Source organism: Rhinoraja longicauda, chromosome 3 (assembly GCF_053455715.1).
Source record: "Rhinoraja longicauda isolate Sanriku21f chromosome 3, sRhiLon1.1, whole genome shotgun sequence".
NCBI classification, from domain to species: domain Eukaryota; kingdom Metazoa; phylum Chordata; class Chondrichthyes; order Rajiformes; family Arhynchobatidae; genus Rhinoraja; species Rhinoraja longicauda.
Genome location: NC_135955.1, coordinates 101,106,464 through 101,178,552, shown reverse-complemented (window position 1 = coordinate 101,178,552; position 72,089 = coordinate 101,106,464). Strand labels below are relative to the sequence as shown.

General features: G+C 47.1%; 2 protein-coding genes across 2 annotated transcripts; one reads left to right on the top strand and one right to left on the bottom strand.

Moving 5' to 3' along the window:
• The first annotated feature begins 4,478 nt into the window (after positions 1-4,478).
• Positions 4,479-8,547, top strand: LOC144592284 (proteinase-activated receptor 1-like). Its single transcript, XM_078396812.1, is given in 3 exon segments — positions 4,479-4,500; positions 7,413-8,507; positions 8,510-8,547. Coding segments are annotated over 3 exon segments (1,155 nt in total).
• A 43,189-nt stretch (positions 8,548-51,736) lies between these two features.
• On the bottom strand, positions 51,737-63,318 carry LOC144592505 (proteinase-activated receptor 1-like). Its single transcript, XM_078397108.1, has 2 exons — positions 63,190-63,318; positions 51,737-53,007 (listed from the first exon to the last, which is right to left on the bottom strand). Exons 1-2 carry the CDS (start codon positions 63,254-63,256, stop codon positions 51,809-51,811), a joined length of 1,266 nt encoding a protein of 421 aa, XP_078253234.1. The 5' UTR covers positions 63,257-63,318; the 3' UTR covers positions 51,737-51,808.
• Positions 63,319-72,089: the final 8,771 nt, after the last annotated feature.

Sequence of the window (72,089 nt, the reverse complement as noted above, 5' to 3'; positions counted from 1 at the left end):
AGGAACTACAGATGCTAGTTCTTGGTAGATAGACCCAAAAAGCTGGAGTAACTCAGCGGGACAGGCAGCATCTCTGGAGAGTTTTTGGTGGGATGATTCAGTTGCCGGACATAAACACACATGGGAAAGGACTTCACCAAACCTTGAAATCCACTTGCAATAACATCACAAATCTCCCCGTTGTGTGAAACACAGAATTAGATGTTTTCGTATCCAACATTCCCTACCTTTTACTTTGATCGCATTTGTGTGACAACTCATAGAAACATAGAAAATAGGTGCAGGAGGAGGCCATTCGCCCTTTTCAGCCAGCACCGCCATTCATTGTGATCATGGTTGATCATCCACAATCAGTAACCCGTGCCTGCCTTCTCCCCATATTTCTTGATTCCGCTAGCCCCTAGAGCTCTATCTCTTAAATTCATCCAGTGAATTGGCCTCCACTGCCCTCTGTGGCAGAGAATTATACAAATTCACAACTCTGGGTGAAAAAGTTTCTTCTCACTTCAGTTTTAAATGGCCTCCCCTTTATTCTAAGACTTTGGCCCCTGGTTCCGGACTCCCCCAACATTGGGAACATTTTTCCTGCATCCAGCTTGTCCAGTCCTTTTATAATTTTATATGTCTCTATAAGATCCCCTCTCATCCTTCTAAACTCCAGTGAATACAAGCCTAGTCTTTTCAATCTTTCCTCATATGACAGTCCCGCCATCCCAGGGATCAATTTCATGAACCTACGTTGCACTGCCTCAATTACAAGGATGTCCTTCCTCAAATTAGGAGACCAAAACTGTACACAATACTCCAGATGTGGTCTTTCCAGGGCCCTTTCCAACTGCAGAAGAACCTCTTACTCCTATACTGAAATCCTCTCGTTATGAAGGCCAACATGCAGTTAGCTTTCTTCACTGCCTGCTGTACCTGCACGCCAACTTTCAGTGACTGGTGTACAAGGGCACCCAGGTCTCGCTGCACTTCCCCCTTACCTAAACTGACACCATTGAGATAATAATCTGCCTCCTTGTTTTTGTCACCAAAGTGGATAACCTCACATTTATCTACATTATACTGCATCTGCCACGCATTTGCCCACTCACTCAACCTGTCCAGGTCACCCTGAAACCTCCTAAAATCCTCTTCGCAGTTCACACTGCCACCCAGCTTTGTGTCATCTGCAAATTTGCTAGTGTTACTTCTAATTCCTTCGTCCAAATCATTAATATATATGGTAAACAGTTGCAGCCCCAACACCGAGCCTTGTGGTACTCCACTCGCCACTGCCTGCCATTCTGAAAAGGACCCGTTTACTCCTACTCTTTGCTTCCTGTCTGCCAACCAATTCTCTATCCATGTCAATACCCTCCTCCCAATACTATGTGCTCTAAATTTGCTCACAAATCTCCCGTGCGGGACCTTATCAAAGGTTTTCTGAAAGTCTAGATACACTACATCCACTGGCTCCCCTTCATCCATTTTACTTGTCACATCCTCAATAAATTCCAGAAGATTAGCCAAGCATGATTTCCCTTTCATAAATCCATGCTGACTTGAACTTATCCTTTTACTGCTATCCAAATGCACCGTTATTACCTCTTTAATAATTGACTCCAGCATTTCTGAGTTAGATAGAGCTCTAGGGGCTAGTGAAATCAAGGGATATGGGGAGAAGGCAGGCAAGGGTCATTGATTGTGGACGATCAGCCATGGTCACAATGAATGGCGGTGCTGGCTCGAAGGGCCGAATGGCCTTCTCCTGCACCTATTTTCTATGTTTCTATCTTTGCCACCACCGATGTCAGGCTAACCGGACTGTAATTCCCCGTTTTCTCTCTCGCTCCTTTCTTGAAAAGTGGGATAACATTAGCTATCCTCCAATCCACAGGAACTGATCTTGAATCTATTGAACATTAGAAAATGATCACCAATGCATCCACTATTTCTAGAGCCACCTCCCTGAGGACCCTGGGATGCAGACCATCAGGCCCTGGGGATTTATCAACCTTCAGTCCCATCAGTCTACCCAATACTATTTATCGCCTAATGCAAATTTCTTTCAGTTCCTCTACCCCCCTCGTCCTCCAGTGCATCTGGGAGATTGTTGGTGTCTTCCTTAGTGAAGACAGATCCGAGGTACATGTTCAACTCTTCTGCCATTTCCTTGTTACCCATAATAATTTCATCCGTGTCTGCCTTCAAGGGACCCACATTTGACTTTGCTACTCTTTTTCTCTTAACATATCTAAAGAAGCTTTTACTGTCTTTCTTTATATTCTTGGCCAGATTCCTCTCGTACTTCATCTTTTCAGCCCGTATTGCCCGTTTTGTTACCTTCTGTTGTCCTTTGAAAGTTTCCCAATCCTCCTGCTTCCCGCTACTCTTTGCTGTGTTATACATCTTTTCTTTTAGTTTGATTCCATCCCTAACTTCCCTTGTCAGCATAAACTCAGACTTTAGCCGCTTTCCCTCGTGTGATTGAGTTGCCTCCCCGCCTATAGCAATTTAGAAAGGGTAAATGGAAGCAGACATTGCAGGCGACTGATAGAACAACATGACTCACTGTTTGTCGTGAAGAGTGATCGTTACATGTCTTTAGAGGTTCGACAGTTAACAAAGAGATTAACAGAATACATAGACGAGATAGAAGAGATAATTGACAAATTGTAACTCTCTTGCCTTGAATGCAATAAAAACCCTACATGGTGCTTACAAGGCATGAAACATGTTGTGCTTGTAGTTACAGGCAAACCAAAGAAAAATGATTTAGAAACTGATTTAAAAATCTATTCAATCCAAAGCTTTTAATTCTATTTAGTATCGTGCGTTTTTATGTTTCACTAACAGTATTTAAGAATCCTCCATGGACTGAAACCTTTCTTTTCACTTTAGAATTTTCTCTTTGAATTCCTTTCCATAAAAAGAAAACCAGATGTTGACCATTTACAGTAAACTTAAGTGCTTTCAGACTGAGTGACATTTTGGTGACGTAATCTTTAGTGCATACATTTTGCATTATTTGCGTTGGAAAACAAAATAACGCGACAATGCTTTAAAATGGAAAGGAGTGGAAATGTGGAGCGCCCCAACTAGGTTCTAAAATGAAAATTAATTGCTTAGTGCTTTTCATCAAAGCAATTCTCCGTGATTCTGAGGTCACTTTATTTCCAAAAAAATTGTTTCTTTTAAGATGAAAAAATGATGTCCTTCCAATCTCTTCCAATTGTTTTAGTACAATCACTCTGCAATGTTTCGTGATTCAATCTAATTTTGAGGAGTGACTGAAAAGAATTATTTATTCCCCTGCCCTTTCACTAAATGAATAAACTTTATGGATTTCAGAGAGGTAACTAGCTGTTGCTTCACTTTACAAGGTGGAAAATTGAGGGCGGGGGAGATGGTGGCACAGCGGTAGAGTTGCAGCCTCATCGGCGCCAGGAATCCGGGTTCGATCCTGACAACGGGTGCTGTCCGTATGGAGTTTGTTCCCTGTGACCTGCGTGGGTTTCTGCCCACACTCCAAAGATGTACAGGGTTGAAGGTTAATTGGCTTGGTATTATAAATTGTCCGGTGGCCGAGCACTTCAACTCCCCCTCCCATTCCCAGTCTGACCTTTCTGTCATGGGCCTCCTCCAGTGCCATAGTGAGGCCCACCGGAAATTGGAGGAACAGCACCTCATATTTCGCCTGGGCAGTTTGCAGCCCACTGGTATGAACATCGACTTCTCCAACTTTAGATAGTTCCTCTGTCCCTCCCGTCCCCTCCTCCTTCCCAGATCTCCGTCTATCTTCCTGTCTCCACCAATATCCTTCCTTTGTCCCGCCCCCCTGACATCAGTCTGAAGAAGGGTCTCGACCCGAAACGTCACCCAATCCTTCTCTCCCGAGATGCTGCCTGACCTGCTGAGTTACTCCAGCATTTTGTGAATAAACACCTTCGATTTGTACCAGCATCTGCAGTTATCTTCGTATATTATAAATTGTCCCTGGTGTAAGTTTTATTGCAAGTTTTCTATGTCTAAGTTATAACCCTTCCCTAACTCTTATCTTTTAGTTTAGTTTAGTTTGGAGACACAGCACAGAAACAGGCTCTTCAGCCCACCGAGTCCGTGCCGTCCAGCAATCCCTACACATTAACACTATCCTACACACACTAGGGACATTTTGTTTACATTTATACCAAGTTAATTAACCTACAAACCTGTACGTCTTTGGAGTGTGGGAGGAAACCGAAGATCTCGGAGAAAACCCATGCGGGCCACGGGGAGAACGTACAAACTCCGTACAGACAGCACCCGTAGTCAGGATCAAACCGTGTCTCTGGCTCTGTAAGGTAGTAGCTCTAACGCTGCACCACCGTGCCGCCCTGAAATATGGGAATGATGCAAGAATATGTGGGAGGGCATGCTGTGAAGTTCTTAATAGATTACAAATAGGTTGTGTGAGTGGGTAGAACATTTAGCCAATGTAATTTAATATAGGAATGTGTGAGATTGTGTCTTTTGGTAAAAGGAATCAAAAACAGGCAATTATGTAAATTGAGAGAGATTGCAAATGAGTATAGTACTAAGGAGTGATCAGTGAAGAAGGGTCTCGACCCGAAACGTCACCCATTCCTTCTCTCCTGGGATGCTGCCTGACCTGCTGAGTTACTCCAGCACTTTGTGAATAGACAATTGACAATAGGGGCAGGAGGAGGCCATTCGGCCCTTCGAGCCAGCACCCCCATTCAATGTGATCATGGCTGATCATTCTCAATCAGTACCCCGTTCCCACTTTCTCCCCATACCCCCTGATTCCGCTATCCTTAAGAGCTCTATCCAGCTCTCTCTTGAATGCATTCAGAGAATTGTCCTCCACTGCCTTCTGAGGCAGAGAATTCCACAGATTCACAACTCTCTGACTGAAAAAGTTTTTCCTCATCTCAGTTCTAAATGGCCTACCCCTTATTCTTAAACTGTGGCCCCTTGTTCTGGACTCCCCCAACATTGGGAACATGTTTCCTGCCTCTAACGTGTCCAACCCCTTAATAATCTTCGATTTGTACCAGCATCTGCAGTTATTGTCTTACATTACTTATAGTACTAAGGAGGTTCAGTATTCCACGTGTTTGGATGAAACACAAATAAGCAGGCAGACAGATATAGCAAGCAGCTGGGAAGGCAAACCGTACAGTTTTCTTTCTTACAAGAGATTCAAGAACAGCTTCTTTCCTGCTGTAATCAAACTCTTGAATGGGCCTCTCATATGTTGAACACAAAACAGAATAATAATACAGCATAAAACCAGGCCTTTCGGCCCATAATGTCTGTGTTGAAGCTGATCCCAGGTTAAACTAACCTAATCTCTACTGCCTGCATGGTATCCACATCCCTCTATTCCCTGCATATTCATGTGCCTATCTAAAAAGCCTCTTAAATGCCACTATCATATCTGCTTTCAACACCATCCCTGGCAGTGCGTTCCGGGCAGCCGCACTCACACCACCTTTAAACTTTGCTCCTCTCACCTTAAAACCATGCCCTCTAATCTTCGATATTTCCACCTTGGGGAAAAAGTCCGTCTATCCTTTCTATGTGTCTCATCACTTTACAGGTCTGCCCTCAGTCTCCAATGTTCCAGAGAAAACAATCTAACTTTGTCCAACATCTCCTTATACCTGAAGATGGGTCTCGACCCAAAAACGCCATCCATTCCTTCTCTCCAGTGATGCTGCCTGTCCCGCTGAGTTACTCCGGCTATTTGTGTCTATCTTCGGTTTAAACCAGCATCTGCAGTTCCTTCTTACACTTACAGATAATACCCTCTGATTTAGGTAGAATTCATGTAAATCTCTTCTGCATCCTCTCCAACGCCATCACTTTCAAGGAGTTATGTATGTACTTGCATCGTAAGATCCCTCTGCACCTCAATTTTAATAGGAATCTTGCCATTAACAGTATACTTTCCCCATCCAATTGGCGTCCAAAAGTGTAAATGTAAGGATAAATTCATGATGTTCCAATCTACCTCCTTGAGGCTTTTGTACTTTTAATTTAATTGCATTTTCTCTGTAGCAGTACCGTTGTATTGTTTTCAGTTTATTTTCTTGTTTGCACTACTTGATGTATTTCTGCATGGATTGCATGCAAAACCAAGTCTTTCATTGTTTCTCAGCACACGTGACTATAATAAACCAACGGCAAACCTTAGAAATAGGGAAGTATTGCTATATTTGCCGAGGGTTGTAGGTAGTGAGGCCACACGTGGAATTCTACATATAGTTTTAGGCTGCTTAGGCAGTCTAGAAATTATTTATGAGGCTAATTCGTGGAATGAAACTGTGTGTTATCATGACCAGCTACAAATTTAGGGCTTAGTTTAGTTTGCTTTAGTTTAGAGATACAGCATGGAAAGAGGCCCTTCGGCCCACCGGGCCCCCGCCGACCAGCAATCCCCACTTACGGTGGTACAATGGTAGAGTTGCTGCCTTGCAGCGCCGGAGACCCGAGTTCGATCCCGACTACGGGTGCTGCCTGTACGGAGTTTGAAAGTTCACTGTCACTGGAGAACATAAGATCATAAGTGATAGCAGCAGAATTAGGCCATCAGCCCATCAACTCTACACCGCCATTCAATCATGGCTGATCTATCTCTCCCTCCTAACCCCATTCTCCTGCCTACTCATAACCTCTGTCACCTGTACGAATCAAGAAAACAAACAATCAAGAGACCATTTAAATGGTTCAATGGTGCTTTATATGTCACACATGTGACTGCACACAGTTCTTTTTGTACGTATTACACATAATGGCGCCGCCATTTTTGGAGCCATTATTCAAAGTCCAGAGTCCGGTCGGGCCCGTGCGCTCGATGTACTGGAGTGGTTCCCATGAACCAACATCCCTCTCCTCTCCTCGCACGGCCATCTTTGTGTCCCGGGAGCGCCTCCTGCAGCTGACCTGAAGGTGCTGGAGGCATTACCCTTGTTCACCCTCCCACCGACCCTCGATCCTCACGTCCAACGTCTTTGCCACAGACAGCTGTGGAGGCCGAGTCTGTGCATATTTTTAAGGTGGCGATTAACAGATTCTTGATTAGTAAGGGTGTCAGAGGTTGTGGGGAGAAGCAGGAGAATGGGGATGAGAGGGAAAGATAGATCAGCCATGATTGAATGGCGGTTTCCCTTATCGTGTAAATGGATTGTAAATAGATTGATTTGTAATCATGCATTGTCTTTCTGCTGACTGGTTAGCACGCATTAAATGCTCTTCACTGTACCTCGGTACACGTGACAATAAACTAAAACTGAACTGAGTAGACTAGACTCAGGTATTGTATGGAATTAGGTATGGCCTAATTCTGCTCCTGAAACTTGTGAACTTATGTTTCAGTAATTCAGAAAATAACTTTTGGACTTTTTACTTCTGCATTTCAGGGAACTGTTCACGTAGCAACTTTGGGCCCAGATCCTTTGCGAGTTCTGAACCGCGTGGATTCGGAAATGGATCTGGATCTGGACTGGATAAAAATACGTCCATTAACTTTGTTCGAAACACCAATGAATACCCCGCGACCATCTCAGATACAGCGAGACATTATCTAACCAGCCGATGGATCACTGTGTTTGTCCCTTCTGTTTACACCGGTATTTTTGCAGTCGGGCTGCTTTTCAACTGCATAGCCATCTTAACCATGTACTTTAAAATAAAGTTTGATAAGCCGGCGACGACATACTTGTTCAATTTGGCCGTAGCAGATTTGCTGTTTTTGCTGCTGCTTCCGTTCAAGATCTGCTACTATTTTTCTGGCAATAATTGGTACTTTGGTTCCTTCCTCTGCCGAATGGTCAGTGGTGGTTTCTACGCCTACATGTGCTGCTCGGTGTTGCTGATGATGTGCATCAGCGTGGACCGTTTTGTGGCTGTGGTCTTCCCGATCAGATCCTCCTCGTGGAGGAGCCCCAGGCGCGCCCTTGGCGTTTGCCTCCTCGCCTGGCTTCTCGCCCTGGGTGGCGCCATGCCGCTCTTCGTGGTCGAGCACACGGTTTACGTCGCCAACCTGAAAGTCACCACCTGCCACGACGTGCTTCCCCTCTCCACACAGCAGACCTACTTCACCCATTACTTCCCTGTTCTGTGCGCTCTGTCCTTCTTCACCCCCCTGGTCGTGACCACCGTCTGCTACGTGGGGATCATTTCCACTCTTTCGTCCACCAACGTGGCAAACAAATGCAAGAAAACGTCAGCCATCAGGTTGGCTGTGATTGTGTTAATTGTGTTAATTGTCTGCTTTGCACCAACTAATATCATTTTACTCATCCACTATGTTCATCTTAATGACGCTCCAGATGACAGCCTCTACTTTGTTTACATACTGTGTGTGTGTATTGGCAGCTTAAGCTGTTGCCTCGACCCTTTCATTTATTATTATGCCTCCTCTCTGTTCCAAAAGCATCTTAAGAATCTTTTTGGTTCTCGGGAGGTTGCTAAACCTGGGAGCAGTCAAACAGGATCTAAGAGTTGTAAAACAGGCACAGCAATGATAATGACTACAGAAAATTATTAGTCTAAACTGATCACAATAATCTTGCCTTTTAGTATTTTTAATCGTTTTTTTTAAAAGGTACAATGAGCTGTAATTAGATATAATTATTATATATTTACCAACTTTTTTGCTATATTGTGTTTTGATGATTTTTAGGTTTTATATGCTCAAATGTTTTATTTGTTTTTATCAATCCATGTATCTATGATAAAAGTATGATTTAAGTAAAACTCACCAATACTGGTAATATTTCATAACGCAGGGCATTTGTTGGTTATATTCAGAATACGGTTATCATCACAATTCCATGTTTTGGTTCAGAGATTTAGCATGGAAACAGGCCACTTGGCCCACTGAGTCCATACCAACCATCGAAGGTATTTATTCACAAAATGCTGCAGTAACTCAGCAGGTCAGGCAGCATCTCAGGAGAGAAGGAATGGGCGACATTTCGGGTCGAGACCCTTCTTCAGACTGATGTCAGGGGGGGGGGGGTGGGGGGCGGGACAAAGGAAGGATATAGGTGGAGACAGGAAGACAGCGGGAGATCTGGGAAGGGGGAGGGGAAGAGAGGGACAGAGGAACTATCTAAAGTTGGAGAAGTCAATGTTCATACCACTGGGCTGCAAGCTGTCTCCACCGATATCCTTCTTGTCTCCACCTATATCCTTCCTTTGTCCCGCCCCCCTGACTTCAGTCTGAAGAAGGGTCGCGACCCAAAACGCCGCCCATTCCTTCTCTCCTGAGATGCTGCCTGACCCGTTGAGTTACTCCATCGATCACCTGTTCACACTGGTTTTCTGTTGCCGCACTTTCTCATCCACTCCAACATACTCGGGACAATTTGCAGAGGTCAATTAACCTGCAAACCCACACATCTTTGGGTTTTGGGAAGAAACCGGAACACCCGGAGGAAACCCACGTAGTCACAGGGACGACAGCAAGCTCCACAGAGCACCTGAGGTCAAGCTTGAACCCAGTTCTCTGGTGCTGTGAGGAAGCAGTTCTACCTGCTGCACCTCCAAGCCACCCCACAGCTCAGCGCAAAAATGTTTAAACACTTTACTGCACATCCCATACAAGATTAGTCTTTATTACATGCTTATCTAATTCATGGGATGTGATTTTGTTTTTAAAGAAAGCAAACCCTATACTTAACAAAGACACCATGTGCTGGAGTAACTCAGCAGATCAGGCAGCATCTCTGATTAACATCGATAGGTGCCATTTTGTGTTGAGACCGTCAGACTGATGGCGGTGGGGGGGGTAAGAAAGTTGAAAGAGAGGAGGGGCAGAACATAGCCACAATGCCTGGTGAGTAATAGGTGGATACAGGTGAGGGGGCATTTTTGATAAGCAGTTAGTTGGACAAAGGCCTATGATGAAAAGACAGAAGTGTGAGACAAAAGGATTGAAATGTAGTGAATTGTGAGGTTAGAGGAAGGAATGGAGCTGATGGTGAGTGGAGAAATAGGTGCAAGTCCCAGGAAAGGAGAAGAAGTGAGGAGGGAAATTTTGGGAGTTACCTAAAAATGGAGGTCAATGTTTCATACCGATGGGTTGTCGTCTAGCCAAACGGAATATGAGATGCTGTTCCTCCCGTTTGGGTGTGGCAAGTTCTCTTTGTGACCGTGTGTGTTTTCTCCGGGTGCTCCAGTTTCATAGAAACATGGAAAATAGGTGCAGGAGTAGGCCATTCGGCCCTTCGAGCCTGCACCGCCATTCAATATGATCATGGCTGATCATCCAACTCAGTATCCCGTACCTGCCTTCTCTCCATACCCCCTGATCCCTTTAGCCACAAGGGCCACATCTAACTCCCTCTTAAATATAGCCAATGAACTGGCCTCAACTATCTTCTGTGGCAGAGAATTCCACAGATTCACCACTCTGTGTGAAAAAAAACTTTCTCATCTCGGTTCTAAAAGACTTACCCCTTATCCTTAAACTGTGACCCCTTGTTCTGGACTTCCCCAACATCGGGAACAATCTTCCTGCATCTAGCCTGTCCAACCCCTTAAGAATTTTGTAAGTGTCCAACCCCTTAAGAATTTTGTAAGTAATACCAAGCAACATTATCTGACATGAAAAAGACAAATACTAGTTGTTTGCAGTGAACCAATCAGTTATGACTAATTATTCGTAGCTCATTGGAGACTTATCTCCACTGAGGAAGCTCCTTACCAGAAAAATAGGCAGCTGACTATCACACTTCATGCTGAATCAATGAATTAATTATTGGACACGAAAGAAGATTTCCTTCCTAAAGTCATAGGAGCAGAATTAGGCCATTCGAACCATCAAGTCTTCTCCGCCATTCAATCATGGCTGATCCATCTTTGCCTCTCAACCCTCCTGCCTTCTCCCCATAACCCTTGACACCCTTACTAATTAAGAAATCCGCCTTAAAATACCAAAGACATGGCCTCCACACCCGTCTATGGCAATAAATTCCAGATTCACCACCATCTGATTATAGAAATTCCTCCTCATCTCCTTTCTAAAAATACATCCTTTTATTCTGAGGCTGTGCACTCTGGTCCTAGACTCTCCCACTAGTGGAAACATCCCCTCCACATCCACTCTATTCAAGCCTTTCATTATTTGGTTGGCTTCAATGAGGTCCCTCCTCATCTTTCTAAACTCCAGCAAGTACAAGCCCAGTGCCATCAAACGCTCAACATTCATTAACCCAATCATTCCTGGGATCATTCTCACAAACCTTCCCTGGACCATCTCCAATGCCGATCCCAAAGATGTGTGGGTTTGTAGGTTAATTGGCCTCTGTAACTTGCCCCTAATATGTGGGGAGTGTATGCGAAAGTGGGATAGCATAGAATAAGTAAATGGGCGAACAATGGTCTGTGGTCGGGACTTGCAGGGCCGAAGGGCCTGTTTCCACGCTGGATCTCGAAAAACTAAAACTTCTGTACTCAATTTTTTTTTCATGAAGAAGTTAAATGCAATGGATCTTGTGTCATTTTAACAATGTGTTACTTTAACAGTCAAATATGGCCCAGTTGGATAGCATAATATGTAACTTCACTTCCCTGTGCCTGCCTTCTCCCCATATCCCTTGATTCCACTAGCCCCTAGAGCTCTATCTAACTCTCTTTTAAATCCATCCAGTGATTTGGCCTCCACTGCCCTCTGTGGCAGAGAATTCCACAAATTCACAACTATCGGGGTGAAAAAGTTTCTTCTCACCTCAGTTTTAAATGGCCTCCCCGTTATTCTTAGACTGTGTCCCCTGGTTCTGGATTTGTTTTCTAACCCTCCAGATTGGGCAGATAACTGATGTTTTCACACAAAATCTGGGAATTAACGTGCAATTGTTGATTATATACTGATGCAGAAGCAAACATATTCTATGTATGGCAATAATTATTGCTTTTTCTCAGATGATGACAGAAAACGAAAGCTTCATTTCATGATTTATTTTGTATTTATTATATTGCTATTTTACGATCTATGTCACCAAGGTATATTTTGTTTATAATTGCATGGGACTAAATAGAACTAATGCTTATATTTTACAATAAAAGTTTATAATCTCAGTGTGATAAAATTGGAAGATATTTTATTTAAACATTGTTATAATTTGAACTTTTGCCTGCACTTTTGTATTGAGTTCACAATAAAAAGATAGCTTCTATTAGCGGACAAGGTTTCCTGAAGGAATCGGTCTGAAGAAGGGTCCCGACCCAAAACGTTGCCTGTCCATTCCTTCCACTGATGCTGCCTGACCCACAGAGTTCCTCCAGCACTTTTTGTTTTGCTCATGAAGAAATAAACTTCCACTACTCCACGTTTCTTTATTCCATTTCAGTGCAGCATTATGTGTTGGGAACCAAGAGTCCTTTTGGGTGCTGTCTGTGTGGAGTTTGCACGTTCTCACTGTGACCACGTGGGATTTCTCCGGGTGCTCTGATTTCGTCCCACATTCCAAAGACATGCAGGTTTAGTTTACTTTAGTTTATTATCACATGTGATTGTCACATGTGATAATGACAAAGTGAAATGCTTTTTTTGTTGTTGCGTGCTATCCAGTCAGTGGAACGACTGTTTTCTGATTACAATGAAGCCGTCCACAGTTTATAGATACAGGATAAAGGAAATAATATTTAGTGCCAGATAATGTCCAGTAAAGTCCGATCAAAGGGATTGGACACTTTAGAGGCAGGAAACATGTTCCCAATGTTGGGGGAGTCCAGAACCAGGGGGAACAGTTTAAGAATAAGGGGTAGGCCACTTAGAACGGAGATGAGGAAACATTTTTTCAGTCAGACAGTTGTGAATCTGTGGAATTCTCTGCTTGAGAAGGCAGTGGAGGCCAATTCTCTGGATGCTTTCAAGAGAGAGCTAGATAGAGCTCTTAAGGATAGCGGAGTCAGGGTGTATGGGGAGAGGGCAGGAACGGGGTACTGATTGAGAATGATCAGCCATGATCACATTGAATGGCGGTGCTGGCTCGAAGGGCCAAATGGCCTACTCCTGCACCTATTGTCTATTGTCAAAGATCATCCGAGGGTCCCCAATGTGGTAGATGGGAGGTCAGTCCACAATCTAGGTTTTAGGTCAATTGGCTTCTGTAAATTGCCCCTATGGTGTAGGATGTGAAAGTTCAATAACCTCAATGGTCGGCATGGACTCAGTGGGCTGAAGGGCCTGTATCACTAAACTAAACAAAACATAAATATCAACATTCCAGTCTATTCAACGCTGGTGTTAACTAATTGCCAAATGTTTCACAGGTGAGGCAATTGCACCTAAGCATGAAACCATTGTAAAAAGCATTGTAAAAAATCTACACTTATCTTACACGATTCATGAACTGCTGAAAAAACTAAAATGGATGTGACAATTAACGGTTCCCATTGGTTCCTGATGAGACGGCACATTGCTGATGAGGGCATGTTCACAAACAGCTAAACACAAGATCAGGAATCTGATAGCAGTGGGAAAAATTTGCAAAGACTTTGTTCTTTGTATCTTTTCATACCTCTAGTTTCCCTCGCCCCTGATTCTCGGTCTGAAGAAGGGTCTCGACCAGTGTCACCACCCATTCCTTCTCTCCAGAGATGCTGCCTGTCCCACTGAGTTACTCCAGCATTTTGTATCTACCAACAAGTATTTTAAAGGTTGTCGCAAACTCACCATCCTCTATTTATTTCTCATCCTTCTTATATCCAGATAAAAATTCTTGGATAATCCTAATTGACGAATACACCTTGCATCTAAAATTTGTAAACAAACCGAGTCATTTTTCAGTGTTTTATTCAGTGTTCATTTTATTATCGATTTCTCTCAGTGTCTCCCTGATCAAGCTGTGGAAGCTTGCTTCTCAGTCCAGGTTTGTCTTCTTCTACACATGACGGCACGGTGGCGCAGCGGTAGAGTTGCTGCCTTGCAGCGCCAGAGACCCAGGTTCGATCCTGACTATGGGTGCTTGTCTGTAGGGAGTTTGTACTGTACGTTCTCCCCGTGACCTGCGTGGCTTTTCTACGAGATCTAGGGTTTCCTCCAACACATACAGGTTTGTAGGTCAATTGGCTTGCATTTAATGTATAAGTGGAAAATTGCCCCTGGTGTGTGTAGGGCAGTGTTAATGTGCAGGGATCGCGGGTCGGTGCGGACTCGGTGGGCCGAAGGGCCTTTTTCTGCACTGTGTCTCTAAACTAAACTAAATGTATTTTCTGCCGTCCTTTATCACTCTCGAGAAGCAGAGAGACCTCAACACATCCCAGTCCATCCGCGGCTCGTCAACTCCTTCCATACAGTTCATCGTCGAGCAGTGTGGCATCAGGAAGCCTGCATGTATCATCAAGGATGCCTTGCACCCTGTCCATTCACTTTTCTCTTTCCTACTTCCTGAAAGAAAATCCATGAGCTTGAAACCCTACTAATCCAAACTAAAGAACAGGTTCTTCCCCACTGCTATCAGATTCCTCATCTCCCTCCCATAAGTTCATAAATGATTAGGCCGTTTGGCCCATCGTCTACTCCACCATTCAATCATGGCTGATCTATCTCTCCCTCCTAACCCCATTCTCCTGTCTTCTCCCCATAACCCCTGATACCCGTACTAATCAAGAATCTATCTATCTGTGCCGTATAAATAGCCATCCCTGCCTTCCCTGTGCTGCCATGTACTTTTAACTCAACCTCATTTATAGAACATAGAACAGTACAGCACAAAATCAGGCTCATTGGCCCACAATGGCTGTGTTGAACATGATTCCAATACCAGTTCTCATCTGCCTGCACATAATTCATCTCCCTCCATTCCCTGCATGTCCATATTCACATCCAAAAGTCATGTGCCTATCCCAAACTCTCTAAAATGCCATTATCGTATCTGCCTCAACCACCACCACCCCCGGCAGTGCGTTCCAGGCACCCACCACCCTCTGTGTAAAAAAACTTGCCGAGCACGTCTCCTTTAAACTTTGCGCCTCTCACTTTAAAGCTAGGCCCCCTAGTATTTGATTTTTTCATCCTGGGAAAATGATTTTGACCATCCACCCTATCTACGCCTCCCATAATTTTATACACTTGCAACAGGTCTCCCCGCATCTTCCGGCCTTCCAGAGAATACAATCCAGGTCTGTCTAACTTCTCCCTGTAGTCATAAGAAAATAACTGCAGATGCTGGTAGAAATCGAAGGTATTTATTCACAAAATGCTGGAGTAACTCAGCAGGTCAGGCAGCATCTCAGGAGAGAAGGAATGGGTGATGTTTCGGGTCGAGACCCTTCTTCAGACTGATGTCAGGGGGGTGGGACAAAAGAAGGATATAGGTTTAGACAGGAAGACAGTGGGAGATCTGGGAAGGGGGAGGGGAAGAGAGGGACAGAGGAACCATCTACAGTTGGAGAAGTCGATGTTTATACCACTGGGCTGCAAGCTGCCCAGGCGGAGGTGCTGTTCCGCCAATTTCCGGTGGGCCTCACTATGGCACTGGAGGAGGCCCATGACAGAAAGGTCAGACTGGCAGGGCCGTCTTAACGCATGGGCCTGATGGGCACTTGCCCACGAGCATAGGGGCCCCATGCTGATCTGTGTATGTTAAGTGACTTGCAATAAATAAATACTACTTTAAAAATGTAGGTTCAATAAGTGCTTTTTTCGCAACATTTGCGGTCACTAAGTGCATCTCACAGCGATCTGAAGTGCTTTTCGCAACAATGTAGCACCCTAAGTCCATCGCTAAGTGCTTTTCGGTAAGTGCTTTTCGCCGGCACGACAGGGGGGGGGCTAGTAGGGAAAGGGGGGAGGGGGAGAGTAACGGTAGGGGCCCCAGTACACTGCTTTTCCCGGGGGCCCATAATGCTGTAAAAACGGCCCTGCAGACTGGGAATGGAAGGGGGAGTTGAAGTGCTCGGCCACCGGGAGATCAGTTTGGCCAACGCAGACCGAGCGCAGGTGTTGAGCGAAGCAATCGCCGAGCCTGCGCTTGGTTTCGCCGATGTAAATAAGTTGACATCTAGAGCAGCGGATGCAATAGATGAGGTTGGAGGAGGTGCAGGTGAACCTCTGTCTCACCTGGAAAAAGGTCTCCCTGTCGTCATGCTGTGTAGCATCAGGAGCGGCCGCCGGTGCCCGCAGCTGTGTCCCCGGTCGGCACCATGGAGGTGTGACGCGGAGCGTCGACAGCGGGGAAACCTCGTGACGATGGGGCCGCGGCGGTGGTGAAGCCTCACGGCCGCTGCGATGCCTCGCGGATCGACCCGCGGTCAATGAGAGCGTGGAGGACCACCGTGAGTGGAAGAACAATGGAGGACCCGGCGTGGGGGTATCGCCGTGAGGGAGATGGGGGGAGAACAATGGGGGGGGGAGGGAGAACAATAGACAATGGGGGGACTGTTGGTGCGGGGGGGGAACAAAAGGAGGAGCTTTGTAACTTTGTCAGTGCCGTAGGTGGTCGCTATTTGTATACATTCTGTATGCAAGCAAAGAATCTCACTGTGCCTAGTCACATGTGACAATAAGGTATTCCTATATCAATACCGCGTAATCTTGGTATCATTCCAGTAGACCTCCTCTGCACCCTTTCCAAAGCCTCCACGTCCTTCATGTATTGGGGCAACCGGAACTGCATGCAACGCTCCAGGTACAGCCTAACCATCTATATACTAAAAAAATCCCGTTTGTTTGTTCTTGAACTACAGCCAAAACGGTCCATGGCAGCGCGACAATCTTAGGCCCACCTTACTCACCGTCGTCCCTTTGGAGCTAATGGAAGAAGTTTCATTGAAATTGGTGTTATATTTTTTAAGTTAATCACATTTTAAAGTTTATATCAATCTCCTAGGGACGGTGGGGGGTGGAGGGAGGGGTGGGGGAGGGAGGGAGGGGGAAGGAGTGAGGATAAGGGGGGGTTGAGGGGGATGAAGTGGGGGAGAGGAAGGGATGGAGGGGGAGGGGAGGGGGAAGGGGGAGCGAGAGGGAGGGAGGGAGGGAAGGGGGAGGGGGGGAAGTGGGGGAGGGGGACGGAGGGAAGGGAGGAGGGGGGAAGGGAGGAGGGGGGGAAGGGGGAGAGCGGCGGAGAGGGTGCTGCACCAATGCAGGAGAGGTTTGGGCCCAACGGGTCCACTTGGTCTAGTAGTCCTATAAAGCTGTATTATGACTGCTTGACACTTAAACTCAATGCTCTAACCTATGAACTGGTTATTCTTTTATTTTACTTTAGTATTTCCTTTTGCACTACTATAGATTGCATGACGAATCTTGCATCATTCAGCTGTTTTGCATTTATCTTTGTATTTATTATTACAGTGTATCCTGTTAATTCTCTAAGCTTCATGCAAACAAGGAAATTTCTGACACCCTGATGTACATGACAATAAACTAATCCAAATCTGATATCTCTCTTCCAAGAATCCTGTCTCCAGTTCTCACCCGTTCCTTTCAAGAACATTTGTATAATATGAATGATTTTTTTTTCACCATTTCTATTTTTGTCTATCAGTAAAAAGTTCTTCTGCTTTTTCAGTCTGCATCCACAGCTTCAGATTTCTTTCTTTGCAGTACTTTGTGATACAATACAGGTCCCTTATTTTACAAATTCTATATGATTAACATTCAAGAATAACACAATTGCTTTCAGGAATAACATCATTGATTTTCGAATTGTTTATGAACTGGATAGCAATTCAATAACAAAATTGAAACAGAAAATATTAGAAGCAGCATCTCAGGTATTATTGATGGAGAGAAGACAAGAAGAGGAGGGTGGCACGGTGGCGCAGCGGTAGAGTTGCTGCCTTACAGCGAATGCAGCGCCAGAGACCTGGGTTCGATCCCGACTACGGGCGCCGTCTGTACGGAGTTTGTACGTTCTCCCCGTGACCTGTGTGGGTTTTCTCCGAGGTCTTCGGTTTCCTCCCACACTCCAAAGATGCACAGGTTTGCAGGTAAATTGGCTTGGTAAATGTAAAATGTAAACATTGTCCCTAGTGGGTGTAGGATAGTGTTAATGTGCGGGGATCGCTGGTTGGCGTGGACCCGGTAGGCCGAAGGGCCTGTTTCTGCGCTGTATCTCCAAACTAAAAAAAGTTGGATCGACGCAGTGGCGCAGTTGGCTGAGCTGCTGCCTCACAGCGCCAGAGTCCCCGGTTCCATCATGACATCAGTTGCAGTCTGCATGGAGTTTGCACGTTCTCCCTATGAGTGTGGGTTTCCTCCGGGGGCTCCGGTTTCCTCCCACATCCCAAAGATAGGCAGGTTTGTAGATTGGCCTGGATAAATTGCCCCTCATGTGTGGGGAGCGGAAGAGAAAGTGGGATAACATAGAACTAATGTGAACGGGTAATCGATAGTTGGCATGGACTTGGTGGAATGAAGGGTCTGTATCTCTTAATTATATTAAACTGTAGCTCTATAGGATTTTGGTTATGCTGTGGATGGAGTATTGCATGCAGTTTGGTCACACTGTTACCGGAAAGATGTGGAAGCATTAGAGAGGGTGCAGAGGAGATTTACCAGAATGCTGCCAAGATTAGAGGGTTTCAGCAATAGAGAGACAACGAATACAACGAGATCTGGGTGTCCTAGTGCATCAGCCACTAAAAGGAAGCATGCAGGTACAGCGGGCAGTGAAGAAAGCCAATGGAATGTTGGCCTTCATAACAAGAGGAGTTTAGGATAGGAGGTCCTTCTGCAGTTGTACAGGGCCCTAGTGAGACCGCACCTGGAGTACTATGTGCAGTTTTGGTCTCCAAATTTGAGGAAGGGTATTCTTGCTATTGAGGGCGTGCAGCGTAGGTTTAATAGGTTAATTCCCGGAATGGCGGGACTGTCCTATGTTGAAACACTGGAGCGGCTAGACTTGTATACACTGGAATTTAGAAGGATGAGAGGGGATCTTATCGAAACATATAAGATTATTAAGGGGTTGGACAAGTTAGAGGCAGGAAACATGTTCCCAATGTTGGGGGAGTCCAGAACCAGGGGCCACAGTTTAAGAATAAGGGGTCGGCCATTTAGAACTGAGATGAGGAAAAAAAAATTCAGTCAGAGAGTTGTGAATCTGTGGAATTCTCTGCCTCAGAGGGCAGTGGGGGCCAATTCTCTGAATGCATTCAAGAGAGAGTTAGATAGAGCTCTTAATGATAGCGGAGTGAGGGGGTATGGGGAGAAGGCAGGAATGGGGTACTGATTGAGAATGATCAGCCATGATCACATTGAATAGTGGTGCTGGCTCGAAGGGCCGAATGGCCTCCTCCTGCACCTATTATCTATTGAGAGGTTGGATAGACTTGGATTGTTTTCTCTGTAACATCAGAGATTGAGTGGAGATTTGATGGAAGTATATAAAATGATGAGAGGCATCAATAGGCTTTTTTTTCCCAGGGTGCAAATGTCCAACACTAGAGGGCACAGTTATAAGATGAGAGGGAGAAAGTTTAATGGAGATGTGTGGGGCAGGTCTTTATAGAGAGTGGTGTGGGCCTGGAATGCATTGCCAGGGGTGGTTTTAATTTTTGTTATAGAGATACAGCACAGAATCAGGCCTTTCGGCCCACCAGGTCCACGCTGACCAGTGACCCCCACACATTAATACTATCCTACACACACTAGGGACAATTACAATAGTGGCATTTAAAGAGGCGTTTAGAGAGGCACAGAAGTGCATGAAACAGAGGGACATGGATCATGCACAGGCAGATGAGATCAGGTTAGCTAGGCTAGAATCATTTTCAACACAAAATATTGTGCTGTACTGCTTTTTGGTCTGAAAATTAATGAATTGGACTAATAAGCTTTCATCAGATAGCTCTCTCTCTAACGATGGTGATTGAGCTGACGAGTTTTTCCAGGAATTTATTTGTGAAATCACTATTTGCCATTCCTGTTTCGTTTCTCATCTTTGATCGGTTATCGAACAAACTTGGTTTCGCTTGCCTCAGACACTCTCTGTGGCTTTGTGAATCCCAGCCAAAACATTACCTCCCATGTTTTGCATTTTTTTCCACAATTAGATGGTCACCGAGATATTCAGTATTCCTCTCAGCACTGTTTCCATTCCACACTGAGATCAGTATCATTACTAAGGACCAGCATGTAATTGCTCTTAATATCATACATAAGCATCGGTCACATCACTGACTAACTTCACCTTAAAACTGGCCTGACTTGCAGCTCCATTTTATCCTTCATCTCATCGGGTTCCCAACAAAAAACCCTTTATTTGTTCTTTCAATTGCAAGTTTCAGAATTAGTTTTGTTTAGTTTTATTTATTTTGGTTTAGTTTAATTTAGTTTAGCTTAGTTTAGGTTAGGTTAGTTTATTGTCATGTGTACCGAGGTATAGTGAAAGATATGTTGTTGCGTGCTATCCAGTCAGCGGAAAGACAATACGTGATTACAATCGAGCCATCCACAGTGTGCAGATACAGGATAAATGGCATAACGTTTAGTGCAAGAAACTGTCCAGTGAAGTCTGATTAACGATAGTCCAATGGTCTCCAATGAGGTAGATGGTAGGTCAGGACCGCTGTCCAGTTGGTGATAGGATGGTTCAGTTGCCTGATAACAGCTGGGAAGAAACTGGCCTTGAATCTGGTGGAGTGTGTTTTCACACTTCTGTACCTCATGCCTGATGGGAGAGGGGAGAAGATGGTGGCCGGGGTGAAACTCCTCCTTGATTATGCTGCTGGCTATGATGCATCCCAATAAAATACTTTCTACAGCACATCTGTAGAAGTTGGTGAGAGTTGTTGGGGACACGTCAAACTACCTCAGCCTCCTGAGGAAGTAGAGGTGTTGGTGTGCTTTCTTGGCCATTGCGTCGATATGGCTCATCCAGGACAAGTTGCTGGTGATATTTACTCCTAGGAACTGGAACCTTTCAACCATCTCTACTTTGGAGCCATCAATGTAAACCAGCATCTACAGTTCCTCCCTACACAATATACAATGGTGTACGTGAACTGCTTCACTTCCTACGTACATCACAATCTCCTTTTTCTTGCTGATGATGAGGGAAAGGTTGATGTCTTGGCACCAGGTTACCAGGTTCTCGATCTCCTTGTGGCAGATAAACCCATGGATTGTGCAGCACCATAACGGGCTCTTCAATATTGAGCCAGTTACAGCCCACCTCTACTGACAACTTGTGTAGGAAGGAACTGCAGATGCTGGTTTAAACTGAAGATAGACACAAAATGCTGGAGTAACTCAGCGGGACAGGCAGCATCTCTGGGGAGAAGGAATGGGTGACGTTTTGGGTCGAGACCCTTCTTCAGACCAGAAGTGTCTCCTGCTAACAACCCATTGATTTCACATCCTACTGCGATTTGTACTCCTGACTATCAAGTCCCCTTTCACCACTGTTCATCTTGGCTTGGTCGCTCCCTGCTGGACAGCAGACAACGACTCATGGCTTCTCTGATTTAGCTTCTATTGCTTTCCAGAGGCACCGCTCCTCCCAATAGTATCTAAACCAATGCATCTGTTTGCAAGGGGGATAGGAACAGGGGATTCCTGTACTTACTGCCTGCCCCTCCCGGCCTCACCCTTCTCCTCTGGCTGAACATGGGGTGTGACCACTCCCTGAAGGGCCTGTCTATGATTGAAGATTCAAGATTTCAAGGTCAGTTTATTGTTACATGCACCAATTAAGGTACGGTGAAATTTGAGTTACCATACAGCCACACTAAGTAAAAAGCAACAATCAATGAATCAATGAATGAATGAATGAATGAGTGAGTGAGTGAGTGAGTGAGTGAGTGAGTGAGTGAGTTTATTGGCCAAGTATGCATATACAAGGAATGTGCCTCGGTGCTCCGCTCACAAATGACAACACAAACATATAGTTAACAATTAAGAATAAAGCATAAACACGTCAAAACAATAAGGATACACCATTACGGTCTAAATCCAGAATCCACATTCCTCACTGTGATGGAAAGTAATAAAGTTCAACCATCTTCCTCTTTGTTCACCCGCAGTTGACATTGCCGCTTCGCGTCGGGATGATTGAAACTCCGGCGTCGGGACGGATTGAAACTCTCCGCGGCATTGGAGCTCCCGAGTGGGCCTCTTCTTACCAGAGACCACGGCCTTCACGATGTTAAAGTCCACAGGCCCCGCGGTTGGAGCTCTCCACAGTCGATCCTCTGCAAAGGATCGCAGCTCCACGATGTTAAAGTCCATGCCGCGCCTGCGGCTTGAAGCACCGGGCCGGTCTCCAGGAAAGACCGCACCACTCCATGATGTTAGGCCGCAGAGGGGACGGAGATATGATACGGAGAAAAATCGCATCTCCGTCGAGGTAAGAGATTGAAAAAAAGTTTCCCCCAATCCCCACCGCCAACATGAAACAAACCAAGAAACACTAAAACATACTTTAACACATACTTAAAATAATAAAAAACAGTAGAAAGGTCAGACAGACTGTTGGCGAGGCAGCCAGGGCTGGTGGTGCCACCTGGTGACACATTCTGCCTCCTGTCCTCCCCGTAATGCAGGGGTGTCAAACTCATTTTCACCCCGGGCCACATGAGCATTATGGTTGCCCTCAAAGGGCCGGTTGTAATTGGCCCCCCTTTTCCCCCCACTCTCCCCACCCTCCACATTCTCTTCTCCCCCAGCCCCACTCTCACCCAGTCCCACACTCTCCTCCACCCCTCCTCACCCACCCCCGCCTCCCCCACTCTCTCCTCCCCTCACCCCCCTCCAACCCCTACCTTCTCCTCCACCCACCCGACCTGCATTCTCACCGTCCCCCTCCCCCCCACTCTCCCCCTTCCCCCCTCACTCTCCCCCTTCCCCCCTACCCCCCACTAACTTCCCCCCACACTTCCTCTCCTCCCCCCCCACCCTCACCTTCCTTTCACTCTCACTGTCTCCTTCCCCCACCTTTTCTCCACTCTCCCCTCTTCCCTGACCCCCACTGTCCCCCTTCCCCCCTCCTCCACTCTCTCAATCCCCCACCACCACCCCCCTCCCCTGCTGTCCCCTTCCCCCCACCCCTCCCCACCCGCACTCTGCCCTCCTCCCCAGTCCCACTCTCTCTCCCACCCGCACTCTCCCCCACCATCCACCTTTCCCCCACTCTCCTCCCCAGCCCCACTCTCTCTCCCACTCCTCTCCTCCCCCCACCCTCACCCCCCTCCTACCCCCACCCTCGCCCCACCCCCATTCTCACTACCCCTCCCCACTGTCCCCTCTTCCCCACCCCACTGTCCCCTCTTCCCCACCCCACTGTCCCCTCTTCCCCACCCCCACTGTCCCCTTTCCCCCCACTCTCTTCCTCCCACCCCCTCTTCCCCCCACCACCACCACCCCCTTCCCCCCACACCCCCTTCCCCCCACACCCCCTCTCTCCTCCCCCACCCCCTCCTCCCCTTTCACTCTCACTGTCCCCTTCCCCCCACCCACCTTCTCCCCCTTTCCTCCCCCCACTCTTCCCTGACCCCCAGTCCCCTTCCTCCCACCGCCTCTTTCTTCCCCCCACCACCACCCCCTTCCCCAGTCCCACTCTCCCTCCCACCCTCTGCTCCTCCCCCACTCCCCTCCCCCCCACTCTCTTCTCTGACCCATACTGTTCCCGTTCCCCCACCCTCTCTTCCCCCAACCACCCCTGCTGTCCCTCTCCCCAATCCCACTCCACCCCTTTCCCTACCACCCCCTTTCCCCCATTCTCTCCTCCCCCCACCCTCATCCCCCCTCCTACCCCCACCCTTCCCTCCACCCACTCGGCCCCCACGTCCCCTCCCCTCCGTGGAGCCGTTGGCGGCGAAAGGCACTTACCGAGCGTGCAGGGAGGAGGAGGGAGCTCCGGAATACTCAGTCGGGCAGCGGAGGTGGGACTACCCGAGTCAGGCGGCGGCTACTCTGGAAGAAGTGGAGAAGAGAGGAGAGAGGAGAGAGGCGCTGCGGGAGGCGCGCACAAGATGGCCGAGCGTGAGGAGGCCGCCATCTTTGTGAAGTCGCGACGGGGCCGTTGGTGGAAGCGGCCGCTGGAGGAGGAGGAGGAGAAGCTGCCCGCTGCGCTGCGCTGCGGCCTGTGTGCGGTAACGGTGCTGGGCCCGGGCGGGAGGGGGGACTCGATGACGCCGTGACGTGGGTTGAAGGGACAGATGAGCGGACCATCAGTCCGACCATCTCCCTCCTGCTCGGGAGTGCCCGCCCCGCCCCGCCCCGCCCCGCCCCCCGGGTGTGGTAGAGCGGGGAGAGTGAGGGGAGTGGAGCCCGTGATTGCGGGCGGGCGGCTCCGCTAACGGCGGCCATCTTGTCTGTGCGAGTGAGGAGAGGCCCTGCGTGATGACGTCAGACGCACAGCACTTGGACAAAATGTGTGTGTTTAGAAATGAAAGTTTTAAAGTTTAAAATATCTTTAACTTAAAAGATATTCGACCAATGACAATTAAGCTCTCACGGGCCACATAAAATGACGTGGCGGGCCGGATTCGGCCCGCGGGCCTTGAGTTTGACACATGTGCCGTAATGGGTCCAACTACAGCTCCAACTGATCCATGAGGTCTGAGAGGAGCTGCAACTGGACTAAACTAAACTAAACCACCTGTGTTTCCGATCTGGCCCATGGCAGTGTTTTGACTATCCCTTCTGAAGTTGCTTTCACTGATCGAGTGCTCAGTCCTCAGCCAAAGGCCTCAACTTCATCAATGATCATCAGGAGTAGAAACAGGCCATTCGGCCCATCAGGTCTACTCTGCCATTGAGTTGAATTACTGTAGATTATTTTACCCATCCTTCTCAGACCGCTCCTGTTAGATTTTCAAAAGAAAATATCTGCCATTCCTGAAGGCTGCCATCGTGGCACTGGGACTCAGCCACTGGATCTGCTGTCACTGGTCTGGACACCCGAGTTTGATCTGATCTCCAGTGTGGCCTCTGTGGAGTTTGCAAGTTCTCCCTGTGATTGTGCGAGGGTCTCCTCCAGATACAAAGTGCTGTCGTTTGGGAGATCATTTGGCCACTAGACGTTGTTCCTTGTATCTTTGATTTTGGAGTGGGGGGGGGGGAAGAGTCATAGAGTCTTACAACGTGGAAACAGGCCCCTTGGCCCAACGCCCACACCGGCTAACATGTCCCGTCTACACTGTTCTAACCGCGTTAGACCCATATCCCTCTGAACCTGTCCTATCCATGTACCTGTCTAAATGTTTCTTAAACATTGCGATTGTACCTGGCTCAACTACCTCCTCCGGCATCTTGTACCATACACATACCATCCTTTGCGAGAAAAGGTTACCCCTCAGATTCTTATTAAATCTTTCCCCCCCTCTCGCGTTAAACCGATGTCCTCTGTTTCTCGATTCCCCTACTCTGGGCAAGATACTATGTGCATCCGGACGTAGGTGAGTTGGGAATGAGGTGGATGACAAATAAAATGAGTTTTTCTTAATAGGGCCCTAGTGAGACCGCACCTGGAGTACTGTGTGCAGTTTTGGTCTCCAAATTTGAGGAAGGATATTCTTGCTATTGAGGGCGTGCAGCGTAGGTTTACTAGGTTAATTCCCAGAATGGTGGGACTGTTATATGTTGAAAGACTGGAGCGACTAGGTTTGTATACACTGGAATTTAGAAGGATGAGAGGGGATCTTATCGAAACGTATAAGATTATTAAGGGTTTGGACATGTTAGAGGCAGGAAACATGTTCCCAATGTTGACGGAGTCCAGAACCAGGGGCCACAGTTTAAGAATAAGGGGTAGGCCATTTAGAACAGAGATGAGGAAAAACTTTTTTAGTCAGAGAGTTGTGAATCTGTGGAATTCTCTGCCTCAGAGGGCAGTGGAGGCCAATTCTCTGAATACATTAAAGAGAGAGCTAGATAGAGCTCTTAAGGATAGTGGAGTCAGGGGGTATGGGGAGAAAGCAGGAACGGGGTACTGATTGAGAATGATCAGCCATAATCACATTGAATAGCGGTGCTGGCTCGAAGGGCCGAATGGCCTACTCCTGCACCTATTGTCTATTGTCTATTATGAAAATATGGATGATTGATGGTTGGCGTGGATTAAATGAGATGAAGAGTCTGTTTCCATGTTTTAACCCGCTTTCACTCATCCCCAACTGAATTCCAAGGGCAAAGAATTATTTAGATGTTGGTTCCTGTGCATTCTGCAGGGCATTGATCTCATCCTGCGTGGGAACCAAATGCTGGCTTAATAAAGCTATAGAGCCATCTGCAAACTAAGAGATGTTACATTTAATTCCCTTGTCTAAATCGTTCATATATATTGTAAACAACTGGGGTCCTAGCACCGAGCCTTGCGGCACCCCACTCGTCACTGCCTGCAATTCTGAAAAGGACCTATTAATTCCTACTCTTTGTTTCCTGTCTGCCAACCATTTCTCTATCCATGTTAATACCCCACCCCCAATACCATGTGCTCTAATTTTGCACACTAATCTCTTGTGTGGGATCTTGGCAAAGGCTTTTTTAAATTCCAGATACACCACATCCACTGGCTCTCCCTTATCCATTCTACTTGTTACATCTTCAAAAATTTCCAAAGGATTAGTCAAGCATGATTTCCCCTTCATAAATCCATGCTGACTTTGACCCATCCCATCACTGCTTTCCAAATGTGCTGCAATAACATCTTTAATAATTGACTCCAGCATCTTCCCCACTACCGATGTACGGCTAACTGGTCTATAATTCCCCATTTTCTCTCCTCTTCCTTTCTTAAAAAGTGGAGTTACATTGGCTGTCCTCCAGTCCACAGGAACTGATCCAGAGTCGAGAGAACATTGGAAAATGATCACCAATGCATCCACAATTTCTAGGGCCACCTCCTTGAGTACTCTTGGATACAAACCATCAGGCCCTGGTGATTTATCTGCCTTCAATCCCAACAGTTTACCTAACACTATTTTCTGACTAATGTGGATTCTCTTGAGTTCCTCCCTGTCACTAGATCTTTAGTCCCCTAGTATTTCCGGGAGATTCTTTGTGTCTTCCTTAGTGAAGACAGAACCAAAGTACTCGTTTAACTATTCTACCATTTCCGTGTTTCCCAATATAAATTCACCTGTCTCTGATTTGTCTTCATGAATCTTTTCTTTTTCACATACCTAAAGAAACTTTTACAGTCAGTTTTTATATTCCCCACAAAATTTCTTTCATGCTCTTGTTTCCTCCTCTTAAGTAACCCCTTTGTCCTCCTCTGTTGAGTACTAAATTTCTCCCAGTCCTCTGCTTTGCCACTTCCTCAGGCCAATTTATATGCCTCTTCCTTGGATTTAACACTCTCCTTGATTTCCCTTGTTAGCCACGGTTGAGCTGCCTTCCCCATTTTATTTTTTCGCCAGACAGGGATGAATAATATCTGGAGTTCACCCATGTGGTCTTTAAACCTTTGCCATTGCATCTCCACTGTCAACGGTTTAAGTATAATTTGCCAGTCTATCTTAGCCAATTCCCATCTCATACCTTCAAAGTCTCTTTTATTCAAGTTCAGGGCCCTGGTCTCTGAATTAACCGTGTCACTTTCCATCCTAATGCAGAATTCCACAATATTATGGTCACTGTTACCCAAGGGGCCTTGCACAACAAGATCGCTAACTAATCCTTCCTCATTACACAATACCCAGTCTAGGATGGCCTGTCCTATAGTCGGTTCTTCTACATATTGGTTTAAAGCCCATCCCGTATACATTCCAGGAAATCCTCCTCCTCAGCACTGTTACCAATTTGGTTGGCCCAATCTATATGTAGATTAAAGTCACCCATGATAACTGCTGTACCTTTGCTACGCGCATCACTAATTTCCTGCTTGATGCTATGCCCAACCTCCCTACTGCTGTTTGGTGGGCTGCATACAACTCCAACAAGCGTTTTCTGCCCTTGGCTATTTATGCAGACAAGTAGCTGGGACATGTTGGCTGGTGTCGGCAAGATGGGCAGAAGGGCCTGTATCAATACTGTATGACTCTATGACGCTATGTTCTCTAAAGCCTCCACATCCTACGTGTAATGGGGCAACCAGAACAGTGTGCTACCGATGCATGCTATCAAGGCAATTCACAGCACAAGTACAATCATAGCAGACACGAGAACAACTGAATGCCAAAGAGAAAGGAGAGTACAGAAAACAGCTACATAAAAAGTGCAGATAAAAAAAGTGCAAGGTGTGTAAGAAGGTAGATTGGGAGGCTGGGAATTCATTCTTAGCATGCGAGAGGACCGTTCAGTAGAATGATAACAGTGGGAAGAAGCGTTTCTTAAATCTGGTGATACGTACTTTCATACTTCTACATCTTACATAGAAACATAGAAAATAGGTGCAGGAGTAGGCCATTCGGCCCTTCGAGCCTGCACTGCCATTCAATATGATCATGACTGATCATCCAGCTCAGTAACCTGTACCTGCCTTCTCTCCATACCCCCTGATCCCTTTAGCAAAAAGGGCCACATCTAACTCCCTCTTAAATATAGCCAATGAACTGGCTTCAACTACCTTCTGTGGCAGAGAATTCCACAGACTCACCACTCTCTGTGTGACGAAATGTTTTCTCATCTCGGTCCTAAAAGACTTCCCCCTTATACTTAAGCTGTGACCCCTGGTTCTGGACTTCCCCAACATCGGGAACAATCTTCCCGCATTTAGCCTCTCCAACCCCTTAAGAATTTTATATGTTTCAATAAGATCCCCCTTCAGTCTTCTAAATTCCAGCGAGTATAAGCCTAGTCTATCCAGTCTTTCTTCATATGAAAGTCCTGCCATCCCAGGGATCAATCTGGTGAACCTTCTCTGTACTCCCTCTAAGGCTAGAATGTCTTTCCTCAGATTAGGAGACCAAAACTGTACACAATACTCCAGGTGCGGTCTCACCAAGGCCCTGTACAACTGCAGTAGAACCTCCCTGCTCCTATACTCAAATCCTCTTGCTATGAATGCTAACATACCATTCGCTTTCCAATGGTATGTTAGTCCTTCACTTCTGCCTGATTGGAGAGGACGCCTTGGTGGCACAGCAGTAGAGTCGCTGACTTACAGCGCCAGAGTCCCGAGTTCGATCCTGACTACGGATGTTGCCTGCACGGAGTTTGTACGTTCTCCCCGTGACCTGCGTGGGTTTTCTCCGGGAAGCTCCGGTTTCCTCCCACACTCCAAAGACGTACAGGTTTGAAGGCTAATTGGCTTCAGTAAAATTGCAAATTCTCCCTAGTGTGTGTAGGATAATGTTAGTGTGCAGGGATCGCCGGTCGGCACAGACTCGGTGGGCCAAAGGGCCTGCTTCCGCTCTCTAATCTAAACTAAAAGGCGAGATGAGAGGATGACCAGAGTGTGATTAGTCCTTGATTATTTTGACTGCTTCCCCACGCTGTGCACTGGCAGTGTGACGTGTACAGGGAGCTGAAACTGGGGGAGGTGAGAAGCCGGTTTGTGAGAGATCGCGAAATATCCCGTGCTTTTGACAAACCATTATCAGTTTGATCTGAATTTAAGAACTGAGGAATGCAGAGCCCTAGAAACATTGAAACATAGAAAAATGTGCAGGAGTAGACCATTCATTCCTTCCAGACCATTCAATATGATCATGGCTGTCCATCCAAAATCAGTACCCTCGTTCCTGCTTTTTTTCCCCCATATCCATATGGGGAGAAGGCAGGAACGGGGTACTGATTGAGAATGATCAGCCATGATCACATTGAATGGCGGTGCTGGCTCGAAGGGCCGAATGGCCTTCTCCTGCACCTATTGTCTATCGTCTATTGTCTATCTCTTGATTCCGTTAGTCCAAAGAGCTAAATCTAATATCAGACCCTTCTGGTTACTCTCTTCCAACAAGATCCAATCCATTGATATGGTCTGAAATGTCTGGCTCTGCTCATCTGCTTGTGTGGTTTGCAAGCTTTTAGTGTCGATTAGTACACTCACAAAGTAATGTATGAAGATAATGGAGAGTAATGCATTCAGATAATTCCCCTGGGCCTTGCATCATAACCTGGTGCCGTCCAGATCTGTTTGCATTGAGATAATGACATTGCAAATAACAGTTCGGCAGATGATTCATAAATACAGTGAACATACACCGACGTGCCTGGATCCACGCTTCATCGTTATGTTAAAGAATTTATCCGAGTTAGCAAAATGGGTTAATAAATGTGAACATGTCGGAAATTCTGTTCTGCTCTAGAATATTAACTGTGTATCTCTCCAAAGACCCTTTCTCATCCGCTGACAGTTCCAGTATTTACTATTTCGTTTCTAGCACCTGCATTTGTTGGCTTCTGTAAAGCAGAGACAAGATCCCGATTCCCATTCTGTGGTCTTTTACGACTGTCAAACTCTCCAGTAAAACGGACCATTCTGTTGTCTCGCAATGAAGTTCCTACAACTGGATGTGTAGGAAGGAACTGCAGATGCAGGTTTAAACTGAAGGTAGACACAAAATGCTGCAGTAACTCAGCGGGACAGGCAGCATCTCTGGAGAACATGGATAGGTGACGTTTCAGGTCGAGGCCCTTCTTCAGACTGAGTCAGGGGAAAGGGAAATGTCACCTGTTCCTTTTTTCCAGAGATGCTGCCTGGGCCCGCTGAGTTACACCAGCTTTTTGTGTCTTCCCTACAACTGAATGTTTGGTCACATTTGCTTTTAGTGTTTGTGCCAGTTTCATTAGCCCAGGGGTCAAACATCTAATGACTGTGAGCTAGGAGAGACACAAAATGCTGGAGTAACTCAGCGGATCAGGCAGCATCACCGGAGAACATGGACAGGTGACGTTTCGGGTCGAGACCCTTCTTCATACTGACTGCAGGGATGGGGGAAAAGAAAGCTGTGGCTGTGCAGGACAAAGCATAGAATGGCCTACTCCTGCACCTATTGTCTATTGTCTATTATTCCACTGCGGCTATCAAACTATACAACTCCTCCCCCTTCTGTCATGGGGTAGACTGACTCCCCTCCACCTCTTCCCCCCATCCCAAATCTTTGCACATCCCCAATCCTGGACTTTTCACTCATCACCTTAATTTCATGTTTCATGTACCTTGTTGTGTTTTATGACTGTTGGCAGACAAATTTCCTTCCTGGGATATATTGTAGTGAGTCCAGACGAGTGGTATTATCCAAATACTTTATTGGTATAAAACCCGTAACAAACGCAACAGACTTCTTTCTGGACGAACACTAACTTTACTCACTAATCTAATCTCTCTCTTAACGTTTGGCGCCAAGCATTTAAATACCTCGCGCTCCCTCCCCCCGTGACCGTAACCCAATCCGAGGGTTCTATTACCTGGCCAATCCCTATGTCCCTACATGACCCCCTCCCCCCAGAACCCTCGAAACCATACCTCACGGGCGGCCGAACCTCCCGCCCAGAACGTGTACGGAGGGGGGAAACCGATACCCCCAGCGTGACAGGAGGCGGGGTGGACGCCGCCGCTGGAGGCGATGGGGGGTCCACTGGAGCGGAGAGTGTAGGTGACGGGGGACACTTGATGAACAACGGCAGCCCGGGACCAACCATAGGCGGCGGAGGCCCAAGAGGTGGTAAACTGGGCGCCCCTGACGGGACCAGTCGAGCAGCCACAGGCCGGCCCCGGCGCGGCGGCTGAGCCACCGACACGGGGAAGTCCTGGTCCAAATGGGCCGGCTTGAGACGGGACACTGAAACAAGCTCCTGACGATTTCCTACCTGCAAGGTGAAGGTTACAGTCCCTCTTTTGAGCACCTGGAACGGGCCCTGGTAAACCGGCTGGAGAGGGGGGCGGTGGCAATCTTTCCGAAGAAACACGAAATCACAGCTCCGCAATTCCGAAGGAACGTGAACTGCTGTGCTTCCGTGACTGGAGGTCGGGACTGGAGCCAGAGAACCCACCCGTTCCCGGAGGGAGCCCAAGACTGACGTGACGGATGGCGGCAAGGCGGGAGTGGAAGGGAGAATGTCGTCCGGCACCCACAGGGGCGAACCGTAGACGAGCTCGGCCGAAGATGTGCCCAGCTCAGCCCGTGGGGCCGTATGAATGCCGAGGAGGACCCAAGGCAGCTGGTCAGCCCAATCGTAGCCAGTCAGGCGAGCACAGAGGGACGCCTTCAGCTGCCGATGGAAACGCTCAACCATCCCGTTGGCTTGGGGATGATAGGCGGTGGTCTGCTGTAATCGAGCACCATACAGCTGCGCCAGCGCGGCCCAGAGGGACGAGGTGAACTGGGCTCCCCGATCTGTAGTGATGATAGCCGGGACCCCGAAACGAGCCACCCAATGCAACGCCAGGGCCCGTGCACAGGAGGCCGCCGAGGTGTCCGACAACGGGAGCGCCTCCGGCCAACGAGTGAACCGATCAACCACCGTCAGTAGATGAGTGTAACCCCTAGAATAGGGCAATGGACCCACCAAATCCACATGGATGTGGAAAAAACGGGCGGGGGGAACCTCGAATCTCTGGTATGGGGGCTGGACATGACGATGGACTTTGGAGGTCTGGCACGGAATGCAGGCGCGTGCCCAGGCTGCCACCTGCTTTCGCAGGCCATGCCAGACAAACCGGTCAGCCACCATGGCTGAAGTCGCCCTGATGGACGGATGTGCCAGGCCATGAATGGCCTCAAAAACCTTACGCCACAGAGCGGCAGGCACCACCGGGCGAGGGCATGGGAGAGTAACGTCGCACCACAACTTGGTACCTGTGGGGCCACACGCCACCTGCTCTAAACGCAGTCCCGAGGTTGTGGAGGCGTACACCGCGGCAGTCCCTTCCAGGCGCTGAGCCTCCGCTAGCTCCTGGAAATCCACATGTTTACCAACCACGGCTACGGAGGGAATGGCCGGCCGGGACAGGGCATCAGCAACGGCATTCAGCCTACCCGCAATATGACGGACATCGGTCGTAAACTCCGAAATGAGGGTTAGGTGCCGCTGCTGGCGAGCCGACCACGGATCAGAAACCTTAGCAAAAGCGAATGTCAAAGGTTTGTGATCCGTGTAGGCCACGAAAGAACGGCCTTCTAAAAAATAACGGAAGTGGCGGACTGCTAAATAAAGGGCCAGGAGCTCCCTATCGAGCGCACTGTACTTGAGCTCCGCTCGAGAGAGAGCTGCCTGCTGAAAAACGCCAGAGGCTGCCAATTACCGTCGACCTGCTGCTCCAAAACCCCACCCACCGCCACGTCTGAGGCATCCACCGTCAGAGCTGTGGGGGCGGAGGAGCGCGGGTGCACCAGCATGGTGGCGTTGGCGAGGGCCTGTTTGACGGCAACAAAAGCCGTCTCCGCAGCTACGGACCATACCAACTCCGCGGGGTTACCCGCGAGACATTGAAAAAGGGGGCGCATAACCCGAGCTGCTGCAGGCACGAACCGATGATAGAAATTGACCATGCCCACGAATTCCTGCAAGCCCTTGATGGTAGTCGGGCGGGGGAAAGAGCGGACCGCGTCCACCTTAGCTGGTAAAGGAGTGGCACCGGCCGGAGTAACCCGGTGACCCAAAAAATCCACCGCGGACAGGCCGAATTGGCATTTGTCCGGATGGAGAATCAGGCCATGGTCTTGCAGCCTCTGGAACACCGTGCGGAGGTGGACCAAGTGCTCCTGGACCGAACGGCTGGCAATCAAAATATCGTCTAGATAAATAAAGACAAACGGCAACCCTCGACCCACCCGGTCCATCAGACGCTGGAATGCCTGAGCTGCATTTTTAAGGCCGAAAGGCATCCGCAACCACTCAAACAGTCCGAACGGAGTAATGGTCGCTGTTTTTGGAATGTCCGGCGGGTGGACCGGGATCTGATGGTATCCCCGCACCAAATCAATTTTTGAAAATATTGTCGCCCCCTCCAGGCTAGCTGAAAAGTCCTGAATGTGTGGAATCGGATAGCGGTCCGGCCGTGTTGCCGCGTTGAGTCGACGGAAGTCACCACATGGTCTCCACCCCCCAGACGCTTTGGAAACCATGTGCAAGGGGGAGGCCCACGGACTACTCGAAGGCCGAATAATTCCCAACCTCTCCAAGTTTAGAAACTCCTCTCGCGCCCTGGCCAGCTTGTCGGGTGGGAGGCGCCGTGCCCGGGCAAAAACCGGCGGCCCTTCGGTTGGGATGAAATGGACGACCCCGTGCTTCTCCGAAGGTGAATCAAAACGCTGGACGAGGAGCTGCGGGAAGTCGGCTAGGACCGCATCTAACTGACCGGGAGCCGTGGTAATGGACTGGATAACTAGGCTGGGTGGGGCGGCGCTTGTAGAAGCCTCTGGCCCAGTACCCCGAGGCCGTACATCAGCCGAGGGTTGTAGGCCCCTCCCTCGGACGTCTGCGACCAAGGAAAACGCCCATAGGAAATCTGCACCCAATATGGCCTGGCCCACATCCGCAACGATGAATTCCCAACGGTAAGTCCTGGACTCGAAGGACAGGGACATAGTCCTTTTACCGTATGTACGGATGGTGCTACCATTCACTGCAATTAGGGGCGGGCCCTTTTCCCCCACTCGAACTTCACAGTCATAGGGGGGCACAATACTTACGACCGCTCCCGTATCCACTAGAAAGACGATCCCGGTTCTCTGATCTGTAGCGTAGAGGCGGTAGTTACGGCCAACCGAGACTGCCTCTACAGTCGATCGGCCCAGGCGTTTCCCGGAAACGAACACGGGGATCTACAGCTTCGGGCCTCGCCGCCCCACCGCCGATGAAAAGAGCACCAGCCACGCCTATCCGGCTCTGTTGGTCGAGCCCGCTGCCAATGAACAGGCGCCGCCGCCCTCTCTTGGCGGGCCGACTGAGAAATAGCGGCCGATGCGTCGCTCCCCCGGCCGCACCCCCGACTGCCGCTGGGCCTCGAGACCCGGTTAACGGAGCCGTCTCGGGTGTTGCGCTCCCTAACGAGCGTGTCGGCCTTCTCGGCGAACGCCACCGGATCTTCAAAAGGGACGTCCGCCAACACCAACCTGACGTCCCCAGGTAGCTTCTCCCGAAAGGCCGCTTCGAATATCATGCATGGCTGATGGTCGCTCGCCAAAGCCAGCATCTCGGACATCAACTCCGACGGCAGCCGCTGCCCCAGGTCTGGCAAATGGAGGAGCTTCAGAGCCCGCTGGCTCTGGGCCCAGCCGAAGGTCCGCAGCAGGAGCTTCTTGAGCCCCACGTACTGGTTCGTTTGGGGTGGACTGGTCAGGTATCGGCTGACCCGCGCAGCCACCTCCGCCTGCAGACAGCTCACCACGTGGTGGTACATCTCCTGGTCTTCCTCCACCTTTTTAAGATGGAACTGTGATTCTGCCTGCACAAACCACAGGTGCGGCTGATGGGCCCAGAACGGCGGTAGATGAATTTCGCCCGCACTCGCTCCCGCCTGCGACATGCTGCTGCTTTCTTCCTACGTTCGAGGTCACCAATGTAGTGAGTCCAGACGAGTGGTATTATCCAAATACTTTATTGGTATAAAACCCGTAACAAACGCAACAGACTTCTTTCTGGACGAACACTAACTTCACTCACTAATCTAATCTCTCTCTTAACGTTTGGCGCCAAGCATTTAAATACCTCGCGCTCCCTCCCCCCGTGACCGTAACCCAATCCGAGGGTTCTATTACCTGGCCAATCCCTATGTCCCTACAATATAAAGTTATATACTTTCTCCTTTAATTTGTCATTGTAGTGGTGCATACAACGAAATTCAGGCGCACTGCCCGAGCGGAGCTCAAATGTACAAGATAATAAATAACAATAAAATAACAGTAAAAAAGTGAGAAAAGTAAAAATTATTCATACACTCACGTGCACATACTGTGACACATACGCACAGATTCACACACGCATACCCATGATGCCTACGTATGCACCCTCTTTAGAATATAAGATATTGCACTCACAAGGTCATTGTCAGAAGATAAGATATTGCACAGAACAGTATTATAAAAATAAATATTATGAGTGATTACATCAGTACTGCACAAAGGTAGTTATTATACAGTATAAATATTGTCTATGGGGCTTTCAGTGCAGTTCAGTGTGATGATGGCCTTAGGGTAGAAACTGTTTGTTAATCTTATAGACAATAGACAATAGGTGCAGGAGGAGGCCATTCGGCCCTTCAAGCCAGCACCACCATTCTATGTGATCATGGCTGATCATCCACAATCAGTACCCCATTCCTGCCTTCTCCCCATATCCCTTGACTCTGCTATCTTTAAGAGCTCTATCTAACTCTCTCTTGAAAGCATCCAGGGAATTGGCCTCCGCTGCCTTCTGAGGCAGAGTTCCACAGCTTCACAACTCTCTGAGTGAAAAAGTGTTTCCTCATCTCCGTTCTAATATAATAATATAATATATTCCTTTATTCGTCCCACACCGGGGAAATTTACAGTGTTACAGCAGCAAAGTGGATAGCAAGAGAGCACGAGATCATTCATTATAAATAAATAATTGATACATAAATTATCATTAGTTTTCTGTGTGTTCTTAGCTGTTATTGTTGACTCATCTGCTGGGAGCAGTGCTGGTTGTGCAGTCTCACAGCAGCGGGAAGGAAGGACCTCCTATATCTCTCCTTCACGCACTTGGGGTGAAGGAGTCTGTCACTGAAGGAGCTACTCAGTGCAGTAAATGGCCTACCCCTTATTTTTAAACTGTGGCCCCTGGTTCGGGACTCCCCCAACATTGGGAACATGTTTCCTGCCTCTAATGTTTCCAATCCCTTAATAATCTTATATGTTTCAATATGATCTTCTCTCATCCTTCTAAATTCCAGAGTATACAAGCCCAGTCACTCCAGTCTTTCAACATACGACAGTCCCGCCATTCCAGGAATTAACCTCGTGAACCTACGCTGCACTCCCTCAAAAGTAAGAATGTCTTGTGGTGTGCGCTTTGATGGACCTGCAGCGCTTTCCTGAGGGCAGAAGGGCAAATAAATGATGGGCAGGGTGAGACGGGACCACAGTTTAAGAATAAGGGGTAGGCCATTTAGAACTGAGATAAGGAAAAACTTTTCCAGTCAGAGAGTTGTGAATCTGTGGAATTCTCTGCCTCAGAAGGGCAGTGGAGGCCAATTCTCTGAATGCATTCAAGAGAGAGCTAGATAGAGCTCTTAAGGATAGCGGAATCAGGGGGTATGGGGAGAAGGCAGGAACGGGATACTGATTGAGAATGATCAGCCATGATCATATTGAATGGCGGTGCTGGCTCGAAGGGCCGAATGGCCTCCTCCTGCATCTATTGTCTATTGTCTATTGATCCCATGTGTCAGGACACTCTCAATGGAGCAGTGGTAGAAGGACACTAGCAGATGTTGTGGCAGGTTGACTTTCCAGTGTTCTTAGGAAGTGAAGCCACTGTTGTGCCTTCATATCGTATCGTATCATAACATATCGTACTGTAGGGGGAGAGAGGGGTCGATAGGCAGATGGTTGGATAAGGCCAGAGGTGAACACATGCGAAGTGTGAGACAAAAAAGATTAGAGGATTGCAAATTGTGTAGTTAGAGGATTAACAAGGTGCAAATTGTTTAGGAATGTAGGTGGAGGGGAGGAGGGGGAGAGGGGGTGGAGGGGGGGAGAGGAGGGAGAAGGGGGTGGAGGGGGGCAAAGGGGGTGGGGGGGGATGGGGCAGATGGGCACAAGGTCAGTGGAGAGCTCAGGGGAGAGGAGGGGGACAAGGAAAGGGGGGTATGGGGGAGAATTGAGAGAGGGGGAGTGGGTGTGTTTTAAAGGTTACCTAAAGTTGGAGAATTCAATGTTAAAACCATTGGGTTGTAAGTTATGAGAATGACTATGAGCTAATGGCTCGTTAACAATATCTTACACATACTAGGGCATAGAAAGATGGAAAATAGGTGGAGGAGGCCATTTGGCCCTTCGAGCCAGCACCACCATTCATTGTCATCATGGCTGATCACTCACAGTCAGCAACCTGTGCCTGCCTTCTCCCCATATCCCTTGATTCCACTAGCCCTTCGAGCTCCATCTAACTCTCTTTTAAATTCATCCAGTAAAATGGCCTCCACTGCCCTCTGTGGCAGAGAATTCCACGAATTCACAACTCTCTGGGTGAAAAAGTTTTTTCTCATCTCAGTTTTAAATGGCCTCCCCTTTATTCCAATGAACCTACAAACCTGTACGCCTTTGGAGTGTGGGAGGAAACCGAAGATCTCGGAGAAAACCCACGCAGGTCACGGGGGTTTAAGAGCTAAATCTAATAGCAGATGCCTCTGTATACTCTCTTCCAACAAGGTCCAATCCATTGATATGGTCTGAAATGTCCAGCTCTGCACATCTGCTTGTGTGGTTTGCAAACTTTTAGTGTCCATTAATACACTCACAAAGTAATGTATGAAGATAATGGAGAGTAATGCATTCAGATAATTCCCCTGGGCCTTGCACCATAAAGTGGTGCCATCCAGATCTGTTTGCATTAAGATAATGACATTGCAAATAACAGTTCGGCAGATGATTCATAAATACAGTGAACATACACCGACGTGCCTGGATCCACGCTTCATCGTTATGTTGAAGAAATTATCCAAGTTAGCAAAATGGGTTAATAAAAGTGGACATGTCGGAAATTCTGTTCCGCTCTGGAATGCGATTTTTCTCCATCCTACTTATCCCTGGACCATGACCCCACCGACAAATACCAGACCTTCATCATCAGCACCATCACGGACCTCACCATCTCCGGCGATCTACCCTCCAATGCCTCCAAACTTATAGTTCCCCAGCCCCGCACGGCCCGATTCTACCTCCTACCCGAAATCCATAAACAGAACTGTCCCGGCAGACCCATTGTCTCTGCCTGCTCATGTCCTACCGAACTTATTTCCACCTACCTCGACTCCATCCTATCCCCCCTGGTTAAATCCCTCCCCACCTACGTCCAAGACACCTCACACGCTCTTCATCTCCTCGATAACTTCCGGGTTCTCAGGCCCCCACTCCCTCATCTTTACCATGGATGTCCAGTCACTCTACACTTCCATCCCCCACAAGGATGGTCTCGAAGCCCTCCGTTTCTTCCTCGACCGTAGAACCAGCCAATCCCCATCTACCAACACTCTCCTCCGCCTAGCAGAGCTGGTTCTTACCCTTAACAACTTCTCCTTTGACTCCTCCCACTTCCTCCAAACCAGAGGCATAGCTATGGGCACTCGCATGGGCCCTAGCTACGCCTGACATCAGTCTGAAGAAGGGTCTCGACCCGAAACGTCACCCATTCCTTCTCTCCTGAGTTGCTGCCTGACCTGCTGAGTTACTCCAGCATTTTGTGAATACATTTCTCCATATCGTATCTCCGTCCCCTCTGCGGCCTAACATCAAAGAGTTGGCGGCCTTTCCTGGAGACTGGCCCGGCAATTAAAGCCGCGGGCGCTTCGCGGACTTTAGCATCGTAGAGCAGCGATCCTTTGCCGAGGATCAACTGTGGAAAGTTCCATCCGCGGGGCCTGTGGACTTTAACACCGTGAAGCCCGCGGTCTCCGGTAAGAAGAGGCCGACTCGGGAGCTCCACGCCGCAGAGAGTGCTTCAATCTGTCCCGACGCCGGAGTTTCGATCATCCCGACGCGAGGGACTCGGACAGTCGGAACACCCAACTGGGGGTGAACAAAGAGGAAGATGCTTGAACTTTATTACCTTCCATCACAGTGAGGAATGTGGAATCCGCTGTGGTGGATGTTTATGTTAAATTTTATTTTATGTGGCTGTGTGTGTGTGTCTTGTTGCTTTTTACTTAGTGTGGCTGTATGGTAACTCAAATGTCACTGTACCTTAATTGGTGCATGTGACAATAAACTGACCTTGAAATCTTGAATCTTGAATCTTCAATCATAGACAGGCCCTACAGGGAGTGGTCACACCCTATGTTCAGCCAGAGGAGAAGAGTGAGGCCGGGAGGGGCAGGCAGTAAGTACAGGAATCCCCTGTTCCTATTCCCCTTGCAAACAGATGCATTGGTTTAGATACTATTGGGAGGGGCGGTGCCTCTGTAAAGCAATAGAAGCTAAATCAGTGAAGCCATGAGTAATCCAGCAGGGAGCGACCAAGCCAAGATAAACAGTGGTGAAAGGGGACTTGATAGTCAAGAGTACAAATCGCAGTAGGATGTGAAATCAATAGGTTGTTAGCAGGAGACACTTCTGGTCTGAAGAAGGGTCTCGACCCAAAACGTCACCCATTCCTTCTCCCCAGAGATGCTGCCTGTCCCGCTGAGTTACTCCAGCATATTGTGTCTATCTTCAGTTTTATACCAGCATCTGCAGTTCCTTCCTACACAAGTTGTCAGTAGAGGTGGGCTGTAACTGGCTCAATATTGAAGAGCCAGTTTTGGTGCTGCACACTCCATGGGTTTATCTGCCACAAGGAGATTGAGAACCTGGTAACATGGTGCCAAGACATCAACCTTTCCCTCATCATCAGCAAGTAAAAGGAGATTGTGATGTACGTAGGAAGTGAAGCAGTTCACGTACACCAGCGTACATTGTGTAGTGAGGAACTGTAGATGCTGGTTTACATTGATGGCGCCAAAGTAGAGATGGTTGAAAGGTTCAAGTTCGTAGGAGTAAATATCACCAGCAACTTGTCCTGGACGAGCCATATCGACACAATGGCCAAGAAAGCACACCAACACCTCTACTTCCTCAGGAGGCTGAGGTAGTTTGACGTGTCCCCAACAACTCTCACCAACGTCTACAGATGTGCTGTAGAAAGTATTTTATTGGGATGCATCACAGCCAGCAGCATAATCAAGGAGGAGTCTCACCCCGGCCACCATCTTCTCCCCTCTCCCATCAGGCATGAGGTACAGAAGTGTGAAAACACACACCACCAGATTCAAGGCCAGTTTCTTCCCAGCTGTTATCAGGCAACTGAACCATCCTATCACCAACTGGACAGCGGTCCTGACCTACCATCTACCTCATTGGAGACCATTAGACTATCGTTAATCGGAATTCACTGGACAGTTTCTTGCACTAAACGTTATGCCATTGATCCTATATCTGCACACTGTGGATGGCTCGATTGTAATCACGTATTGTCTTTCCTCTGACTGGATAGCACGCAACAACATATCTTTCACTACACCTCGGTACACATGACAATAAACTAACCTAACCTAAACTAAGCAAAACTAAATTAAACTAAACCAAAATAAATAAACTAAACTAAACCAATTTTGAAACTTGCAATTGAAAGAACAAATAAAAGTTTTTTTGTTGGGAACCCGATGAGATGAAGGATAAAATGGAGCTGCAAGTCAGGCCAGTGTTAAGGTGAAGTTAGTCAGTGATGTAACCGATGCTTATGTATGATATTAAGAGCAATTACATGCTGGTCCTTAGTAATGATACTGATCTCAGAGTGGAATGGAAACAGTGCTGAGAGGAATACTGAATATCTCGGTGACCATCTGTAATTGTGGAAAAAAATGCAAAACATGGGAGGTAATGTTTTGGCTGGGATTCACAAAGCCAGAAAGAGTGTCTGAGGCAAGCGAAACCAAGTTTGTTCGATAACCGATCAAAGATGAGAAACGAAACAGAGTTGACCAAAGTAAGTGAAGTGAGAACGAGGAATGGCAAATAGTGATTTCACAAATTAATTCCTGGAAAAACTCATCAGCTCAATCACCATCGTTAGAGAGAGAGCTATCTGATGAAAGCGTATTAGTCCGATTAATTGATTTTCAGGCCATAGAGCAGCACAGCACAGGAACGGGCCCTTCGGCCCACAATGTTTGTGCTGAACATGATTGTAGCCTAGCTAAACTGATCTCATCTGCCCGTGCATGATCCATGTCCCTCTGTTTCATGCACTTCTGTGCCTCTCTAAACGCCTCTTTAAATGCCACTATTGTAATTGTCCCTAGTGTGTGTAGGATAGTATTAATGTGTGGGGATCTCTGGTCAGCATGGACCTGGTGGGCCGAAAGGCCTGATTCTGTGCTGTATCTCTATAACAAAAATTAAAACCACCCCTGGCAATGCATTCCAGGCCCACACCACTCTCTATAAAGACTTGCCCCACACATCTCCATTAAACTTTCTCCCTCTCATCTTATAACTGTGCCCTCTAGTGTTGGACATTTGCATCCTGGGAAAAAAAAGCTTATTGATGCCTCTCATCATTTTATATACTTCCATCAAATCTCCACTCAATCTCTGATGTTCCAGAGAAAACAATCCAAGTCTATCCAACCTCTCTCTATTGCTGAAACCCTCTAATCTTCAGCCTTCTGATCAATCTTCTCTGCACCCTCTCTAACGCTTCCACATCTTTCCGGTAACAGTGTGACCAAACTGCATGCAATACTCCACCCACAGCATAACCAAAATCCTATAGAGCTACAGTTTAATTTAATTAAGAGATACAGACCCTTCATTCCACCGAGTCCATGCCAACTATCGATTACCCGTTCACACTAGTTCTATGTTATCCCACTTTATCTTCCGCTCCCCACACATGAGGGGCAATTTATCCAGGCCAATCTACAAACCTGCCTATCTTTGGGATGTGGGACGAAACCGGAGCACCCAGAGGAAACCCACACTCATAGGGACAACGTGCAAACTCCACGCAGACTGCAACCGAGGTCATGATGGAACCAGGGACTCTGGCACTGTGAGGCAGCAGCTCAGCCAACTGCGCCACTGCGTTGACCCAACTTTTTTTAGTTTAGAGATACAGCGCAGAAACAGGCCCTTCGGCCCACCGGGTCCACGCCAACCAGCGATTCCCCGCACATTAACACTATCCTACACCCACTAGGGACAATGTTTACATTTTACATTTACCAAGCCAATTTACCTGCAAACCTGTGCATCTTTGGAATGTGGGAGGAAACCGAAGATCTCGGAGAAACCCCACACAGGTCACGGGGAGAACGTCCAAACTCCGTACAGACAGCGCCCGTAGTCGGGATCGAACCCAGGTCTCTAGCGCTGCATTCGCAGTAAGGCAGCAACTCTACCGCTGCGCCACCGTGCCACCCTCCTCTTCTTGTCTTCTCTCCATCAATAATACCTGAGATGCTGCTTCTAATATTTTCTGTTTCAATTTTGTTATTGAATTGCTATCCAGTTCATAAACAATTTGAAAATCAATTATGTTATTCCTGAAAGCAATTATGTTATTCTTGAATGTTAATTATATAGAATTTGTAAAATAAGGGACCTGTATTGTATCTCAAAGTACTGCAAAGAATGAAATCTGAAGCTGTGGATGCAGAGTGAAAAAGCAGAAGAACTTTTTACTGATAGAAAAAAATAGAACTGGTGAAAAAAAAATCATTCATATTATACAAATGTTCTTGAAAGGAACGGGTGAGAACTGGAGACAGGATTCTTGGAAGAGAGATATCAGATTTGGATTAGTTTATTGTCATGTACATCAGGGTGTCAGAAATTTCCTTGTTTGCAAGAAGCTTAGAGAATTAACAGGATACACTGTAATAATAAATACAACGATAAATGCAAAACAGCTGAATGATGCAAGATTCGTCATGCAATCTATAGTAGTGCAAAAGGAAATACTAAAGTAAAATAAAAGAATAACCAGTTCATAGGTCAGAGCATTGAGCATAAGTGTCAAGAAGTCATAATGCAGCTTTATAGGACTACTAGACCAAGTGGACCCGTTGGGCCCAAACCTCTCCTGCATTGGTGCAGCACCCTCTCCTCCTCCCCTCTCCCCCTCCGTCCCCCCTCTCCCACTTCCCCCCTCCCTCCCTCCCTCTCGCTCCCCCCCTCCCCCTCCCTTCCCCCTCCATCCCTTCCTCTCCCCCACTTCATCCCCCTCAACCCCCCGTTATCCTCACTACTTCCCCCTCCCTCCCTCCCCCCCCTCCCTCCTCCCCCCACCCTCCCTAGGAGATTGATTTAAACTTTAAAATGTGAATAACTTAAAAAATGTAACACCAATTTCAATGAAACTTCCTCCATTAGCACCAAAGGGACGACGGTGAGTAAGATGGGACGATAATTGTCACGCTGCCGTGGACCATTTTGGCTGTAATTCAGGAACAGACAAACAAACAAACGAGAGATGTTTAGTATATAGATGGTTAGGCTGTACCTGGAGCATTGCATGCAATTCCGGTTGCTCCAATACATGAAGGACGTGGAGGCTTTGGAAAGGGTGCAGAGGAGGTCTACTGGAATGATACTAAGATTAGGCGGTATTGGTATAGGAATACTTTATTATTACTTGTGACTAGGCACAATGAGATTCTTTGCTTACATACACAATGTATACAAATAGCGGCCACCTAAGGCGCTGACAAAGTTACAAAGCTCCTCCTTTTGTTCCCCCACCAACAGTCCCCCCATGCCGCGTCCCCATTGTCTATTGTTCTCCCCCCCCCCATTGTTCCCCCCCCATCTCCCTCACAGCGATCCCTCCACGCCGGGTCCTCCATTGTTCTTCCACTCACGGTGGTCCTCCACGCTCTCATCGACCGCGGGTCGACCCGCGAGGCATCGCAGCGGCCCGCGAGGCTTCACCACCGCCGCGGCCCCTTCGTCACGAGGCTTCACCGCTGCCGCCGAGGCCTCACCGCTGTCGACGCCCCGCGTCACACCTCCATGGTGTCGACCGGGGACCCAGCCGCGGGCACCGGCGCCCGCTCCTGATGCTACACAGCATGACTACAGGGAGACCTTTTTCCAGGTGAGACAGAGGTTCACCTGCACCTCCTCCAACCTCATCTATTGCATCCGCTGCTCTAGATGTCAACTTATTTACGTTGGCGAAACCAAGCGCAGGCTCGGCGATCGCTTCGCTCAACACCTACGCTCGGTCCGCGTTGGACAAACTGATCTCCCGGTGGCTGAGCACTTCAACTCCCCCTCCCATTCCCAGTCTGACCTTTCTGTCATGGGCCTCCTCCAGTGCCATAGTGAGGCCCACCGGAAATTGGAGGAAAAGCACCTCATATTTCGCCTGGGCAGCTTGCAACCCAGTGGTATGAACATCGACTTCTCCAACTTTAGATAGTTCCTCTGTCCCTCTCTTCCCCTCCTCCTTCCCAGATCTCCCTCTATCTTCCTGTCTCCACCTATATCCTTCCTTTGTCCCGCCCCCCCTGACATCAGTCTGAAGAAGGGTCTCGACCCGAAATGTCGCCCATTCCTTCTCTCCTGAGATGCTGCCTGACCTGCTGAGTTACTCCAGCATTTTGTGAATAAATACCTTTGATTTGTACCAGCATCTGCAGTTATTTTCTTATGACTACAGGGAGAAGTTAGACAGACCTGGATTGTATTCTCTGGAAGGCCGGAAGTTGCGGGGAGACCTGTTGCAAGTGTATAAAATTATGGGAGGTGTAGATAGGGTGGATGGTCAAAATCATTTTCCCAGGATGAAAAAAACAAATACTAGGGGGCCTAGCTTTAAAGTGAGAGGCGCAAAGTTTAAAGGAGACGTGCACGGCAAGTTTTGTTACACAGGGGGTGGTGGGTGCCTGGAGGAGACAATAGGTGCAGGAGGAGGCCATTCGTCCCTTTGAGCCAGCACCGCCATTCAATGTGATCATGGCTGATCATTCTCAATCAGTACCCCGTTCCTGCCTTCTCCCCATACCCCCTGACTCCGCTATCCTTAAGAGCTCTATCTAGCTCTCTCTTGAATGTATTCAGAGAATTGGCCTCCACTGCCCTCTGAGGCAGAGAATTCCACAGATTCACAAATGAAAAAGTTTTTCCTCATCTCTGTTCTAAATGGCCTACCCATTATTCTTAAACTGTGGCCCCTGGTTCTGGACTCCCCCAACATTGGGAACATGTTTCCTGCCTCTAATGTGTGCAACCCTTTAACAATCTTATACGTTTCGATAAGATCCCCTCTCATCCTTCTAAATTCCAGTGTATACAAGCCTAGTCGCTCCTGTCTTTCAACATATGACAGTCCCGCCAATCCGGGAATTAACCTAGTAAACCTACGCTGCACGCCCTCAATAGCAAGAATATCCTTCCTCAAATTTGGAAACCAAAACTGCACACAGTACTCCAGGTGCGGTCTCACTAGGGCCCTTTATTAAATATTAAATATGTTCTATAAATGAGGTTGAGTTAAAAGTACATGGCAGCACAGGGAAGGCAGGGGTGGATATATATACGGCACAGATAGATAGATTCTTGATTAGTACGGGTATCAGGGGTTATGGGGAGAAGACAGGAGAATGGGGTTAGGAGGGAGAGATAGATCAGCCATGATTGAATGGTGGAGTAGACGATGGGCCAAACGGCCTAATCACTTATGAACTTATGGGAGGGAGATGAGGAATCTGATAGCAGTGGGGAAGAACCTGTTCTTTAGTTTGGATTAGTAGGGTTTCAAGCTCATGGATTTTCTTTCAGGAAGTAGGAAAGAGAAAAGTGAATGGGCAGGGTGCAAGGCATCCTTGACGATACATGCAGGCTTCCTGATGCTACACTGCTCGACGATGAACTGTATGGAAGGAGTTGATGAGCCGCTGATGGACTGGGCTGTGTTGAGGTCTCTCTGCTTCTCGAGAGTGATAAAGGACGGCAGAAAATACATTTAGTTTATTTTAGAGACACAGCGCAGAAAAAGGCCCTTCGGCCCACCGAGTCAGCACCGACCCGCGATCCCTGCACATTAACACTGCCCTACACACACCAGGGGCAATTTTCCACTTATACATTAAATGCAAGCCAATTGACCTACAAACCTGTATGTGTTGGAGGAAACCCTAGATCTCGTAGAAAAGCCACGCAGGTCACGGGGAGAACGTACAGTACAAACTCCCTACAGACAAGCACCCATAGTCGGGATCGAACCTGGGTCTCTGGCGCTGCAAGGCAGCAACTCTACCGCTGCGCCACTGTGCCGTCATGTGTAGAAGAAGACAAACCTGGACTGAGAAGCAAGCTTCCACAGCTTGGTCAGGGCACCCTATGCAAGGAGCTTACACTGAGAGAAATCGATAATAAAGTGAACACTGAATAAAACACTGAAAAATGACTCGGTTTGTTTACACATTTTAGATGCAAGGTGTATTCGTCAATTAGGATTATCCAAGAATTTTTATCTGGATATAAGAAGGATGAGAAATAAATAGAGGATGGTGAGTTTGCGACAACCTTTAAAATACTTGTTGGTAGATACAAAATGCTGGAGTAACTCAGTGGGACAGGCAGCATCTCTGGAGAGAAGGAATGGGTGGTGACACTGGTCGAGACCCTTCTTCAGACCGAGAATCAGGGGCGAGGGAAGCTAGAGGTATGAAAAGATACAAAGAACAAAGTCTTTGCAAATCTTTCCCACTGCTATCAGATTCCTGATCTCCTTGTGTTTAGCTGTTTGTGAACATGCCCTCATCAGCAATGTGCCGTCTCATCAGGAACCAATGGGAACCGTTAATTGTCACATCCATTTTAGTTTTTTCAGCAGTTCATGAATCGTGTAAGATAAGTGTAGATTTTTTACAATGCTTTTTACAATGGTTTCATGCTTAGGTGCAATTGCCTCACCTGTGAAACATTTGGCAATTAGTTAACACCAGCGTTGAATAGACTGGAATGTTGATATTTATGTTTTGATTTGTTTAGTTTAGTGATACAGGCCCTTCAGCCCACTGAGTCCATGCCGACCATTGAGGTTATTGAACTTTCACATCCTACACCATAGGGGCAATTTACAGAAGCCAATTGACCTAAAACCTAGATTGCGGACTGACCTCCCATCTACCACATTGGGGACCCTCGGATGATCTTTGACAATGGACAATAGGTGCAGGAGTAGGCCATTCGGCCCTTCGAGCCAGCACTGCCATTCAATGTGATCATGGCTGATCATTCACAATCAGTACCCTGTTCCTGCCCTCTCCCCACACCCCCTATCTTTAAGAGCTCTATCTAGCTCTCTCTTGAAAGCATCCAGAGAATTGGCCTCCACTGCCTACTCAGGCAGATGATTCCACAGATTCACAACTCTCTGACTGAAAAAGTTTTTCCTCATCTCCGTTCTAAATGGCCTACCCCTTATTCTTAAACTGTTCCCCCTGGTTCTGGACTCCCCCAACATTGGGAACATGTTTCCTGCCTCTAAAGTGTCCAATCCCTTTGATCGGACTTTACTGGACATTATCTGGCACTAAATATTATTTCCTTTATCCCGTATCTATAAACTGTGGACGGCTTCATTGTAATCAGAAAACAGTCGTTCCACTGACTAGATAGCACGCAACAAAAAAAAATCATTTCACTTTATCATTATCACATGTGACAATCACATGTGATAATAAACTAAAGTAAACTAAACCTGCATGTCTTTGGAATGTGGGACGAAATCGGAGCACCCGGAGAAATCCCACGTGGTCACAGTGAGAACGTGCAAACTCCACACAGACAGCACCCAAAAGGATTCTTGGTTCCCAACACATAATGCTGCAACAAAATGGAATGAAGAAACGTGGAGTAGTGGAAGTTTATTTCTTCATGAGCAAAACAAAAAGTGCTGGAGGAACTCTGTGGGCCAGGCAGCATCAGTGGAAGGAATGGACAGGCAACGTTTTGGGTCGGGACCCTTCTTCAGACCGATTCCTTCAGGAAACCTTGTCCGCTAATAGAAGCTATCTTTTTATTGTGAACTCAATACAAAAGTGCAGGCAAAAGTTCAAATTATAACAATGTTTAAATAAAATATCTTCCAATTTTATCACACTGAGATTATAAACTTTTATTGTAAAATATAAGCATTAGTTCTATTTAGTCCCATGCAATATAAACAAAATATACCTTGGTGACATAGATCGTAAAATAGCAATACAATAAATACAAAATAAATCATGAAATGAAGCTTTCGTTTTCTGTCATCATTTGAGAAAAAGTAGGCGCATACAATCTTACAATATTAAAAGCAATAATTATTGCCATACATAGAATATGCTTGCTTCTGCATCAGTATATAATCAACAATTGCACGTTAATTCACAGATTTTGTGTGAAAACATCAGTTATCTGCCCAATCTGGAGGGTTAGAAAACAAATCCAGAACCAGGGGACACAGTCTAAGAATAAAGGGGAGGCCATTTAAAACTGAGGTGAGAAGAAACTTTTTCACCCAGGGTTGTGAATTTGTGGAATTCTCTGCCACAGAGGGCAGTGGAGGCCAATTCACTGGATGAATTCAAAAGAGAGTTAGATAGAGCTCTAGGGGCTAGTGGAATCAAGGGATATGGGGAGAAGGCAGGCACGGGTTACTGCTTGTAGATGATCAGCCATGATCACAATGAATGGCGGTGCTGGCTCAAAAGGCAAAATGGCCTCCTCCTGCACCTATTTTCTATGCTTCTATGAATAAAATTACAACGTTGGTGCTGAATTATTTCATTTTGTGTATTTAACTGTAGAGGCTGTTACCGAAACTAGTTTAGTTTAGAGATATAGCACGGAACAGGCCCTTTGCTCCACTGAGTCCACCTCGACCAGCGATCCCCACACATTACCACCATCCCACACACACTAGGGACAATTTCACATTTATACCATGCCAATTAACCTGCAAACCTGTACGTCTTTGGAGTGTGGGAGGAAACTGAATAGGTGAATGAATGGGTGATCAATGGTCGGCGTGACAATGGTCTGTGTGGACTTGGTGGGCCAAAGGGTCTGTTTCCACGCTGTGTTTCTAAACTAACGTTGAATACAGGCATTGACTTTGAATGCTTCAGATGGGCAATCTTCGGGAAGTGAAGTTACATATTATGCTACCCAACTGGGCCATATTTGTCTGTTAAAGTAATACATTGTTAAAATGACACAAGATCCATTGCATTTAACTTCTTCATGAAAAAAAAATTGAGTATAGAAGTTTTAGTTTTTCGAGATCCAGCATGGAAACAGGCCCTTCGGCCCTGCAAGTTCCGACCACAGACCATTGATCGTCCATTTACTTGTTCTATGCTATCCCACTTTCGCATACACTCCCCACGTATTAGGGGCAAGTTACAGAGGCCAATTAACCTACAAACCCACACATCTTTGGGATGTGGGAGGAAACTGGAGCACCCGGAGAAAACACACGCGGTCACAGAGAGAACTTGCCACACCCAAACGGGAGGGACAGCATCTCATATTCCGTTTGGCTAGACGACAACCCATCAGTATGAAACATTGACCTCCATTTTTATGTAACTCCCAAAATTCCCCTCCTCACTTCTTCTCCTTTCCTGGGACTTGCACCTATTTCTCCACCCACCCAGTTCAACTCCATTCCTTCCTCTAGCCTCACAATTCACTACATTTCAATCCTTTTGCTTCGCACTTCTGTCTTTTCATCATAGGCCTTTGTCCAGCTAACTGCTTATAAAAAATGCCCCCTCACCTGTATCCACCTATTACTCACCAGGCGTTGTGACTATGTTCTGCCCCTCCTCTCTTTCAACCTTCTTACCCCAAATGGCACCTATCGATGTTAATCAGAGATGCTGCCTGATACTCCAGCACATGGTGTCTTTGTTAAGTATAGGGTTTGCTTTCTTTAAAAACAAAATCACATCCCATGAATTAGATAAGCATGTAATACAGACTAATCTTGTATGGGATGTGCAGTAAAGTGTTTAAACATTTTTGCGCTGAGCTGTGGGGTGGCTTGGAGGTGCAGCAAGTAGAACTGCTTCCTCACAGCACCAGAGAACCGGGTTCAAGCTTGACCTCGGGTGCTCTGTGGAGCTTGCTGTCGTCCCTGTGACTACGTGGGTTTCGTCCGGGTGTTCCGGTTTCTTCCCAAAACCCAAAGATGTGTGGGTTTGCAGGTTAATTGACCTCTGCAAATTGTCCCGAGTATGTTGGAGTGGATGAGAAAGTGCGGCAACAGAAAACCAGTGTGAACAGGTGATCGATGGAGTAACTCAACGGGTCAGGCAGCATCTCAGGAGAGAAGGAATGGGCGGCGTTTCGGGTCGAGACCCTTCTTCAGACTGATGTCAGGGGGGCGGGACAAAGGAAGGATATAGGTGGAGACAGCAAGGATATAGGTGGTGACAGCTTGCAGCCCAGTGGTATGAACATTGACTTCTCCAACTTTAGATAGTTCCTCTGTCCCTCTCTTCCCCTCCCCCTTCCCAGATCTCCCACTGTCTTCCTGTCTCCACCTATATCCTTCCTTTGTCCCGCCCCCCACCCCCCCCCCCCCCCCTGACATCAGTCTGAAGAAGGGTCTCGACTCGAAGTGTCGCCCATTCCTTCTCTCCTGAGATGCTGCCTGACCTGCTGAGTTACTCCAGCATTTTGTGAATAAATACCTTCGATGGTTGGTATGGACTCAGTGGGCCAAGTGGCCTGTTTCCATGCTAAATCACTGAACCAAAGTAAACATGGAATTGTGATGATAACCGTATTCTGAATATACCCAACAAATGCCCTGCGTTATGAAATATTACCAGTATTGGTGAGTTTGACTTAAATCATACATTTATCAGATACATGGATTGATAAAAACAAATAAAACATTTGAGCATATAAAACCTAAAAATCATCAAAACACAATATAGCAAAAAAGTTGGTAAATATATAATGATTATATCTAATTACAGCTCATTGTACCTTTAAAAAAAATGATTACAAATACTAAAAGGCAAGATTATTATAGACAATAGACAATAGACAATAGGTGCAGGAGTAGGCCATTCAGCCCTTCGAGCCAGCACCGCCATTCAATGCGATCATGGCTGATCACTCTCAATCAGTACCCCGTTCCTGCCTTCTCCCCATACCCCCTCACTCCGCTATCCTTAAGAGCTTTATCCAGCTCTCTCTTGAAAGCATCCAACGAACTGGCCTCCACTGCCTTCTGAGGCAGAGAATTCCACACCTTCACCACCCTCTGACTGAAAATATTGTGATCAGTTTAGACTAATAATTTTCTGTAGCCATTATCATCGTTAGTAGCAGTGCCTGTTTTACAACTCTTAGATCCTGTTTGACTGCTCCCAGGTTTAGCAACCTCCCGAGAACAAAAAAGATTCTTAAGATGCTTTTGGAACAGAGAGGAGGCATAATAATAAATGAAAGGGTCGAGGCAACAGCTTAAGCTGCCAATACACACACACAGTATGTAAACAAAGTAGAGGCTTTCATCTGGAGCATCATTAAGATGAACATAGTGGATGAGTAAAATGATGTTAGTTGGTGCAAAGAAGACAATTAACACAAGCAGCACAATCACAGCCAACCTGATGGCTGACGTTTTCTTGCATTTGTTTGCCACGTTGGTGGACGAAAGAGTGGAAATGATCCCCACGTAGCAGACGGTGGTCACGACCAGGGGGATGAAGAAGAACAGAGCGCACAGAACAGGGAAGTAATAGGTGAAGTAGGTCTGCTGTGTGGAGAGGGGAAGCACGTCGTGGCAGGTGGTGATGTTCAGGTTGGTGACGTAAACCGTTTGCTCGACCACGAAGAGCGGCATGGCGCCACCCAGGGCGAGAAGCCAGGCGAGGAGGCAAACGCCAAGGGCGCGCCTGGGGCTCCTCCACGAGGAGGATCTGATCGGGAAGACCACAGCCACAAAACGGTCCACGCTGATGCACATCATCAGCAACACCGAGCAGCACATGTAGGCGTAGAAACCACCACTGACCATTCGGCAGAGGAAGGAACCAAAGTACCAATTATTGCCAGAAAAATAGTAACAGATCTTGAACGGAAGCAGCAGCAAAAACAGCAAATCTGCTACGGCCAAATTGAACAAGTATGTCGTCGCCGGCTTATCAAACTTTATTTTAAAGTACATGGTTAAGATTGCTATGCAGTTGAAAAGCAGCCCGACTGCAAAAATACCGGTGTAAACAGAAGGGACAAACACAGTGATCCATCGGCTGGTTAGATATTGTCTCGCTGTATCTGAGATGGTCGCGGGGTATTCATTGGTGTTTCGAACAAAGTTAATGGACGTATTTTTATCCAGTCCAGATCCAGATCCATCTCCGAATCCACTTCCATCACACGGGCCTGAGCCTTCCCCGTCGCAGTTGGTAACTACATACGGTTTAGAACCCTTAGTACTCACAAAGGTTCTGAGCCCAATGTTGCTACGTGAACGGTTCCCTGAAATGCAGAAGTAAAAAGTCCAAAAGTTATTTTCTGAATTACTGAAACATAAGTTCACAAGTTTCAGGAGCAGAATTAGGCCATACCTAATTCCATACAATACCTGAGTCTAGTCTACTCAGTTCAGTTTTAGTTTATTGTCACGTGTACCGAGGTACAGTGAAGAGCATTTAATGCGTGCTAACCAGTCAGCAGAAAGACAATGCATGATTACAAATCAATCTATTTACAATCCATTTACACGATAAGGGAAACCGCCATTCAATCATGGCTGATCTATCTTTCCCTCTCATCCCCATTCTCCTGCTTCTCCCCACAACCTCTGACACCCTTACTAATCAAGAATTTGTTAATCGCCACCTGAAAAATATGCACAGACTCGGCCTCCACAGCTGTCTGTGGGAAAGACGTTGGACGTGAGGATCGAGGGTCGGTGGGAGGGTGAACAAGGGTAATGCCTCCAGCACCTTCAGGTCAGCTGCAGGAGGCGCTTCCGGGACACAAAGATGGCCGTGCGAGGAGAGGAGAGGAGAGGAGAGGGATGTCGGTTCACGGGAACCGCTCCAGTACATCGAGCGCACGGGCCCGACCGGACTCTGGACTTTGAATAATGGCTCCAAAAATGGAGGCGCCATTATGTGTAATACGTACAAAAAGAACTGTGTGCAGTCACATGTGTGACATATAAAGCACCATTGAACCATTTAAATGGTCTCTTGATTGTTTGTTTTCTTGATTCGTACAGGTGACAGAGGTTATGAGTAGGCAGGAGAATGGGGTTAGGAGGGAGAGATAGATCAGCCATGATTGAATGGCGGTGTAGACTTGATGGGCTGAATGGCCTAATTCTGCTGCTATCACTTATGATCTTATGTTCTCCAGTGACAGTGAACTTTCAAACTCCGTACAGGCAGCACCCGTAGTCGGGATCGAACTCGGGTCTCCGGCGCTGCAAATGCTGTAAGGCAGCAACTCTACCATTGTACCACCGTAAGTGGGGATTGCTGGTCGGCGGGGACCCGGTGGGCCGAAGGGCCTCTTTCCATGCTGTATCTCTAAACTAAAGCAAACTAAACTAAGCCCTAAATTTGTAGCTGGTCATGATAACATACAGTTTCATTCCATGAATTAGCCTCATAAATAATTTCTAGACTGCCTAAGCAGCCTAAAACTATATGTAGAATTCCACGTATGGCCTCACTACCTACAACCCTCGGCAAATATAGCAATACTTCCCTATTTCTAAGGTTTGCCGTTGGTTTATTATAGTCACGTGTGCTGAGAAACAATGAAAGACTTGGTTTTGCATGCAATCCATGCAGAAGTACATCAAGTAGTGCAAACAAGAAAATAAACTGAAAACAATACAACAGGACTGCTACAGAGAAAATGCAATTAAGTTAAAAGTACAAAAGCCTCAAGGAGGTAGATTGGAACATCGTGAATTTATCCTTACATTTACACTTTTGGAAGCCAAATGGATGGGGAAAGTATACTGTTAATGGCAAGATTCCTATTAAGATTGAGGTGCAGAGGGATCTTACGATGCAAGTACATACATAACGGAATGGCAGGACTGTCATATGTTGAAAGACTGGAGCGACCTGGCTTGTATACACTGGAATTTAGAAGGATGAGAGGGGATCTTATCGAAACGTATAAGATTATTAAGGGGTTGGACACTTAAGAGGCAGGAAACATGTTCCCAATGTTGGGGGAGTCCAGAACCAGGGGCCACAGTTAAAGAATAAGGGGTAGGCCATTTATAATGGAGATGAGGTAAAACTTTTTCAGTCAGAGAGTTGTGAATCTGTGGAATTCTCTGCCTCAGAAGGCATTGGAGGCCAATTCTCTGAATGCAATCAAGAGAGAGCTAGATAGAGCTCTTAAGGATAGCGGAGTCAGGGGGTATGGGGAGAAAGTGGGAACGGGGTACCGATTGAGAATGATCAGCCATGATCACATTGAATGGCGGTGCTGGCTCGAAGGGCCGAATGGCCTCCTCCTGCCCCTATTGTCTATTGTCTATTCACAAAATGCTGGAGTAACTCAGCAGGTCAGGCAGCATCCCAGGAGAGAAGGAATGCGTGACGTTTCGGGTCGAGACCCTTCTTCACTGATCACTCCTTAGTACTATACTCATTTGCAATCTCTCTCAATTTACATAATTGCCTGTTTTTGATTCCTTTTACCAAAAGACACAATCTCACACATTCCTATATTAAATTACATTGGCTAAATGTTCCACCCACTCACACAACGTATTTGTAATCTATTAAGAACTTCACAGCATGCCCTCCCACATATTCTTGTATCATTCTCATATTTCAGGGCGGCACGGTGGTGCAGCGTTAGAGCTACTACCTTACAGAGCCAGAGACACGGTTTGATCCTGACTACGGGTGCTGTCTGTACGGAGTTTGTACGTTCTCCCCGTGACCCGCGTGGGTTTTCTCCGAGATCTTCGGTTTCCTCCCACACTCCAAAGACGTACAGGTTTGTATGTTAATTAACTTGGTATAAATGTAAACAAAATGTCCCTAGTGTGTGTAGGATAGTGTTAATGTGTAGGGATTGCTGGACGGCACGGACTCGGTGGGCTGAAGAGCCTGTTTCTGCGCTGTGTCTCCAAACTAAACTAAACTAAAAGATAAGAGTTAGGGAAGGGTATTAACTTAGACATAGAAAACTTGCAATAAAACTTACACCAGGGACAATTTATAATATACGAAGATAACTGCAGATGCTGGTACAAATCGAAGGTGTTTATTCACAAAATGCTGGAGTAACTCAGCAGGTCAGGCAGCATCTCGGGAGAGAAGGAATGGGTGACGTTTCGGGTCGAGACCCTTCTTCAGACTGATGTCAAGGGGGGCGGGACAAAGGAAGGATATAGGTGGAGACAGGAAGATAGACGGAGATCTGGGAAGGAGGAGGGGACGGGAGGGACAGAGGAACTATCTAAAGATGGAGAAGTCGATGTTCATACCAGTGGGCTGCAAACTGCCCAGGCGAAATATGAGGTGCTGTTCCTCCAATTTCCGGTGGGTCTCACTATGGCACTGGAGGAGGCCCATGACAGAAAGGTCAGACTGGGAATGGGAGGGGGAGTTGAAGTGTTCGGCCACCGGACAATTTATAATACCAAGCCAATTAACCTTCAACCCTGTAAATCTTTGGAGTGTTGGCGGAAACCCACGCAGGTCACAGGGAACAAACTCCATACAGACAGCACCCGTTGTCGGGATCGAACCCGGATTCCTGGCGCCGATGAGGCTGCAACTCTACCGCTGTGCCACCATCTCCCCCGCCCTCAATTTTCCACAATTTTCCACCTTGTAAAGTGAAGCAACAGCTAGTTACCTCTCTGAAATCCATAAAGTTTATTCATTTAGTGAAAGGGCAGGGGAATAAATAATTCTTTTCAGTCACTCCTCAAAATTAGATTGAATCACGAAACATTGCAGAGTGATTGTACTAAAACAATTGGAAGAGATTGGAAGGACATCATTTTTTCATCTTAAAAGAAACAATTGTTTTGGAAATAAAGTGACCTCAGAATCACGGAGAATTGCTTTGATGAAAAGCACTAAGCAATTAATTTTCATTTTAGAACCTAGCTGGGGCGCTCCACATTTCCACTCCTTTCCATTTTAAAGCATTGTCGCGTTATTTTGTTTTCCAACGCAAATAATGCAAAAAGTATGCACTAAAGATTACGTCACCAAAATGTCACTCAGTCTGAAAGCACTTAAGTTTACTGTCAAGTCAAGTCAATTTTATTTGTATAGCACATTTAAAAACAACCCACGTTGACCAAAGTGCTGTACATCTGATTAGGTTCCAATGGAAAAAAAAAAAAAAAGAGACATATAGTAGCACGCAAACAGTTCACAGCGCCTCCTCAATGAGCCTCAAACGCTATGGAGTAGAAATAGGTTTTGAGCCTGGACTTAAAGGAGTCGATGGAGGGGGCAGTTCTGATGGGGAGAGGGATGCTGTTCCACAGTCTAGGAGCTGCAACCGCAAAAGCGCGGTCACCCCTGAGCTTAAGCCTAGACCGCGGGATAGTGAGTAGCCCCAAGTCGGCCGACCTGAGGGACCTGGAGTTCGAGAGGGGGGTTAGAAGATTTTTGATGTAGGGGGTGGAGTGTCCATTTAGGGCTTTATACGTGAATAGGAGGAGCTTGAAGTTGATTCTGTACCGTACAGGGAGCCAGTGGAGAGAGGCCAGAATCGGGGTGATGTGGTCCCTTTTACGGGTACCCGTCAGGAGTCTCGCTGCGGCGTTTTGGACCAGTTGCAGGCGGGACAGGGAAGATTGGCTGATCCCAGTGTATAGGGAGTTGCAGTAGTCTAGGCGGGAGGAAATGAAAGCGTGAATGATTTTTTCTGTGTAGTCGAATTGGAGGAAAGGTTTGATTTTAGCTATGGTACGAAGTTGGAAGAAGCTGGCTTTTACCACAGCGTTGACTTGCTTATCAAATTTTAATGCAGAGTCAAATATCATGCCGAGGTTTTTGACATGCGGTTTGACTAGGCAGGATAGACTTCCAAGACTGCCTGTTATCAATTTAATGGTCAATTTACCATTTAATGACCATTTACAATTTAACTGTAAATGGTCAACATCTGGTTTTGCTTTTGGGGAAAGGAATTCAAAGAGAAAATTATAAAGTGAAAAGAAAGGTTTCAGTCCATGGAGGATTCTTAAATACTGTTAGTGAAACATAAAAACGCACGATACTAAATAGAATTAAAAGCTTTGGATTGAATAGATTTTTAAATCAGCTTCTAAATCATTTTTCTTTGGTTTTCCTGTAACTACAAGCATAACATGTTTCATGCCTTGTAAGCACCATGTAGGGTTTTTATTGCATTCAAGGCAAGAGAGTTACAATTTGTCAATTATTTCTTCTATCTCGTCTATGTATTCTGTTAATCTCTTTGTTAACTGTCGAACCTCTAAAGACATCTGGAAAATCTCTGAAAACCTGTAACAATCACTCTTCACGACAAACAGTGAGTCATGTTGTTCTATCAGTCGCCTGCAATGTCTGCTTCCATTTACCCTTTCTAAATTGCTATAGGCGGGGAGGCAACTCAATCACACGAGGGAAAGCGGCTAAAGTCTGAGTTTATGCTGACAAGGGAAGTTAGGAATGGAATCAAACTAAAAGAAAAGATGTATAACACAGCAAAGAATAGCGGGAAGCAAGATGATTGGGAAACTTTCAAAGGACAACAGAAGGTAACAAAACGGGCAATACGGGCTGAAAAGATGAAGTACAAGGGGAATCTGGCCAAGAATATAAAGAAGGACAGTAAAAGCTTTAGATATGTTAAGAGAAAAAGAGTAGCAAAGTCAAATGTGGGTCCCTTGAAGGCAGACACGGATGAAATTATTATGGGTAACAAGGAAATGGCAGAAGAGTTGAACATGTACCTCGGATCTGTCTTCACTAAGGAAGACACAAACAATCTCCCAGATGTACTGGAGGACTAGGGGGGTAGAGGAACTGAAAGAAATTTGCATTAGGCGATAAATAGTATTGGGTAGACTGATGGGACTGAAGGTTGATAAATCCCCAGGGCCTGATGGTCTGCATCCCAGGGTCCTCAGGGAGGTGGCTCTAGAAATAGTGGACGCATTGGTGATCATTTTCCAATGTTCAATAGATTCAAGATCAGTTCCTGTGGATTGGAGGATAGCTAATGTTATCCCACTTTTCAAGAAAGGAGCGAGAGAAAACGGGGAATTACAGTCCGGTTAGCCTGAGATCGGTGGTGGCAAAGATAGAAACATAGAAAATAGGTGGAGGAGAAGGCCATTCGGCCCTTCGAGCCAGCATCGCCATTCATTGTGACCATGGCTGATCGTCCACAATCAATGACCCTTGCCTGCCTTCTCCCCATATCCCTTGATTTCACTAGCCCCTAGAGCTCTATCTAACTCAGAAATGCTGGAGTCAATTATTAAAGAGGTAATAACGGTGCATTTGGATAGCAGTAAAAGGATAAGTTCAAGTCAGCATGGATTTATGAAAGGGAAATCATGCTTGGCTAATCTTCTGGAATTTAGTGAGGATGTGACAAGTAAAATGGATGAAGGGGAGCCAGTGTATGTAGTGTATCTAGACTTTCAGAAAGCCTTTGATAAGGTCCCGCACGGGAGATTTGTGAGCAAAATTAGAGCACATAGTATTGGGAGGAGGGTATTGACATGGATAGAGAATTGGTTGGCAGACAGGAAGCAAAGAGTAGGAGTAAACGGGTCCTTTTCAGAATGGCAGGCAGTGGCGAGTGGAGTACCACAAGGCTCGGTGTTGGGGCCGCAACTGTTTACCATATATTAATGATTTGGACGAAGGAATTAGAAGTAACACTAGCAAATTTGCACATGACACAAAGCTGGGTGGCAGTGTGAACTGCGAAGAGGATTTTAGGAGGTTTCAGGGTGACCTGGACAGGTTGAGTGAGTGGGCAAATGTGTGGCAGATGCAGTATAATGTAGATAAATGTGAGGTTATCCACTTTGGTGACAAAAACAAGGAGGCAGATTATTATCTCAATGGTGTCAGTTTAGGTAAGGGGGAAGTGCAGCGAGACCTGGGTGCCCTTGTACACCGGTCACTGAAAGTTGGCGTGCAGGTACAGCAGGCAGTGAAGAAAGCTAATGGCATGTTGGCCTTCATAACGAGAGGATTTCAGTATAGGAGTAAGAGGTTCTTCTGCAGTTGGAAAGGGCCCTGGAAAGACCACATCTGGAGTATTGTGTACAGTTTTGGTCTCCTAATTTGAGGAAGGACATCCTTGTAATTGAGGCAGTGCAACGTAGGTTCATGAGATTGATCCCTGGGATGGCGGGACTGTCATATGAGGAAAGATTGTAAAGACTAGGCTTGTATTCACTGGAGTTTAGAAGGATGAGAGGGGATCTTATAGAGACATATAAAATTATAAAAGGACTGGACAAGCTGGATGCAGGAAAAATGTTCCCAATGTTGGAGGAGTCCGGAACCAGGGGCCAAAGTCTTAGAATAAAGGGGAAGCCATTTAAAACTGAAGTGAGAAGAAACTTTTTCACCCAGAGTTGTAAATTTGTGTAATTCTCTGCCACAGAGGGCAGTGGAGGCCAATTCACTGGATGAATTTAAGAGATAGAGCTCATGGGGCTAGCGGAATCAAGAAATATGGGGAGAAGGCAGGCATGGGTTACTGATTGTGGATGATCAGCCATGATCACAATGAATGGCGGTGCTGGCTCAAAAGGCCGAATGGCCTCCTCCTGCACCTATTTTCTATGTTTCTATGAGTTGTCACACAAATGCGATCAAAGTAAAAGGTAGGGAATGTTGGATACGAAAACATCTAATTCTGTGTTTCACACAACGGGGAGATTTGTGATGTTATTGCAAGTGGATTTCAAGGCTTGGTGAAGTCCTTTCCCATGTGTGTTTATGTCCGGCAACTGAATCATCCCACCAAAAACTCTCCAGAGATGCTGCCTGTCCCGCTGAGTTACTCCAGCTTTTTGGGTCTATCTACCAAGAACTAGCATCTGTAGTTCCTTCCTACACATTGTACCAACAACTAGAGTTCAGTTTAGTTTAGTTTAGTGAAACAGGCCCTTTTGGCCCACTCAATCTCTTGTGTCTCCATTTCAAAACACTTCCCAGTGAACCTCCTGCCTAGGAATATAAGAAAATAACTGCAGATGCTGGTACAAATCGAAGGTATTTATTCCACAAAATGCTGGAGTAACTCAGCAGGTCAGGCAGCATCTCAGGAGAGAAGGAATGGGTGGCGTTTCGGGTCGAGACCCTTCTTCAGACTCCTGCCTAGGAACACAAGCCAGGCAGGGCTGTTGGTAAGCAGAATAGGGCAATTGCTCACTTACTTAAGCAACGCACAAAATGCTGGAGGAACGCAGTGGGTCTGTGGAGGGAACGGACAGACGGCATTTCGGGTCCAAGCCTTATTTGGTGGTGTTTATAAGACTTCTGGATTAGCGCATGGATATGCAAGGAATGGAGAGATATGGATTATGTGCAAGCAGATAAGAGATGGTCTTGGTATCATAGGTAGACATAAAAAGCTGGAGTAACTCAGCGGGTCAGGCAGCATCTCTGGAGAGAAGGAATGGGTGACGTTTCGGGTCTCTTAACATCACCCATTCCTTCTCTCCAGGGATGCTGCCTGTCCCGCTGAGTTACTCCAGCATTTTGTGTCTACCTTCGATTGAAACCAGCATCTGCAGTTTTCTTTCCTACAGGGTCTTGGCATCCTGTTTGGCACAGACATTGTGGGCCGAAGGGCCTGTTCTTGTGGTTCTAGGTTCAGACTTTTAATGAAGTGGTTAGAGCGCCGTGTGACAAGCTCACGTACACACGCAGTGTGCGGGCAGAAGGGAAAGTCCATACGTTTTCGGAGCAGAATTACGGCTGTTCGGCCCATCGAGTCTATGCCACAAAGACCGCGGGAAGGGGAATTGGGTTGTTTTTTTGGCGAACCAGGCTCTCCCCACCTTCCTTTTCCGAGTCACCAGTCACCAGAAGCCCCAAATACCGGCCACCGAATGGTGAACAAGGTCTGATTGACCTGGACGATGACACGTTGGTGTTGTACTTCGTGGTCCGGTACCTGTTGTACCTTTGTTGAGACTCTGGACGGACCACAAGTACACGTGTGTAAAAGGTTACAATGTTGGAGCTTAACTCCAGGCTGTTTATTCCGTGGCTACCTGGAACCAGAGTGGCCACCTAATCACATCATTACCTTATATACACATTACTACACAGGCAAACAAAGTAGTCCTTGTGATACAATAAAGTAGTCCCTACAATATCACAACAGTTGGCCTGGCTCGCCTCAACGGAGCTGCAGGTCTAAAAGACATACGACAGAGAGACCTATTCCCCTTTTCCTCCAGAGATGCTGCCTGACCCGCTGAGTGCCTCCAGCACTTTGCATCTATCTTTGGTGTGAACCAGCATCTGCAGTTTTCCCCGTTCCTACATTTTCAGGAGCTTTAGATCCGGACCCCATTAACTGATCTCAATGATCGACTCGTTTATTCAAAAATGCTGGAGTAACTCAGCAGGTCAGGCAGCATCTCAGGAGAGAAGGAATGGGCGACGATTCGGGTCGAGACCCTTCTTTAGTCTGAAGAAACGTCACCCATTCCTTCTCTCCTGAGATGCTGCCTGACCTGCTGAGTTACTCCAGCATTTTGTGAATAAATACCTTCGATTTGTACCAGCATCTGCAGTTATTGTCTTATACTCAATGATTGACTCACTCTGCACGACGAGTTATAGACAATAGACAATAGGTGCAGGAGGAGGCCATTCGGCCCTTCGAGCCAGCACCACCATTCAATGTGATCATGGCTGATCATTCTCAATCAGTACCCCGTTCCTGCCTTCTCCCCATACCCCCTGACTCCGCTATCCTTAAGAGCTCCATCCAGCTATGTCTTGAATGCATTCAGGGAATTGGCCTCCACTGCCTTCTGAGGCAGAGAATTCCACAGATTCACAACTCTCTGACTGAAAAAGTTTTTCCTCATCTCAGTTCTAAATGGCCTACCCCTTATTCTTAAACTGTGGCCCCTTGTTCTGGACTCCCCCAACATTGGGAACATGTTTCCTGCCTCTAACGCGTCCAACCCCTTAATAATCATATCATCATATCATATATATACAGCCGGAAACAGGCCTTCTCCGCCCACCAAGTCCGTTCCGCCCAGCGATCCCCGCACATTAACACTATCCTACACCCACTAGGGACAATTTTTTAAACATTTACCCAGCCAATTAACCTACATACCTGTACGTCTTTGGATCTTATACGTTTCGATAACATCTCCTCTCATCCTTCTAAATTCCAGTGTATACGGGAGTTGGGACATTTAGAAACGCGATCCGCGATAGAAACCGCCTGTATTATATTCTCATGATTTCTCTAACGTGAAGCAACTATCTTGAGGTCTGACATCAGTCTGAAGAAAGGTCTCGACTCGAAACGTCGCCCATTCCTTCTCCCCAGAGATGCTGCCTGAGTTACTCCAGCTATCTGTGTCTATCTTCGGTGTAAACCAGCATCTGCAGGGCTCCCCCCCCCCCCCCCCCCCCGCCCCACATATCTCGAGGTGCAAGTATACCAAAGTTTTCCTACCGTGTTTGCGAGACGAGACGGCGGGGAGCAACACGACCCACAACACGAGGAGAACTTTGCAAATCATCCCCGGGCGTTGTTTCCGGAATAAACTCCGGACTCTGGATATGTTGGTAGAGTTGCTCGCTGGCGCTGCTCACAGTGATGAACGACGGCGACCACCCACTCAATGACTCACTCACCCACCCACCCCTTCACCCCACCTCTCCCCTTCGCTGCGATGCTGGGCAGTTGGCAGCGACTGAGAGAGGAGGTTGTTCCGCAGTGAGCGGACGGAGAGAGAGAGAGGGGGAGAGAGAGAGAGGGGGAGAGAGAGAGAGAGGGGGAGAGAGAGAGGGGGAGAGAGAGAGAGGGGGAGAGGGAGAGAGGGAGAGGGGGAGAGAGAGAGGGGGAGAGAGAGAGAGGGGGAGAGAGAGAGGGGGAGAGAGAGAGAGAGGGGGAGAGAGAGAGGGGGAGAGAGAGAGAGAGAGGGAGAGAGGGGGAGAGAGAGAGAGGGGGAGAGAGAGAGAGGGGGAGAGAGAGAGGGGGAGAGAGAGAGGGGGAGAGAGAGAGGGGGAGAGAGAATGGGAGAGGGGGGGAGATAGGGGGGAGAGGAGAGGGGGAGACGGGAGAGAGAGAGGGAGGAGAGGAGAAGGGGAGAGAGATAGAGGGGGAGAGAGATAGAGGGGGGAGAGAGGAAGAGAATGGGAGAGGGGGAGAGAGGGAGAGAGGGAGAGAGAGATAGAGTAGTGACCGCGGCTCTCTCTGTTGCCACCGCCGATGATCGCTCGCCGGCTCCAGTCGATTTCTCAATCACACATCTCTCCTGATTTCGCAACTGTCCGGAAACAATTCCAGGCACCAATTGCCTGCAGGGTGCAACAAAGTGAAGCGTTCAGCGAGATCGGAAATTAAAAGAAACCCCCACAAAACGGATAAAGCTGGGAGACAAGGAGAGGGTTTAACGTCGCAGCGAGGAAGGCAGATCAGATGAACAGGGCAGGACAGGGCTGGTGCTGTGGGATGGAGACTGGACGATTCAAGTGGCCACAGAGGCTGATGTGGGAGACGCATTACTCTGACACTAATGGGGAGGGAGGGAGGGGAGGAGGGGAGAAGGGGCGGTCAGTTTGTGGTCTGCTAACCACACCAGGGAATCGCAGCACAGGCTGGAGGGCAAATATGTTTGAATGATTGCCAGAATAAACTGAGAATAGATAGACTGGGAACAGAGGGGATGCGTCAAGAGTCAAGAGCGTTTCATTGTCAAGTGTGTCCCGGACACAGAACAATGACATACTTACTTGAAAAAAACTTTTACAATCAGAGAGTTGTGAATCTGTGGAATTCTCTGCCTCAGAAGGCAGTGGAGGCCAATTCTCTGAATGCATTCAAGAGAGAGCTAGATAGAGCTCTTAAGGATAGCGGAGTCAGGGGGTATGGGGAGAAGGCAGGAACGGGGTACTGATTGAGAATGATCAGCCATGATCACATTGAATGGCGGTGCTGGCTCGAAGGGCCGAATGGCCTCCTCCTGCACCTATTGTCTATTATCTATTGTCTATTGTCTAGCAGCACTACAGAATATGTCAAGTCAAGTTTATTATAAGAAAAGTGTAGTATACTACAAGTATACTACAAGTGTAGTATAAGAAAATAACTGCAGATGCTGGTACAAATCGAAGGTATTTATTCACAAAATGCTGGAGTAACTCAGCAGGTCAGGCAGCAATATGTAGACACGGTACACTGTAAACAAGATAATCAACGGGGGAAAAAAATCCGTATATATATCAAATGTTTCAAATGTCGTTTATTGTCACATGTACCAATTAAGGTGCAGTAATATGCGAATTGCCGTACAGCCATACGGAAAAGAAAAGCGACAAGACACACGACCTCATAAAAGTTAACATAAACATCCACCACAGCGGATTCCTCACTGTGATGGAAGGCAAAAAAAAGTCCAATCTCTTTCCTCTTTATTCTCCTGCATTGGGGCAGTCGCTGGCGCAGCGGTAGAGTTGCTGCTTTACAGCGAATGCAGCGCCAGGGAGACTCAGGTTCGATCCTGACTACAGGCGCTGTCTGTACGGAGTTTGCACTTCTCCCCGTGACCTGCGTGGGTTTTAATAATAATAATAATAATAATAATATTCATTTATTGTCATTGCAACGAGTACAACGAAATTAAAAAACAGCCAATCCTGACGGTGCGTACAAACATATATGCAATAAATGCAAAAACAAATAAATACATAAATACAATTAAATTAAGTACAAGATTTTTTAACGGTGTTGCCTAGTGCACAGGTAGTGTTCAGTTCTCGTATGGCCCTGGGGTAAAAACTGTTCTTAAGTCTGTTTGTTCGGGATTTGATTGACCTGAAACGTCGACCAGAGGGCAGATGAACAAACAGACGGTGGCCGGGGTGGGATGGATCTTTTATTATTTTGCCTGCTCTACTGAGGCAGCGCAGGCTGAACAGGTGCTCCAGGGAGGGCAGTGAGCAGCCGATGATTTTCTGGGCCGTCGTGATGACCCTCTGAAGGGCCTTCCTGTCCTTTTCTGAGCAGCTGGCATACCATGTGGTTATACAGTATGCCAGCACACTCTCGATGGAGCAGCGATAGAAGGACAACATGAGCTTCTCCTGCAGGTTGGTTTTCCTGAGGATCCTCAGGAAGTGGAGTCTCTGCTGTGCCTTCTTTACTGTGGTGATGGTGTTGGTAGACCAGGTGAGATCCTCTGCGATGTGCGTACCCAGGAACCTGAAAGCTGGTACCCTTTCCACGCAGACCCCATTGATGTAGAGTGGGTCGTAATCTCCACTGGTTTTTCTAAAGTCAATTATAAGTTCCTTTGTTTTGGAGGAGTTCAGGACCAGATTGTTCACTGAACACCATGCTGCCAGCCTTTGGATTTCATCCCTATAGGCTGTCTCATCTCCTTCTGAGATAAGTCCAACCACAGTCGTGTCATCCGCGAACTTGATGATGGTGTTGGTGGGATGGGTGGGGGCGCAGTCGTGAGTGTAGAGGGAGTAAAGGATGGGGCTCAACACACAGCCCTGTGGTGAGCCGGTGCTCAGTGTAATGGTGGAGGAGAGGTGAGGGCCTATTTTGACTGTCTGGGGGCGGTTGGTCAGGAAGTCCTTGATCCATTTGCAGATGGTTAGGGAAAATCCAAGGTCGGAAAGTTTGGTGACCAGTCTGCTCGGGATGACCGTGTTAAAGGCAGAGCTGAAGTCGAGAAAGAGCATCCTCACATAGCTCCCCTGGTGTTCAAGGTGGGTCAGTGCAGTGTGAAGAGCAGTGTCGATGGCATCCCCTGTAGACCTATTTGCTCTGTAGGCAAACTGGTATGGGTCCGAGATCTTCGGTTTCCTCCCACACTCCAAAGACGTACAGGTTTGTAGGTTAATTGACTGGGTAAAATGAAGCACATTTAGTGTACAAAATCGTGAGAGGAATCGGGAAGACACACAGAGTCTCTTGCCCAGAGTACGAGAATCGAGAACCAGAGGACATAGGTTTAAAGTGAGGGGGGAAAGATTTAATAGGAACCTGAGGGGTATCTTTTTCATACAAAGGTTGGCAGATGTATGGAACGAGCTGCCGGAGGAGGTAGTTGCGGCAGGAACTTCGCAATGTTTAAGAAACATTTAGACAAGTACATGGATAGGACAGGTTTAGAGGGATTCGGGCCAACTCAGGCAGGTGGAACTAGTATAGATGGGACATGTTGGCCAGTGTGGACATGTTGGGCCGAAGAGCATATTTCCACGCTGTAAGACGATGACTCTACTGTGAAGAGCCAAATTTAGTACTTTGAAATGTATTAAGATGATATTCAGAAATTATTCATGTAATTATACTGTAGTAGTGCACTGTAGTAGTGCAAAAGGTAATACTAAAGTAAAATAAAAGAATAACCAGTTCATAGGTCAGGGCATTGAGTATAAGTGTCAAGATGTCATAATACAGCTTTAGAGGACTACTAGACCAAGTGGGCCCAAACCTCTCCTGCATTGGTGCAGCACCCTCTCCTCCTCCCCTCCCCCCCCTGTCCCTCCCTCCCCTCCCCCCCCCCCCCTTCCTCTCCCCCTCCATCCCTTCCTCTCCCCCACTTCATCCCCCTCAACCCCCCTTATCCTCACTCCTTGCCCCTCCCTCCCCCTCCTCCCTCCCCCCCCCTCTCCCTCACCCTCCCTAGGAGATTGATTTAAAATGTGAATAACTTAAAAAAGTTAACACCAATTTCAATGAAACTTCTTCCATTAGCACCAAAGGGACGATGCCACAGAGAGTGTTTCAATCTGTCCCGACGCCGGAGTTTCGATCATCCCGACGCGAGGGCCTCGGACAGTCGGCAGCCCCAACCACGGGTAAACAAAGAGGAAGCTGTTGAACTTTATTACCTTCCATCACAGTGTGGAATGTGGAATCCGCTGTGGTGGATGTTTATGTTAAATTTTATTTTATGTGGCTGTGCGTCTTGTTGCTTTTTACTTAGTATGGCTGTATGGTAACTCAAATTTCACTGTACCTTACTTGGTACATGAAACAATTAAATTGAATCTTGAAACTTGTATCTATTAACTGTGAATCTCTCCAAATATCCTTTCTCATCCGCTGACAGTTCCAGTATTTACTATTTCTTTTCTAGCACCTGCATTTGTTGGCTTCTGTAAAGCAGAGACAAGATCCTGTTTCCCATTCTGTGGTCTTTTACGACTGTCAAACTCTCCAGCAAAACGGACCATTTTGTCGTCTCGCAATGAAGTTCCTACAACTGGATGTGTAGGAAGGAACTGCAGATGCAGGTTTAAACTGAAGGTAGACAGTAAATGCTGCAGTAACTCAGTGGGACAGGCAGCATCTCTGGAGAACATGGATAGGTGACGTTTCAGGTCGAGGCCCTTCTTCAGACTGAGAGTCAGGGGAAAGGAAAAATTCACCTGGTCCTTTTTTCCCAGAGATGCTGCCTGGGCCCGCTGAGTTACACCAGCTTTTTGTGTCTTCCCTACAACTGAATGTTTGGTCACATTTGCTTTTAGTGTTTCTGCCAGTTTCATTAGCCCAGGGTTCAAACATCTAATGACTGTGAGCTAGGAGAGACACAAAATACTGGAGTAACTCAGCGGATCAGGCAGTATCACTGGAGAACATGGACAGGTGACGTTTCGGGTCGAGACCCTTCTTCATACTGACTGCAGGGATGGGGGGAAAGAAAGCTGTGGCTGTGCAGGACAAAGCATAGGAGGTCAGAGGTGAACACAGCTTAGTCCTTGATTATTCCCCTGCGGCTATCAAACTGTACAACTCCTCCCCATTTTGTTGTGGGGTTGACTGACTCTCCTCCCCCCCTCTCCCCCCTCCTACTCCCATCCCCCCCCCCATCCTCCCCTCCTCCCCTCCCTCCCTTCCCCCCTCCCTTCCCCCCTCCCTCCCTTCGCCCCCTCCCTCCCTCCCCCCCCCTCCCTCGCTTCCCCCCCCCCCTCCCTCGCTTCCCCCCCCCTCCCTCCCCCTCCCCTCCCTGTATAATCCCTGGCAGACTCTCCGGAAGTAATGACCACAAGATACAAGATACACACACCAGGAAAAAATTATACTTATACCAAGCCAATTAAGCTACCAACATGTACGTCTTTGGAGTGTGGGAGGAAACGGAGGATCTCGGAGAAAACCCACGCAGGTCACGGGAAGAACGTGCAAACTCCGTACAGACAGCGCCCATAGTTGGGATGAAACCCAGGTATCCGGCGCTGTAAGTGCTGCAAGGCAGCAACTCTACCGCCCTTTGATTAGACAATAGACAATAGGTGCAGGAGGAGGCCATTCGGCCCTTTGAGCCAGTACTGCCATTCAATGTGATCAAGGCTGAGCATTCTCATTCAGTACCCCGTTCCTGCCTTCCCCCCATACCCCCTTACTCCGCTATCCTTAAGAGCTCTATCTAGCTCTCTCTTGAATGCATTCAGAGAATTGGCCTCCACTGCCTTCTGAGGCAGAGAATTCCACAGATTCACAACTCTCTGACTGAAAAAGTTTTTCCTCATCTCCGTTGGGAACATGTTTCCTGCCTCTAACGTGTTTCAATAAGATCCCCTCTCATCCTTCTAAATTCCAGTGTATACAAGCCTAGTCGCTCCAGTCTTTCAACATATGACAGTCCTGCCATTCTGGGAATTAACCTAGCAAACCTACGCTGCACGCCCTCAATAGCAAGAATATCCTTCCTCAAATTTGGAGACCAAAACTGCACACAGTACTCCAGGTGCGGTCTCACTAGGGCCCCGTACAACTGCAGAAGGACCTCTTTGCTCCTATACTCAACTCCTCTTGTTATGAAGGCCAACATTTCATTGGCTTTCTTCACTGCCTGCTGTACCTGCATGCTTCCTTTCAGTGACTGATGCACTAGGACACCCAGATCTCGTTGTACTTCCCCTTTTGCTAACTTGGGTTACTTGGGTTATACTGGGAATTTTCAGTTACTATTTTTGAATATTGTCTTTTTTAAAGTTTTCAATAAGGTTTGACATCATTTTCATTTTTGAAACTGGAGTAGATGATTCGTGGTCATATTAAATATGGGGTTGGCTCAATTTCCTTTGTTCTTCAAGCAAGCAACCTAACTAATAAAAATACCCCTGATAGATTTAAGGGCCTGGGGCCTGTCCCAGTTCGGCGATTTTTAAGGCGACTGCCGGTGACTAGGCTGTCGCCACACGTTCGCCGGGGTGTCGCGGGCATGGTCGTGAGTAGTCTCCAATGAGTCGTGGCAGATCTCGTGAAATTGCGGAAATTTTACAACGTTTGAAATTTTTCCGTGACAGCTGGCTTGACGCCAATGATCGTAGCGTGTTGTGTCCTGTCGTGGGCGCTGTCGTAGGTTGCCGCCAGGTGAATTTGGTTGTCGCCGGTGCTGATCCACCTTTTATAAGAATTTTGTTTGTTTGAATAAAGTATATTTTGGACATTTTGACCAAAGATTGATGTTCGAATTTATTGTATTTCAGAGTAGTTTCTCATGGCATCTCTTTCAAATATTTTACTTTCATTTATTCTGACCAATAAAACATAAGAAAACAAAATCAAACAATTTAATATTCCCCAGAGATGCTGGTTAAACCGAAGACAGACACAAAAAGCTGTAGTCAGGCAGCGGGTCAGGCAGCATCTCTGGGGAAAAAGCTGTTGTCAGGCAGCATCTCTGGGGAAAAGGAATAGGTGACTTTTGAAGAAGGGTCTCGACCCGAAACGTCACTGATTCCTTTTCTCCACAGATGCTGCCTGGCGCGTTGAATCAATAGACAATAGGTGCAGGGGTAGACCATTCGGCCCTTCAAGCCAGCACCACCATTCAATGTGATCATGGCTGATCATACTCAATCAGTACCCCGTTCCAGCCTTCTCCCCATACCCCCTGACTCCGCTATCCTTAAGAGCTCTATCTAGCTCTCGCTTGAATGCATCCGGAGAATTGGCCTCCACTGCCTTCTGAGGCAGAGAATTCCACAGATTCACAACTCTCTGACTGAAAAGGTTTTTCCTCATCTCAGTTCTAAATGGCCTACCCCTTATTCTTAAACTGCGGCCCCTTGTTCTGGACTCCCCCAACATTGGGAACATGTTTCCTGCCTCTAACGTGTCCAACCCCTTAATAATCTTATACGTTTCGATAAGATCTCCTCTCATCCTTCTAAATTCCAGTGTATATAAGCCTAGTCGCTCCAATCTTTCAACTTATGACAGTCCCGCCATTCTGGGAATTAACCTAGTAAACCTACACTGCACGCCCTCAATAACAAGAATATCCTTCCTCAAATTTGGAGACCAAAACTGCACACAGTACTCCAGGTGCGGTCTCACTAGGGCCCTGTACAACTGCAGAAGGACTTCTTTGCTCCTATACTCAACTCCTCTTGTTATGAAGGCCAACATTCCATTGGCTTTCTTCGCTGCCTACTCTACCTGCATGCTTCCTTTCAGTGACTGATGCACTAGGACACCCAGATCTTGTTGTACGACCCCTTTTCCTAACTTGACACCATGCAGATAATATTCTGCCTTCCTATTCTTACCACCAAAGTGGATAACCTCACACTTATCCACATTAAACTGCATCTGCCATGCATCCGCCCACTCACACAACCTGTCCAAGTCACCCTGCAACCTCATAGCATCTTCCTCACAGTTCACCCTACCACCCAGCTTTGTATCATCTGCAAATTTGCTAATGGTCCTTTTAATCCTTTCATCCAAGTCATTAATGTATATTGTAAATAGCTGCGGTCCCAACACCGAGCCTTGCGGTACCTCACTTAGTTACTGCCTGCCATTCTGAAAGGGACCCATTTATCCCCACTCTTTGTTTTCTGTCTGTCAACCAATTTTCTATCCATGTCAGTAGCCTACCTCCAATACCATGTGCTCTAATGTTGCCTACTAATCTCCTATGTGGGACCTTGTCGAAGGCTTTCTGAAAGTCAAGGTACACCACATCCACCAGCTCTGCCCTGTCAATTTTCCTAGTTACATCCTCAAAGAATTCCAGAAGATTAGTCAAGCATGATTTCCCCTTCGTAAATCCATGCTGACTCGGAACGATCCTGTTACTGCTATCCAAATGCTCAGCAATTTCGTATTTTATAATTGACTCCAGCATCTTCCCCACCACTGATGTCAGACTAACTGGTCTATAATTTCCCGTTTTCTCTCTCCCTCCTTTCTTTAAAAAGTGGGACAACATTAGCTACCCTCCAATCCACAGGAACTGATCCTGAATCTACAGAACATTGGAAAATGATCACCAATGCATCCACAATTTCTAGCGCCACCTCCTTAAGTACTCTGGTATGCAGACCATCAGGCCCTGGGGATTTATCAGCCTTCAGTCCCATCAGTCTACCCAA

Bases quoted from the DNA above. Each gene is read 5' to 3' on its own strand.
- LOC144592505 (XM_078397108.1), bottom strand. From the start codon at position 63,256: ATGATTTGCAAAGTTCTCCTCGTGTTGTGGGTCGTGTTGCTCCCCGCC. The intron at 53,008-63,189 runs GTAGGAAAACTT...TCTGCATTTCAG, and splicing joins CGTCTCGTCTCGCAAACACG to GGAACCGTTCACGTAGCAAC.